The following is a 58,359-nucleotide window of genomic DNA, read 5'->3' on the forward strand; positions in this document are numbered from 1 at the left end:
CAACACATTGAACAGCTTACTTAACCTGTAGGTATATTAACATATAATATAGCTATATGCTTTCTATTGGCCGCCACAATCATAAGTTCATTTAATGAAGTTATTATAAAATACATCATAATCATAAATAAATTCTAAACTCACCAGTTCGTGGAATTGAATGTACCAATAATAGCATTATCTTCTTCAAACATGCATACTGTCAAACTCTCTCTCTGCTGTAACTTCTGCAAAATATAATAATAAACACAATTTGCAAAGTGATATGAATAAAATGTGAGATTAAGCAAACAGAGAGCTAGATTAACGGATTTTTCTGAAAACAATTCTCAAAGGTTCCAAATCACGAAAACTGATGACATTTCAATTCAGTCTCAGACCACACTCATTACTTAATTAAAAAATCATCTATGACATACACTCTATTTTAACACTAATTTAAACCAAATGCAACTCAAAATAATACTGACCAACTATCAATAATCCATATTTCCAATAAATTAAGAACAACTTTGAACTTTTTACAAACAAAGCCGCTTAAACATAGACAAAACTAGTGATATTGCGGGAAACCAAGGGAAACAACTCAAACAACAAAAAATATATTAAGACACTTGAATTATCAACACTGTTACACATCATGAAATCCAAATAAGAATTCCAAAACAGATTACATTAAGTTCAAATAATATTGGTAAGTTTTCTCACCCTACTTTTAGAAAATGATGAGATCAGCTTTCAGTCGAAAACTTTGTTTTGGTACGAACTACTTCCTTATTCAAAGTTAACGCGAATGAATACTAATGATATTTTTTACTGAAAACATGCAAATAATATACGATAGAAATAACACAATCAAAAATGAACTACTGACAATTCAAAATCTTATCACTTGTGTGTGACAAGAAAATCTGTGTAGAACTACTTTGCGTTGTTAGGTACCCATTCTTATATTGAAATCCCGCAATATTGTTGAAATGCCGCAAATTGTGATAGAACTGTATTGCAGGTTGTGCTAAGTGCCACCAATGTTTTAATTGTATTAAATTGGCTATAAGACTAATTGCAACACTGATATTCAATCCAATGTTTATTTGACTTTAACAATTTGAAAAAAATGAGTTACCTTTACTGGGATTTGAACTCCAGACCTCTCGCTTCCTAAGCGAGCCCGAAAACCCTTCAGCCACGGTGAATTTATATGTGAACGGGCTGAAGAAAACCATATTATTCTAAATTAGGGCTTGTAACGACTTTAAATAACTGTTGTTTAACACAGATGTAAATAATCCTGGAGCTTACTTTAAGCATTTAGGGCTGCAAGTTCTGTGGTATTTTCTGATCTTTGCAATCTAAATCGTACTGTATATCTGTATGCATTTTCCTGTATAGGTTTATTTTTATGTATTATAATTCATTTTGCAAGGCACCAGAGTTTGATACATACGGAATTCTGCATAACTAGAGTTGCATAAAAAATCATTTATGTTCATTTTTTACGACAGCCACACTTTATCCTTGCATATCATGGCTACTTCCTTAACAAAAACACTTAAAAAAGAATTTAACAAAAAAAAGTTTCCTCGACTGGGATTCGAACTCGAGACCTCTCACTCATTAAGCGAGCGCGTTACCACTGTACCACGGAGAAGTTATACACAGAAAGTCTTAATAATATCAAGTCATTCTAAATTTAGAACTTCCATTGCATTTCGGGTTTGTAATCCTTATTAATTTCGAGCTATTTTGTTCAGGGTAAACCTGTTGTTTAAAATTGAAGTAAATATTTTAGCGAAAATCCTCTCGCCCAAACATTCCGACATGTAGAATCTATATATTCCACTACTCGGTTTGTGTAGTATTCGGTTATAAATAGTATTTTCATTGATAAAATCATATTCATCCGCGTAATTTGTGATTGTGCATTTATTGACAATTCTATAAGCCAACGCTATTGTTTAACTTTAAATGCGTTGTAATTTGTTGGATACTTGTAACAAAATAAAATATTTCTTTCTTTTAAATCGCTAGTTTTAAGCTGTTTTGAGAACTACTTGTTGTTAGGTTTGTCGTAAACTTCTGTGTCAGAGATTGAATGTCCGCGTTGTATTTAGTTATTTTCGATCAGAAAATACAATAAAACAATATTAGAAATCTTCGACCATTCGGGAATTACTTTGCTTGAAAATTGATGCGCCTGTCTTTGACCATCTTTACGCAGTGATCTCCCCTGAATTTTTCGGCTTTAGTGTACATACAAAAGGGAAGTAACCGCTTCAAAAAAGTGGACTACTTTCGGCATTTGCAATTAACAACATTAGACTCTGAAATTTCGCTACCATTATTTGTTTGGTCTGACGACCCAAACAAATAAAAACTACTGCTAAGAATAGCCTGTCGTCTGCTAGTTCAGAAAGACCAAGAAAACCTTTGTCATATTTCACTTTTATGCTGTAAAGTAATTAAAACATTTTTAATGTTTAATAGCAAATTAACAAAAATACAGGGTCTTTTTTTCAAATCCCTGTTTTATTTTATGTAGATAACAAGAATCGGGCTGCCAACAAATGTATCCCACATGGGTCTTGCCAAGGCTGCGGCTCTTATAGAAAAGCTCCTTCAGTCTGGAGGGGCTGATATGAAAGGCACATTACCTGCCCCTTTGAAACCAGGTGAGTCTTATTCCGTATGTACATTTTTATACCCCATTTCCTATGGGGTGGGGGGGGGGGCAAATCAATTTGCCCTTGACCGTGTGTCTTGTCACGCTGTCCATCCATCTATCTATACACTGACATAACAGAAGACTGTGGGGACATCCATGTGATAGGGACTCACTTCTAGTTCTTGTGTTATTTTTCTTACCCTAGGGGTTAATGTTTGTACCGTATTGTTGCTATTTGACACAATAAGCGCCCAATTCCACATTTTATGGAAGAATTAGCAATGCAAAATATCCAAATATTTTATTTGAAAAATTACAAAGTTGTTCTACTACTGGTTTCCTAGCAGTTTCCGGCCACAAATCGCACTTTTTAACAAATAAAATAAAAATCAGTCTAGGGAGGGGTGCAAAACTTTGACAGGACAAAGTTAGGTACCTGTCCAGCATTGGAATGTGTTTAATGTTGCATTTTCATTTTACTTTTTAATTTGAATATAGGCCTGAAATGTATCGCCTTTTGTCACATATATTGAAAAATTCATAGCAGTTTTTCGGACCTTTTTTATTTTGAATATAATTCAGTACCATAAAGCAATATTAAGATGATTTTATCAGACAAACAGAACTTCCCAACCTTTTGCATGTCGTCTGCAAAAATATTTTCCGAAGTAATTGATTTACCTAAAATGGGGTCTTAGTTATTACGCATAGATATTCAAACTAGAATTCCCCAGGTGTTGCTTATTTTTGAATGTCACAAGTTCTCTTATGTAACTTTTAATAACAGGCAAAACTTCAAAACATATAAATCGTTGTATACTAATTTAAATGCTGTTTAGCATAAAAAACAAATGTCTCTCTGATTGATGAAGTAATGTGGATGCCTTACTGGTAAAAATAGACTGTACTGGACGAAAATGATAAATGGCCGGAAAACTGCTAGGAAACCAGTAGTGAACACTCCATTACTTAAACGGAATTTCAGTAAACTCCTTTTATGTTTTTAAAATATTAAAATTTTAACACTTTAACCATTTCATTGTTTAATGTCCGGCGCTTTCATAATCCATACTATCAGCCAATGAAAATGAGTCTTCGTCACTCAGACAGTATACAATTCCGTCACCAGCTGAAATGTTTTCAATTATTCTTTTTTTCTGATTTTTATGACTCGATAGCGTACATTTCACCCTGGTTGGAGATTTTTATGCGACAGCTATTTAATTTTTCATCTTGCATCATTTGCGTACATGCTTTCTGTCTGGATTGAATAGTTTTGCCGCACGAAGCTTACCCCACTCATCAGCATTTTATTATGGTTCGATGATTTATGGCAGAGTTATATGCCCTTTTCACTTTGAAAATAATATGAAATTTTCAGTTTCCATTCATTATCTCCCCAGCGGTATTACACATTCAACTTTAACTTAACATATGGGTTAGTGAAAGGAATATGGTCATGGTTAGATGATTTTTGGCAGAGTTATGCCTCTTTTTACTTTGAAAATAATATGAAATTTTCAGTTTCCATTCATTATCTCCTCTAGGGTATTACACATTCAACTCAAATTTGACATATGTGTATGTCAAAGGAATGTGCAGGTCAAGTTCGAATTTGGTCATGGTTCGATGATTTTTGGCAGAGTTATGCCTATTTTTACTTTGAAAATAATATGAAATGTTCAGTTTCCGTTCCTTATCTCCTCTAGGATATTACACATTCAACTCAAATTTGACATGTGGATACGTCAAAGAAATGGGCAGGTTAAGTTCGAATTTTGTCATGGTTAGATGATTTTTGGCAGAGTTTTGCCCCTTTAACTGAGAAAAAAAGGAAATTTTCAGTTCCCAATCATTATCTCCCCAACAGTTGTACATATTCAACTCAAATTTAATATATGGATATGTCATAAGAATGCATTGGACAATATCACTGAATAGTTTCAGTGCCTTAAACTTTGTATAAAAATGGTTTAAATAGTTTTAAGGGCTTTGAACTTAAAATGAAAAAAATAGTTTGTGCAAACAAATTTGGAACTAAATATTGTAACATATGAAATTTTGGCTGCATGCGGGGGGCATCCATGGTGTGACATATTTCTAATTAGCTTTTATTTTAAAAGATGCTTTGTAATTATATTTAGCTCACGAGAGACGAAGGCTTAGGGGAAAAATAGAAAAACCTTTAAACATCTTCTTCTACAGAACTAATAGATGGATGATCACCAAACTTTGTCTGTAGCATTCTTGGGTAGTCTTTTATCAAGTCTGCTCATATTAATTTGATTGGCTCCTTTTAGGGGCCGCTTAAGCTAAAAATAGAAATACCTTTAAATGTCTATTTCTACAGAACTAATTGATGGATGATCACCTTTTAGGGGTCACTAGGGCTATAAACAGAAAAAAACTTTTAACATCTTCTTGTACAGAACTTAAGGATGGATGATCACCAAACGTTGTCTGTAGCATAATCTTGGGTAGTCTTTTATCAAGTTTGCTCATATGAATTTGATTGGTCCCTTGAAGGGGCCGCTTAAGCTAAAAAAAGAAATACCTTTAAATGTCCATTTCTACAGAACTAATTGATGGATGATCACCAAACTTTGTCTGTAGCATTCTCGGGTAGTGTTTTATCAAGTTTGCTCATATAAATTTGATTGGTCCCTTTTAGGGGCCGCTAAAGCTAAAAATAGAAATATTGTTTAATGTCTATTCTAGAGAACTAATTGATGGATGATCACCAAACTTTGTATGTAGCATGCTTGGGTAGTCTTTTATCAATTTGCTAATATTATTTTGATTGGCCCCTTTTAGACGCCACAAAAGCTAAACATAGAAATACCTTTAAATTTCTATTTCTTAGGAACAAATTGATGGATGATCACAAAACTTTGTCTGTAGCATTGTTAGGTAGTCTTTTATCAAGTTTGCTCATATTAATTTGATTGGCCCCTTTGAAGAAAATGTTAAAACAAAAAATAAAAAAAAATTCTTTCCAGGATTTGAACCAGGGTCTCTACACTTAAGAGGCAAATACTGTAATGATCTAGAAAAGTTTACCTGTTTACTTCATTTGTTCATTTTTACTTTCTGTCATTCATTGATCCTACTTTCGTTTTGAAGCTTTTACTGGCAATAGCACATTAGTTGACTGGTGTCTTAGTAAATTTTCACAAGACATCAGATCAATGTCACGTATCATGCCAGATTTTATTCTAGTCTGTGAGTTTAGTTTAAATCCCTGTATGTTTTTCCATGCCAGAATCTGTTGTGTCATGTTGTTTTCACGACTTGTTTATCTTTCCATGTAATTTGAATAATCTCTCTTATAAGTCACTATTTATGTTGCATATCAAATTAATCCATGTTTATGAATGTTTCTGCAAGATAACTTTTCTAGAAACTTGTTAAATCCTTCACATTTTAATATTTTATATTTGACCTCGTTCTGTAATTGTGCAGATCCGCCATCTTGGAATTGACTGTGAGCAGTTGCTACTAGCAACAGTCTGAGGCGGGCTATTTGAAATCGTATTTATTATTGTTTAAAACTAGCATATTTTTACGAAGAATGATGTTTAATTCAAGAAAGAGAACCTTTGAGGTAAATGAGTGAATTATATATTAATTATGTATTTTTCCATATATTTTTAAGTAAGATATTGATGTTTTTTTATTATTAAGAGCACCTTGCACTTTGCACACAATGCACAGTTGTGAGTTGTGAGCCGCACATCTCACACTGGTGGGGCAGTGAGTCTCACATCACAGACATGTGAACTGTGAGCCCCACATCACACATTGTGAGCTGTGAGCTCTGCTAGTATTTAAACCCTGCTCACAAGTAATCTTGGCTTCACACATTTTTTTTCTTGCTCCGAACTTACGGACGTTTTCGTCAGTATTTTAAATTTAAGGTGCGCTCTAGATTTTTGAAGATAAATATTTTTCATAAGTAATAACTTTACAACAGTCATTCTAAATTCTTTAGAAAAGTTAAATTTACACATTATATAGAGTTTTTATTCTTGGTTATTATATAACAAAGAATTAGTACTTGAAATAGATCTTTTTATGCTTAGTTCAACTGGTATCTCAATTCGGCGATTCTGTCAGTCTTAAAGTAAAGACTCGTGTATTTTCTGGATACCGTATCATCTCGTGCATTTTTTTAAGAAATAATAGCAATTGTAAGAATTGTTTTACTGTTATTGCTAATGCAAACATTGATGCATACACGTTTTTGATCTTATTTATTTATTTATTTAATGTTATTCAAGTCTAATTATTAACTGTTGAAATATAATAAATTTCTACATACTTGATAAATAAATTCAAGTGAAACGTCAAAATTGAAACAGACTTATTTGTTCTTCTTATTATAACTCAAACATTTGGTGAAGCCCAGAACTCTAGCAAAGTTCTGATAAATAGTACCCGGTCCATAAATAACAGGCCATATATAGAAAGCTACCAAAACTATACTGTCTTGATATACTGGTTTCAACAAGAGTGCAGCAAACTTCTGAACTCCAGTCAACAACTTCTAGCCTAGAATTACCATATGCAGACAGACTGATAAACAAAGAAGACCAGGTGCAAAGAGACTCTCAACTACTAGAGCGTAACATTTTTATGGTGGCAGCGGTGGGATCTGATAAACTATTCAGATCCAGTGATCGGACCTTACGTCAACATTCTTAAGAAACCCGTGCTAAAGATGAATGATTAGACAGTGAAGGGGTGATAACATTCTCGAGTGTTCCAGTAGAGGTGCAGGTACATGTAAATCCATCGTCCAGCACATTGGCTGATGATGATATCTCTGATAATTGTTCGGTTATGAGTGCCAGCTCGAACAATGATGCTCCGTTCTCTCAGCAGAACACTAATGACAATTCGTGTGACCAGATGACACACATGATGACGGGTATAGCAGTCGTTTTGAAAGATGTCATGAAAGAATTAAAAGAACTTAAACAAGTCTCAATCAAACAAACCCCTACAGCTTACAGTTATGTTCCAAATCACCATACCACCACTCAACCTAAAACTAATCATGTACAGTCTAATGTAAATGAACAGCCCATAGGTAGAACACCACAAAATTATTTCCAGATGCCAAACACTCAAAATACGCACATGTCTAATGAATTTCAGTATGACTCGTTTCAGCCTGTAAGACAAAATGCTCGAGCCCCAAGTTACAGTCACCCACAGCATTATAATGCAAGCAGCCCTTTTGGTAATCCTGCTCGCCAAGTAAATCATATTAAAATACCATCTTTCTCTGGAAAGGAAGATTGGCCTAGTTGGATATCTAGGTTCGAAACGATAGCAGATAGATATGCTTGGAGCACTGAAGATAAATTGGACCAACTGTTGCCCAGACTAGAAGGTGAAGCATGTGAATTTGTGTTTACCCAACTTCCCCGTCATGTTTTGCGAGATTATGATGAAATTATTTTAGAACTTAACTGTAGATATAGGAAAATAGAAACAGCTCGCTCTTTTGCAGCAAAGTTCAGCAAAAGGTCTCAAAAACATGGTGAGACTGCCGAAGATTTTGCTGCAGATCTAAAACGGCTATACAATAAAGCCCATGGGTATAGGAACAGACAAACCCGTGATGAAGACCTTGTGCGCAGGTTTCTCGATGGCCTCTTTGACGAAGATGTTCGTTTCGAGATGGAATACCACAAAGAGCCGAGAAATATAATAGATGAGGCTGTTTTCCATGTTGTTAACTTTATTCAAACAAGAAACTCTGCAAAGTATGATAGAAGAAAAATTCACAAGAAGAGCCCAGATAACCGATGTAGATTACAGTGAAACTACTATAAATAGAACACCATCAGATAATACTCCAGTTAAAAATAACAATTTTATGAATATTTCTAAAAATGAAAGGTCTAATGTCGTAAATGACCAAACAAAATTAATGCAGGATCTATTGCAACGCATGGAACGGCTCAAAAAAGGCTAACTCTAAGCAAAATGTAAGAGAACAGAATCATTAAAGGGGTAAAGGTACATTTGAATGCTTTACTTGTCATGAACAGGGACACTTTCTCCCGGGATTGTCCTAGAAAGAAAGAAACCCCAGCCATGGAGTGGCAAGACTAGCAATGTGCCCCATGGAAATTTTAAACTTCAATGGACCAGCCCTTGTGGCCAAAGGGAGGTCCCAGTAGATAACAAAAAGGCCTTTAACAAAGATTTCGGACCCCCGGACAACGGACTTGTAAATGGAGAGAATAAGCTGCATGTAAAACATAAAGACTTAGGAGAAGGTGTGTATATAGATGGCCTAGTTGGTAAAGAACCCTTGGTGTTTACGGCGGACACGGGGGAGTCAAAGACTATTCTGTCGTCAAGGGTGTACGACAGATTGAGTAATGACGAACGTCCGCATTTGGAAGGGTCAACTTGCCTGAGAGGGGCCGGGGGATCTCCTATAAGGGAGAGAGGTAAAGCAGCCTTTAAGATTCAGCTCGGAGAACTGAATATAGTAAAGGAGATGATTGTCGCGGATATTGAGTACGACGCTCTGCTTGGCTATGATGTCTTGGTTGAAGACGAGGAAGGCCCTGCAGATTTACTTTTAAGTCGAAATGTGATTGTCTTTAGGGGTATAGAAATACCCTGTCGCAAAAATAGTAAGCGACTGAGAACAAGAAAGGTAAAGGTAGCAGATAACATCTCCATACCAGGGAAGTCTGAAACCTTAGTAGATGTGTTTATTGAGAGGGTCGATGAAGACGACTCTGATAATCAGGCAGATTATATAGTAGAACCATCTGAAGGTTTCAAAGAGAGATATCAATTGGTAATGGCGTTCACGTTAGTTGATATTAATAGAGCAGCAACTTCCAAGGTCAGGGTCCTGAATCCGTTCTCTACAGAAATCAAGCTTTGGCAAGATGCAGAGATTGGCAAAGCAGAAAAAATTGAAAAGATGTTAAGTGTTATAACTAACATGGAACGTGAGCAAGAATCAGAAAATATGAATAATGTTCGAAGGGTAGACATTGCTGCAAAGGGAAATGAAACGAAGAAAATTATTGAACCATCGAAAGAATATCAGGTTCCGGAGCATTTAAGATAATTATTTAAACGGTCGACATGTGAAAGGTCAAGGGCAGAGCCTGAAACAATAGCGGGATTACTAGTAAAGTACTCATGTACATTTTCCAAGGATGAATGGGACCTTGGCGTAACAAATTTGACAGAACATGAGATTAAGACAGGGAATGCAGAGCCTATCAAGCAGCGCCCCAGAAGAGTACCTCTAGCTTTTGCCGTGGAGGAAAAGAAAGCGATTGACGACCTACTGAAGAAAGGAGTTATACAAAAGAGCACATCGCCTTGGGCAAGCCCGATAGTACTTGTTAAGAAAAAGTCAGGCGCCATCAGACCGTGTGTTGACTACCGTAAAGTAAATGCGTTAGTCAAACCAGATGGTTTCCCTCTGCCTCGTATCCAGGACTGTTTAGACGCAGTAGCTGGCGCGAGTCTCTTCAGTAGCTTCGATTTGACAAGCGGCTATTTCCAGATACCCTTGAAGAAAGAAGACATACCTAAAAGCGCATTTGCCTGCAAATTTGGCCAATTTGTAATGACCAGAATGCCTTTCGGACTAAACAACAGTAGTAGCACATTCCAGCGTACTATGGAACTAGCACTACAAGGCCTTCAATGGGAGACATGTCTGGTGTATATAGACGATATCATAGTGTTTGGTTCTACTTTCGAGCAACACATCGAAAGAGTTGATACTGTCCTTGATAGAATAAAACAAGCGGGTCTTAAGTTACGCCCTGATAAATGTCATTTGTTCCAGACTGACGTTACATTTCTCGGTCATATTGTATCGGAAGATGGTGTACGCCCAGATCCTAACAATATATTAAAAATAGTGAACTGGCCCGAACCCAAGAATTCTAAACAGGTCAAGCAATTTGTTGCTACAGGGTCGTATTATCGCAGATTCGTGAAAAACTATGCTCAGATGGCACGCCCTTTAACAAATCTTACAAAGAAAGGGGTCGAGTTCTGTTGGGACAAAGATTGCGGAACCGCCTAAATTAATTAAAGAAGCGCTAATTAGCCCAGATATTATGGCTTTTCCTTTGAACGAAGGCGACAACTTTATTCTTGATGTCGATGCTGCAGGTCTCGGAATCGGAGGAATACTAGCACAAGTTCAAAATTCACGTGAAAGGGTAGTAGCGTATGCAAGCAGAGGCTTAAATAAAGCAGAGAAAAATTATTGCATTACTGAACAAGAATTATTAGCCGTTGTGTACTTTATACAGTATTTTCGTCAATATCTGCTTGGTCGCAAGTTTCTAGTGCGAACTGACCATCAAGCGCTTGTGTGGTTGTTTTTCGCTTAAAGAGCCAAACGGTAAAATCGCGCGATGGTTGGAGATCCTGGCTGACTTTGACTTCTCCATTGAGTATCGGCCTGGAAAGAAGCAGCCACATTGTGACGCTCTTTCTAGATGTCCACAGCCGAGAGATTGTCGTTGTCATGAAGTCGATATGTCAGAGCCGTTAAAATGTGGTCCTTGTAATAAGTGTCGACGACGAGCGGAACAAATGCAACTTGTTATGCCATCATCAACACAACCAGATGACAGTGATGCTGATATTGATGCATCGTCAGAGGTCAACTATGTTCGAGCTGCGACTACAAAAGTTGACGATGAAGTTCCAAGCACTTCAGGTTTGCAGAACCATGTTCAATCCCCTGGTTGGTTAAGTGGCATGCTCCCAGAAGAAATTGCCAAAAAGCAAAGAACCGATGCTCACATTGGACCTATAATAAAGGCTAAAGAGCTTAACAGGAAGCCAGCAAGTAACGAAATGCAAAGAGAAAGTCGAATATCGAGACATTATTGGTTATTGTTTGACACCCTAGAAATACATAATGGCATACTTTATAGGAAATTTATAGGGTTAAATGAATCAGATGCTAGGCTTCAAATGATTGTTCCTGAAAATGATATACTTTATCAGTCACATAATGTTCGATTGTCAGGACATTTAGATACCAAGAAGACTATAAAGAAAGTCTTACAGCATTATTACTGGTTTGAATTGAAAGACAGTGTCCGTCTGTATGTACAGTCATGTCATACTTGTGCCGCAGACAGGATACCCAAGAAAACACCTAAAGCACCCCTAGGTCACCTCGCAAGTGGTGCGCCATGGGACACTCTTGCTATAGACTATCTTGGTCCGCTTCCTAAAACCGGAAACGGCAATAAACACATTTTAGTTCTCACTGACCACTTTACTAAATATGTTGAGGTTATACCTGTTAAAAGCCAGTTAGCAGAAGAGTGCGCTTCACATATCGCAAATAACTTTATATGTCGGTGGGGTGCACCTCTTTCAATACACAGTGACCAAGGAGCTGCTTTTGAAAGCAAGCTCTTTAAAGAGCTCTGCAATATTTTTGAAGTTAGGAAAACCCGTGCAAGCCCAAAGAACCCAAAGGGTAACGGACAAACCGAGCGATATATCAGAACCTTGTTGCGTATGATCAAGGCATACATTGCCGAACAAGATGAATGGGACCTCCATTTAGGCTGTATTGCTGCAGCATATCGGTCTTCTCCCCATGAAGCGACGAAGCTTACGCCAAATATGATGTGCCTTGGTATAGAGATTCGAATGCCGGCAGATCTAGTGTTCGGCTATGTTCGTGAAGATCAGGTTGTCTCTCCTTCAGAACATGTAGAAGTCATAAGACAAAGGATGATGAATGCGCATGATGTTGCTCGACGCTATCTTTAAAACTTCCGCAAAAAGAAGTAAAGAGCGATATGATTCAAACCTAGAATTTTCAGTGTATAATGTAGGTGATTTAGTATGGGCTTTGCATGAAAGCAGAAAAGTTGGTGTTACACCGAAGCTGGAACATAAATTTGATGGACCATTTATGATTCAGAAAAAGATGTCACCAGTTACCTATGTATTGCAGCTTGATCGACAAGGAACCAAGAGAGTTGCTCATCATGACAAATTGAAAAAATATCTTGGTTGCGAAAATACCAGACTGGTTAAAAAGAGCTCAAAAGTTGTTGCTGAAAGATACTAAATCCAGCAATAATTAACCTGTTATTATTAGCATCTCAATAGCATTATGTATGTTGATCGCATATTTTATGTATTTTATTTTCTATTTTTTTATTTAAAACTTTTCCCCAATTTTTATGGCTTTTCCCCCTTCCAATTGGGGGACCCCTTTTGAACACAAAGAAGAAAAAGAAAAAGAAACCCCAAAGGGAAAGCGCCCCCAAATTTTTAAACGTTTTTGTTTTCAAGGAAAACTCCCTAAAATTCTGCCGGGGGGGCCCCGGGGAACCAAGTAACCCCAAAATTTGATTTCAAAAATCTTTCCTGTTAAAATTAAAAAAGGTCCCCTTTTTTAATTTCAAAATTGGGGGGAGGCTCAACCAAAAAGGAAAAGGTCGATTGTATCATGTTTCCCCGATTTTGGCCCCCCTAAGGGACGTATGTTTGGGAGGAGGTCCGTGTGAAATTGGCCATTAATTTTCCAAAACACACCTTTCTTCCAAGCGGGCCCTTTATTGTAACCTTGCTTTCAGATTCTCCACCAGAGACCCCAATTTTGGGGAAAAAATTTTGACAGGCTACAAGCGCCATGTGATGATGGCCCAACACCCCCTTGGGATTGGGGGCTGAAACCCAAAAAGAAATTTTGTGGGAAACCAAATCCCCCGTAATATTACCCGACCTGATTTAAAAGGTACCCTAGAAATTCCCAAATTGGGTCCCAAATTTAAACACTTACCCAAATTAGGGAAACCCCCAACCAGTTTTGGGGTCAGGGGTGCCCCAAAATCCCCAGATTTTAAAGTAAGTTTAAGGGGACAACAAAGACGTTCCCGGGCCAACACTTTACTTTTTCCCCTTTAACGGGGCCTTAAGGCCCCCATTTTCCCCTGTCACCCGGGGGAAAATGCTCACCCCCCCCACCTCCCGAGCCCCCAACTTGCCTCCCTTTAGGTGGGGCTCCATAATTTCGATGAGCCCACCTTCAGCGCCGACATCTCGACAGTCTCACACCCAGTTATCCAGTAGTGTGTATGTCCCTACGCCGCAGAGCACTACCCCTTCTGTAGCCAAGCGGACACCTCTTCACACACCAGTGCTGCGTTATGACGAGGATGACCTTAACACACAGGTGCAACACCAGGCCAACAGGGAGGAGAACGTCCTTGATCAAATACTAGGTACCAGCACTCCCATGACGTTCTCTCCTGTAGGAGCGGCATCTGTCACAGAGACAGAGAACCCCGTGATATAGACCACCTGTGAGCAGGCGACCCAGACAAAGCCACATCAGGAAGAACTGGCCCAGAGGTACCAGCCCCTTACTGCTACTATTGGTCACCTGGAAAATACGCTCCAGGTATCATTGGGTAAAGTAACCTTTGCCATGGATTCAAACACCAGAGCTACTCGCCACTTAGGGCAGACCCTAGAATCCATGGCTGAATCCCTTAGAACCCTTTCAAGGTCTATGGAACGATACGTTGAGGACACCAGAAGGTACAGACGAGATGAAAGCGCAACAAGATCCGAGAAGAGGCCCCGCACAGAGGACAAAGAGAACTCTCCCACTCTGAAGTCGGTACTCAACAAGAAAAAGAATAATAAAAATTAATTTGTAAAACTTGTACTTATAATTAATGTTAACTCTAAGATGAATTTTAAATTTAAGGTTTAATGTTTTTGAATTTAGACATGCAGATATATTTAGATTTGAATCAATTTGTGATGCAAAAGTATTTCATTAGTAAGAATTATTACGGTTCATTACTGTCTATCTTTATGTGTATTCAATGTAATGTTAAAACAAGGAGATAATTTAAATATTTTATATATAAAAGGACTTCATACTGTTAACTATGTAATTACTAGTCTCTTGTTTGAAATTTATGGCTATGATGATGTTAATGTTCACATAGTACTATTTATGTTAAAAAAAATTTTTTTCTTAAGGTGTTGCATCACATCACTGAATTGTTAAGGTGGTTCTCCACATCTTCAATATTTGTGTAACATGACATGAATTTAATGTTATGGCAACAGGAGTTTTGCCATGGAAAACAGGGGGGTAATGTAATGATCTAGAAAAGTTTACCTGTTTACTTCATTTGTTCATTTTTACTTTCTGTCATTCATTGATCCTACTTTCGTTTTGAAGCTTTTACTGGCAATAGCACATTAGTTGACTGGTGTCTTAGTAAATTTTCACAAGACATCAGATCAATGTCACGTATCATGCCAGATTTTATTCTAGTCTGTGAGTTTAGTTTAAATCCCTGTATGTTTTCCATGCCAGAATCTGTTGTGTCATGTGTTTTCACGACTTGTTTATCTTTCCATGTAATTTGAATAATCTCTCTTATAAGTCACTATTTATGTTGCATATCAAATTAATCCATGTTTATGAATGTTTCTGCAAGATAACTTTTCTAGAAACTTGTTAAATCCTTCACATTTTAATATTTTATATTTGACCTCGTTCTGTATTGTGCAGATCCGCCATCTTGGAATTGACTGTGAGCAGTTGCTACTAGCAACAGTCTGAGGCGGGCTATTTGAAATCGTATTTATTATTGTTTAAACTAGCATATTTTTACGAAGAATGATGTTTAATTCAAGAAAGAGAACCTTTGAGGTAAATGAGTGAATTATATATTAATTAAGTATTTTTCCATATATTTTTAAGTAAGATATTGATGTTTTTTTATTATTAAGAGCACCTTGCACTTTGCACACAATGCACAGTTGTGAGTTGTGAGCCACACATCTCACACTGGTGGGCAGTGAGTCTCACATCACAGACATGTGAACTGTGAGCCCCACATCACACATTGTGAGCTGTGAGCTCTGCTAGTATTTAAACCCTGCTCACAAGTAATCTTGGCTTCACACATTTTTTTTCTTGCTCCGAACTTACGGACGTTTTCGTCAGTATTTTAAATTTAAGGTGCGCTCTAGATTTTTGAAGATAAATATTTTTCATAAGTAATAACTTTACAACAGTCATTCTAAATTCTTTAGAAAAGTTAAATTTACACATTATATAGAGTTTTTATTCTTGGTTATTATATAACAAAGAATTAGTACTTGAAATAGATCTTTTTATGCTTAGTTCAACTGGTATCTCAATTCGGCGATTCTGTCAGTCTTATCGTGCATTTTTTTAAGAAATAATAGCAATTGTAAGAATTGTTTTACTGTTATTGCTAATGCAAACATTGATGCATACACGTTTTGATCTTATTTATTTATTTATCTAATGTTATTCAAGTCTAATTATTAACTGTTGAAATGTAATAAATTTCTACATACTTGATAAATAAATTCAAGTGAAACGTCAAAATTGAAACAGACTTATTTGTTCTTCTTATTATAACTCAAACATTTGGTGAAGCCCAGAACTCTAGCAAAGTTCTGATAAATAGTACCCGGTCCATAAATAACAGGCCATATATAGAAAGCTACCAAAACTATACTGTCTTGATATACTGGTTTCAACAAGAGTGCAGCAAACTTCTGAACTCCAGTCGACAACTTCTAGCCTAGAATTACCATATGCAGACAGACTGATAAACAAAGAAGACCAGGTGCAAAGAGACTCTCAACTACTAGAGCGTAACAATACTACCACTATACTATAAGGTTGAACGGATTAAAATGAGTAATTGCTTAGGTGGTTAAAGATTTAGGTGATACATAGTACGCTTTGCTGTAAGAATAATTGCTGTAAACAGATAATGAAAGGAATAGCAAATTCGAACTGTACACTGTAATGTACTGTTTCAAACTGGTGTATACGATTCATCCATTAAATATTGAAATATGCGTCACTGAAAGCAATCCAAATAGACAGACATTTATAATGAAAATATTTAAAAGAATTGCTTTTCAATTACTGGTTATTCTTGGGACTTAAAATTTCCGGTTTTATTAAAGATACGCGATTGTTCATTTTGAAATTAACTTCTTAATATAAACATGTCGGAATCCAAGTTCTATCAGCGATGGTTTATTACGGATGTTCTTATCAAGTCATTTGTATTGATTGTAAGATTAAATGATTAATTGTTTTATAGTATGCCTGATGCCTTTACAGGAATGCTCAAACCTGATATTAGAAAATATTGATAATTGCTACACAGTCTCTTTGTCAATATAAAATAAACACATTTTGACTTCACACAAATTTGATATGCAATATTTAAAATCTACTATGAATATAGTGTCCTTAAAAATCCGGCAGTTGTTTTTAAGAAAGGACAAACTTTACATGTATCGCTTCCCATGGATAGTTTATTCATTATTCATTCACATTAGACATATTCAGTAAGAATTAAAAGATTTCAATAAATTTCTGGGTTTAGAATATTTTACTCAAGGATGAACATAGTATATATTTTATACCGTTGAATAAATTCAATTCATATATCCTCATAAAACTCGATTGTACTACCATCAAGTTATGTAAATTTTAAATTAACATAATCGAAAATAGAATTGTTTAATCATTTATATAGCAAGACCCAAATTCGTTACTAGCCAGAATTGTTAGTCCAGAGGGAATGACCCCAAGATACGGTAACCAGTACTTTATTGATCGTGATCCTGCACACTTAAGGTTTACTCCAGTTAAAATTTTCTCAGTTCATTGAAGGGGACACTCTATTGCCGCAATGACCACCTTTGGACCTTTAATGACACTACCTTTGGCACCATTTGATAGACATCATTAAATATGTTAGGCCTTTAATTACAAATACATGTCATTATCCTAAAGCATTAAACATTTACTTGTCAATTATAGGAACTATTGCGGATTTGTTGTATTGCTCGTTTTGATAATATATTTTGAAGGTGTAGATAAGTATTCGCACTATACCCCCACCAAAAATTAATAAATAAATGAATAAAAATATTGACCATCAGTAAGTTTATTACTTATGTAAGTCATTTATCCATACATTTAAATCTTACCAATAACCACAGATATATATCTATATTTAGCTCCTTGCAATAACAGGAAAAACTGGGAATTCAAGGTGTCACTTTAGTATACTATAAGCATCATTTTGTCTAAAAACAACAGCAGCAACAGTAACAACAGCAAAACCCACAAAAAAACATAAACAGCATCGTGCAGATAACACACGTGTAATTTTTAAATATATAGTCAATGCATAAATACGAAAAGTTTCAGTTAAGTATATTGTGTTCAGTAAATATGCAAAGGAACTCCTCTGATAACGAAACTGGAAAAGGGCCTTTCTCAAAAAGTTATTCTATTTGATGTATGTGCTAACTCTGTTTTTTCCTTCCAAAATTATCATTTCTATTGTGATACAAAAGGGCCATGATGGTCCTATATCTCTCACCTTAAGGAAGAGATCTTAAAAGTATTTTTCTTCACCAGGTTAATAAAATATTTTAATGTCATTTAAAGGTTAGTGTCAAATGTAAAAAGTATTTTTGGCCAACAGCAACAGGAATGCAAACAAGTGTATAGAAATACCTCTTTTTTTTGTTTAAAGTACAGGTTGCTGAAAAATACACTCCCTGTAGCGTGTTTACATCATGAAAATTTTAACAATGAAGACGTAGTGCAAATTTTGATAATACTTCAATAAAAATGGGTCAAAGACAAAAATGGCCGGGTTGCATTTGTATACAAAATAACATGAGGCTCTGATGTTACAAACATTTCCTACTATTGACCATTAATGTCGAACATTTAACTAAGTCAGTAAACAGGAAGTGGATAAACGATAGACCTGAACTTGGGACCACGTGTTAATGCAGTCACAATACCAAATATCAAGAGGCTGTGATATGTAGTTGCTGAGAAAACTGTTACAGAAATTTCCTTCCATTTACAATTAATGCCGAAAATTTAACTAAGTCAGCAAACGGGAAGCGGATGAGCGACATACCTGAAGTCGAATCCCATGGTATGTGACTTCATGTTAATGCTGTATACCAAATATCAAGAGGCTGTGATAAATAGTTGCTGAGAAAATTGTTACGAAAAATTACTACCATTGACCATTATTATGAATTTAACTAAGTCAGTTTGTTTGTTTGTTTCATTTTACGCCTTTTCCCAACAGTATTTCAGTCAAATAGGCAGGTAGTTTCCTAACCATCGTTCCTGGAGAGTTACACCAGTGCTAGACTACCTTCCTCCGCGTTTAACTATGACTAAGTCAATAAACATGAAGTGAATGAGCGACAGACCTGAAATCGAATCCCATGGTATGGGACAACGTGTTAATTCTGTATACTAAATATCATTAGGCTCTGATAAGTAGTTGCTGAAAAAACTGTTACGAAAAATGGCCCAACCATCGCCTGCCTGCCCGGAATCAAGTCTCAATACATGGTGGTAAACAGTATTTTTTTCATATATGTATTTTTTTAAAACCAGTATTATAGTCGTAACAGATGTCCCATTAGTGTTTAAATATTAAAATATTTTTTGATATAGTATTTACTCAGGGGGGTATCATGTTGGGGGCAGGATCTTACCCCTTCCATCTGTGGTTTATCATATTAGAACACCCCTTTCTACAAAAAACTTCTTTCTGTTCACATGAGTGAATTGTAAAATTAAACCTTGTAAAATGTTAAAAAAAAAAAACAACAAAAAGCAGGGACCTCAGTAAGGTCAGAATTTCACGGGCCAAAATTTTCATGAGTCAAATCAGTTTTTTCTTGAGTTAGTTTTCTACATGAATCATTTTCATGTTTCAAAAATTACTGTTTGGGAAGTCATTTTGAGTAGATTTTCAAGTTTAAATTGATAATATTATGAGGTTAGGTAATTTTTAAATTACAAGATACACTATCTCAATTTATCCCTACAAAGAAAGTGTATATAACCTTGCAATAAAACCCCTTTAACCCCCAACACAGAGACCAATTTTCAACTCTAGACCATAATTTGAATATACTTTGTAGAAACCAACAAGCTTATTCATTGTGAGAAATATCTAAGCTCTAGCCCTTTCCATTTTGAAGTATAAGAACTTTTACGTGTTTTCTTTCAGTTGCCATAGCAACCAAAGTTTAGCATGAAATGGAATTCTTTGAACAATCTTGATAAACCTTCATACAAAGAGTACACCTGCCAAGTTTCATTAACATTGGCCTTGTGGTATCATAGAAGATGTCGTTTGAATAAAATGTGGACGGACGCCGGACGACAGACGCAAATGATGGGCCATCCTAATAGTGCAGGTGAGCTAAAAAAAACGCATAAAAATGAAAGCGTTTGAATTTTTTTTTAACCCTTTACCTCATGAGCATATTGTGAAAAATTACCGTTTTCACTGAAAAGGTTCAAACTGCCATTTAACTATGAAAAATGCTTCAATACTGATGAAACTTGGCACAAATGTTGACTTAAATTTCCAGTTCCCATGGCAATGGTGGGGGGGGGGGAAACGTCACAAAACTGTCAAAATCACTATTTTGCTTTTTTCCCCATCAAAACTGATTTCAAAGTGCTGCAACTTCTCAATGGATTGAGATGGAGTAAAATGCTTATCAGCATTGGTTACACATTACCTTACCATTGACCCAAGGCCATTTTCAGCCTGTCACATGTCCAAAATTTTCCTGGCAATTATGGGGGCAACCGCACCACTTCAAACCCTAAACTAATGGGGGCACATCCCCCTTCTGGCAACCCCCTGATGTACCTTTTGATAGGAGGGTGGCGCCGAAAAAGTTATCACTTTTTTTATCAACATTTCCCAAACAAAAACAGTGTTTGGGGCCTAAAAAGGGCAATTTTTCACCGTTTGAGGCCTCAAAAAGGGGATGTGTGTGTGTCGAAAAGCCGTCAAAACACATCTATATGAGGGTTAATTAACTAAATGTCAATTTCTAATTGTATTATAAATATGTTTCTTCATTATCTTATTAATATTTTATTCTGGTTTAAGTGCCCAAGTTGATGCGTGTAAGTATTTTGCAAATTTTTGGTTCCAGGCTTTTGGACCTCAGATCAGCGCTATGACGCAAAATACCATGTAAGTAGATCAAATACTGTAAAAAAATACATTGTATGTTATTTTGGTTTTGGAGTGATATATGTGGAGATATTACCTGTCAAGATTTTCTTGGCAGGTAATATATCCACATATATCACGCCAAAACCAAAATAATAATTTTATTACCCTTCCCCTGCCGAGTTAAGATGATTTTAAAATAATCGTTGCTACTTCAAATGAAACATCGAAATAAGATTCCCTTTAAGGTACCCCTTCACCACTACATGACGTCACATAAATACATGACGTATTTTCTTTCGAACCTAACGAATGTAAGCAAGAGAAAAGGGGTAGTCTGTTGAACGCACTTTTCAAATTAATATCAATTAATTTCACAAGGTCATATTTGTTTTCAATACTCATGAGAATATGTATGATTACTCTTTTTTGGAAAATATCTATCATTTGACAGTTAAAAAGTGCTTGTAAATCGGAATTTACAACGCGTAGAATCAAACCGTACGCGCACCGCCACAGCGCATGTTGTTTAGAACGTGGGGTAACCAACGGGTTAATTTAGTGTGTATATTACCCGTCTGGCTCGGTAATATCAATTTCTTTCGTGTGATCAATATCAAATCAAAAAGGCGGAAAAAATCTGGAAGGGTAATAAAATATTATATTAGAGATTCAAAAAGCAAATACTTTATAAACATAAATTGTCATCCCTGCCGAATAAGTGAAACTTCTCCAATTTACCTCAGACTTTACATGAAAACAAACAGATTCTTGAATTGATATGGCCACCGAATGACTCACTAGAAGATGTTTTATGCCAAACATCTGATTGAGCTCTAGCTTTTTTTTTTTTAAAGAAGCCTTTTATTATTTGAACAAACTTGGAAGACACTCACTATAAGAAGATGTTTCATGTTTAATATCTAAGCTCTAGCTGTTAGGGTTTTTTAAAAGAAAACCTTTCGGAGTTTTTAATATAGGGAATATAAATGACCCCCGGCCAGGGCCGATTTGACCCTAGGACTTTATGACAGGTGAGCTGTAAACAAAAAACAAAAGCGAACAAACAAACAAACAAACAAATAACAACAACAAATAATCCAATAACTCTGAAATAATGCAAAAAGAACTAGAACTGCCACTGAAATGGCGTGAATACACTCGCATACCACTTTGTCAGAATCAGCAGTGGCCATTTAGAGCTCAAGGACAACCTTCCTGCCAAATCTGAGGTTACTATGCAAGTGCATTGCTAAGTTATGTATTCTACATGCTTCAAATGTGAAAAAAGTCAAAATCAATACACTGCAGACAGGCATTCTTAAGCATTTGAGCACACAAGCTTATTATAGTAAAATCCCTGTGACCTTGACCTTTTACACAGTCATTTAAAAATCAAAAGGGGTCATCTACTAGTCATTAAAACCTCAATACCAAATATTTCTCCAAGACTGTTGACCAAAGCATTTTTAAGCAATTGAGCTGACAAGCTTTTTTTTTAGTCAAGGCCCCAGTGACTTCAAAGTCAATAGGGGTCACCTACTGGTTATGATCAAACTCCATGCCAAATATGAAGACTGGGGGTCAAAGGTTTCTTAAATGATTGGTTGGACAAACTTTTTGAAGTCAAAGTCTCTATGACCTTGATCTTGGACCCAGCGACCTCAAAATCAAAAGGGGTCACCTACTTATCATAACTAACCTCCATGCCAAATATGAAGACTTCTGGTCAAAGGAATCTTAAGTTGTTAGAAGGAAAAGTTTTTTTTTTAGCCAAGGCCCCTGTGACCTTTACCTTTAACCCAGTGACCTCAAAATCAAAAGCGGTCATCTATTAATCATGGCTAACCTCCATGCCAGATATGAAGACTGTGGGTCAAAGGAATCTTAAGTTATTGGGCGGACAAGTTTTTTGAAGTCAAGGCCCCTGTGACCTTGACCTTTGCCCAGGTGACATCAAAATTGATTTGGATCATTTACTTATCATGACTAATCTAAATATCAAATATCAAGACTGTGGGTCAAAGGAATCTTAAGTTATTGGGCGGACAAGTTTTTTGAAGTGAAGGCCCCTATAACCTTGACCTATGACCCTGTGACCTAAAAATAATAAGGATCATCTACTAATCATGACCAATCTAAATACCAAATATCAAGACTGTTGGTCAAAGGAATCTTAAGTTATTGGGCAGACAAGGAAAAACCGACGGACGGCCGGACGAGGAGACGGCCGGACGGACAAGCTGATTCCAGTATACCCCAACTTTGTTTTTCAGGGGTATAACTACCATTCTTAGAAAACTAAGGATTATTCATGAAATCTATCAAGTTATAAAGTTCCAATTTCAACTTCAAAGTTATATAATAGAGAGTAACAGTTCTTAAATATTGCATGTCTTTAAATCTAACACTTCAAGTTGTTACCTCAACTAATTTATGTCATGTGCTCTGGGTTAAAAACAAAAAGTAAAAATATATAGGATAACAAACAACTAATAATTTATGGTTATAGGACACTGCACTTTGTCTACATTTGATCAATAAAGCTTTAAATTTTCAAGCAAATGCGTAGTACATGTATAATGTTCTGTACATAAATTAGGAAAAAGTTGCAAAGGGCAATAACTCCAGAATGATACTTTTAAGGGTTATTAAGGGTTATAGTTCTTAGAAATCCCAATTCTCTATAATCATATCTCTCGTTTCTACTTAAGTTCTTTTATAGTAACGCTCCAGACCAAACTATAAGTAAGTATGAACAGTGTGTACGGGCAGAAGCTTTAAACAACCCCCTTCCCATCCACACACATTATATGATTCTTACACATTGCACTTTTTCTCAATGATTTGAAACCAATCATATTTGAAGTTTCAGAATTCTAACTGAAATACAATGTAGTTACAGTTTTATGCTCAGGACATAGGACTGACTTTCAGCAGGGAATTATAAATTTGGTATACATGTATTTACTAAACACTTTTGTAGAATTAGTTAATTATTCAGGTATTCAAAGATAAAAAACTGTTACTGAAAGTTAATAATATACTGTATAATTTTATTAAATAACGCTTATTCTAGTCATGTATAAAAAATAAGCAGGGGTCTTCTTTCACTGTAAATCAGCAGAGAATAAATAAAGCAAAACTTTTTTCAGTATACTAGTAGATATTGTATTGAAACGAAATGGACATTACTCTAAAGTTCAACTATTACAGTATTAATCTTAATCTAAATTTAACAGAATCAAGCTCTAAGTAAATGCCAAGACCCGGATGTAGTAAAAGCTAAAATATGACTTAACAAAAGGATACAATGTAAGATACTTTCTATCATACACACATATCCACTATTTATATCTCTCAATAATAATTTCCTTCCAATATATATTCTCTAAATTCCCTAACAACATAGGCTGCGATTTCCACGCTCCCTATGATGCTACATATTTTACGTTTCATACTTCGAAAGGATAGCGTAGCCTGGTTAAGGGCATCTCCTCGCTTCTCTTTAAACAAGTTGTATCTCAAAGCGTTCTCTTGAGCTTCAACATCCGGAAACAGCTCATGTATGTGCTCATTGGCCTGAAAGAAATGCGGTAGTTTTCTTTCTTCTAAACAGACAGAAAGAAACTCTAACATATAGGACAAGGCCGTTTCCAAATCCTTGAGCTGCACATGATTGAGCACTGTAAGAAAGAGTATGCAGTAAAATGCAATATGTTTGAGATAGTACGATCGTAACACCGTGAAAACTTGCTCAGGTGTTTCGTGTCTTGACTTTGCCTTCTCCTTACCATTACGGAAGTACAGCTTCATAACTCGAAGTGCTGTAAGTATATGTTGTTGCTCAGTCTTTCCTTGTGCTATATCAATTACATGTTTTTCGAAACCAGAACTGCAAATCCGCCACAGTAATTGAGGATCATTCCCGTAGAGAGCCGCCGATCGGTCATTATCAGTTTTCCATTTCAATACTGCATAGGTAGGACACATCATAGTATTCCCTTTATTCACAGGATCCGGAACAACTTCTTCACAAATCAGAATACCTAAAAAGACATGAAAATATTAAAACGATCACTGTGACATACAGTAAGGAAAAACAAGCAATTATCATAGTATTGCAAGCAATCCATAAGTCCCCTACCGGTACAAAACCCCAGCAACATTCTGAAGGGCCATTGACCAATCACTAATGTTTCAATTTTAAGAAAATTTGTTGGAGAAGTTCTTTCAAAGTGATCACAGGAAATAGTTTTTATGAACAGGCAGACTGGAGTACACTCTAAAGTTAATTTTTAAACATCCCTGTTACCAAAATATAATATTTTTAAAAGCAAAATTCTTAAAGAGGAGATAATTCTTGAAACAAAGATCCAAGATGTCATACATGATGTGAGTGTAACAAAGAACAATTATTAATGAAGCTGTTCATAATGAATGTTTATTTTGAATTTGAAGTTAAAGAATGTTATAAGAATGAATAAAAAAAATTAAAAGTTTAAGGATGAGATAATTCTGGAAATATGGATGCTAGATTTATAAACCTTGTCACATTATTATGATGTGGCAGTTTGAAGTAAATCCTATAAGTTATGAAGAAGTTGGAGTAAAATATACCAATTTCTCGAAACAAATCTAAGTTCAAGGGGGACATAATTCTGGAAATAGCCTTGCTAAAAGAGTATTGAACCTTCTCACAAATGATTTGAGTGATTATAAGAAACATATATATGAAGTTTGAAGAAGATACGTTAAGAAATAAAGAAGTTATTCAAAAACAACATTTTTTTCAAGTAAGTTCAAGGGAGGCAATTCTGATAAAACCTTGAAAGATTGAGATATGGATCTGGAATTTCAGCGCAAAATCTTGATCAGTGCTAGATCTGCACATAAGACAATAAATTTATTAATAGATAGAATAAAATAACTCCTGTGTATGTGTCAACAGAAATACATCAAATCAAATATAGATAAAGATAGACATACATATATAAGTATTGATAATAAGAAAGAATAAATTAAGTTATTTAAATGTATTAAGTACTTATTAATTTTTAAGTAAATAAATAGTGTTCAATATTAAGCTATTTATGGCTTTTGAATTTAGTGTTCTAAATAATAAATTTTGAGGAAATCAAAATAATAAGAAATAAAATAAAATAATGAATTAATAATAAATTTACATTTATGCCAATTTATTTTAAAATCCTTCAATGCATGACAGACAATGTTACAGTTTGGAAACAAATGTGTACCTTCAAAATCTTCTTATGAGCATAAGTACCTTCAAATTATTAGTGTGACCTTGACCTTGGAGGTTCAAACATGCGCCTTACACACAACACGTCATCTTGATGTGGTAGACATTTGTGCAAAGTTATTTTAAAATTCTTCGACACATGACAAATTAATTGTCCAGACACAAATGTGTGTACCAATAATCCCTAATTGTGATAGCGTGAACCTTCAGAGTATAAGTGTGATCTTGTCCTTTGAAAAGGGATGTGGTTCTTGGACGCGACACAACATTTCATGCGATGGACATTTGTGCGTAGTTATTTCAAAATCCCTCAATGCAGGAGAAAGTTACAATCTGGACATGACTACTGTGTAATGGGACAGACAGATGGACATGAGCCTTAACTATGACACATCGTCTTGATGTGGTAGACATTTATGCCAAGTTATTCTAAAATCCTTCAATGCATGACAAAATTACAGTCCATACACAAATGTATGTAGCTATAAACTCTTATTGTGATACAGGGAAACTTCAAAATGTTAGTGTGACCTTGACCTATGAGGAAGGGACGTGATTCTAGGATGCGACACATTGTTTTGATGTGGTAGACATTTATGCCAAGTTGTTACAGTCTGGACACGAAGGAAGGACAGACAGATGGACAAACCGTGCGGTTTTAATATGCCTCCCTTAAAGTCCCTTTGGGAGCATAAAAAGTTCAAAACAATGATATACACCGCACAAAGCCCTGTTTAATCTTTAAGTAGTGTTTCAGCAGCAAAATTCTTTGATTTTACTGAATTAAATCTCTTGCTAGATTTTATGAAATATTGTACTTCTTAAAGAGAATAGTACATGTATACTTGAGTTCAGAATGTTCTTCTATTTCAAACAAAAGTTTTCGCACACTTAAAGGATGACATTGGTTCATGCACAGGGCACATCAGTATTATATCCAACACATTTATACATTAAATTTTCAAATTTAACCATTAATGACATTATTGTAAACCAGACACGAACATCGGTATACTTACATAAATTCATATCATGACTTAAAATTTGAATTACAAGTTTGACCATGACCTTTGAGCTAGGGAACTGATTCTTGTGTGTGAGGCATAATCATTATGTCCAACACATTCTAAGTAACAACTTTAAAATCCATACAGGAATGACAGGATTGTTGACCGAACATGAACATCAGAGTACAAAATGTACTTCTATTGAAAAAAAATCTTTTCAGTCAGTGCCTTGCCTTGACAACTTTAGACCTTAAATCTTGCGCATGACACATTGCCCGATTGTGACTCATTGCACCAATGTGCTATGGACCACATGGAAGGAAGTACAGACAGATGGACACTACAAAAACCATCTGCCTCCCAATTTTTTTCTGGTAAGGGGGGTATCATTAAAAAGTAAAAAGCTTTGCAAGATTAAAAAATAATGTAATTTTAAGACTTTACTGGTACAAGGCTTCAATACAATACAATGTATTAATATTACATGAATTTTCAGATGACAGACCTTTTATTAGGCTAGATTAATTAGAGAGAACCTTAAAGAAAACAGTATGTAAGAATGAAATTTGACTACCTGGAACTATGTCAACATCAATGATTGTCTCTCGTTTTGTCAAACCACAAACTTGCCCATGAGAGCTCTGCACTTTTATAACATTGATATGATGAAATATTGAAAATTCATCATCTTTCTCAGTCAACTTTAATCTGATATTTTCTGAAGGCGGATTTGTGCTGAGATTTATCTTAAAATCAAACTTTTTCTCGATGTTCACCGCTGTTCACATTTCTTTCAACAACTGAAGATGACGTGGCTATTATGGACTTGAAGACTTTTTCATGGAGTTGTCTTGCGTTCAAGTAAACCCTTCCACCTATTTCTTTAAATACACCCTTATCGTGAAGTTTTGGATGAGTGAGCCAAGTCTGATTATATGCATTTACACGGAGATTTGCAAGTTCTGGTAAAATACAGTCATCCAAAGATTTGTTCTCAACCTTAAAAAAAAGATAAGATAATGATAACAGTTAATCAATTTATTATTAATTAATAAGATTTTTAAAAAGTTAACAGTATTATGAATTCCCTTCATTTCTATATACAATTTTAAGGAGATATGACTTTTAGGATTATTAAGATCAAGAGTGTGTCCATTTAAACATTTACTTTATTCTCAATCAGATGCCTGACAAACTTTCACACCACATCAAAATTGTGGTGTACGGGAAAACAAATGTAAGGCATTCCTGACACAAGGCGGAAGGCCGATTTGATAAGTTAATTGTCAAGATTGTTTATGTTTTTGTCTAGTAATTCAAGTTAGTTTCAAAAATTAATCAAAGAAGTTCCGTGTAGGATTGTTGAAGGCTTCCAATGATCTACTACTAAGCTGTTACAAAAAGAAAATTATATTAAACCCGTGCAAAATAAATTACTCCTGCAAGTTTTCTTAAATTTGGTGTGAATCATGACTTATATGTAACAAATCACATTTATATAATTGATTTAAAATTCATACATTAATTGCTTACATGAAACATAATTTGAGCCACGCCATGATAAAACCAACATAATGGGTTTGCGACCAGCTTTGACCCAGACCAGCCTGCGCATTCGCGCAGTGTGATCAGGATCCATGCTGTTCCCTATCAGTTTCTCTACTTGTAATAGGGTTTGTAAGGGAGCAGCATGGATCCTGATCAGACTGCGTGGATGCACAGGCTGGTCTGGATCAATGCTGGTCGCAAACCCATTATGTTGGTTTTGTCATGACGCGGCTCATTTGATTACTGATTATGATTTATTTTTCAATTGCGTCTTTTTCCAGTAAACAGAGTAACACATTAGAATAACACGCAGAAATATTGGTTATCTTAATATTATTGAAAGAGGGAATCAATATATTTCAAAAAGTGAATACTATCGGTCAAATCAAGTAATGAAAATTCTCTGATTATAAGTACATTTGTAAATGGAAATTTACAAGTAAGAACTATAATTCTTGCTATTATACCGAGAACCACCGTTAATAATACAATATAACGAGACAAAAATCTTAAAAATAATTTCATAGTACATAGTTGCTTTCTTTGATTTGAGTAAGGGGCATCCGTTGCCGAGTGGTAAAGGTCATTGACTTCAAACCACTTGTGCCTTACTGTTGCGGGTTTCGAACTTCGCATTGGACTTTTTGATTCGTGCATGTGTGGAAGCTATCCAGCTAGCATAAGAAATGTTAATGGTTCTACCTGGGTGTCCATTTGTGCCTGAAATTATGTATGGATAGCCACTTGAGGTCTTACTCCACCAGTCATAATAATATTTTAAGTAAAATTCTAAGTTCCAGGGGAGATAATTCTGAAAATGTTGCTTCTAGAGTTATGTCCCTTGTTAAATAAGATGAAGTTGATTGTTTTTGTTTCATTTGGGTTTTAAGTCACACCGACACAGGTCATTTGGCGACGTCCCAACTTTACTGGTTGAGGAAGACCTCAGGTGCCCCACCGTGCATTATTTTCAGACACAAACGGGCACCTGAGTAGAACCACCGACTTTCCAGAAGCTAGCTTGATAGCTTCCTCACATTAAAGAATCCAAAGTCCCTGTCGGGATTGCAACCCACAGCGGTGAGGGGCAAGTGGTTTGAAGTCAACGACCTTAACCACTCGGCCACGGACGCCCCGTCAAGTTGATGATAAGGAACATATATTTGAAGTCCCATAGAAATAAAAAAATTACAGTTAAAAAAGGTTTACTGCACCAAAACTTATATCAGAACTCAGAACGAGGATGCCTCAGTGAGTAGGACAGCTCTCCATATACTTCATATAATTGAGCTAAAAACAGTAATCTTGTGATTGTCTTATGACAGATTGGAATTACAAACCAGCAGTATTACAAGTTTATATAATTAACTTTTGATTCATTGATATGTTTATTTACTTAAACATTTATGTAATAACACGAATACTCAATTGACAGTGGAAGTCATTCATTAAATTTTTAAGCCTCTTATATGACTTTCATTCTTTACCGTAACATTTAAGTCTTTAAATCTGTACTGAAGGAGAACATCAAACTCGTCAGCTGCATGTACTTTCAAACCTTCACGAGAACTGCCTGCAAAATAACAAACAAAAAACATTAACTGAAGCAAATGCAAAAGAACAATGTGAAAACTAATTGTCTGCAGAATAAAATAACTTAAATGTAAAGGTAAATGATTTGTTTCACATACAAACTAATTCCTATAATACTCATGCTGCACAATTAATGCACAAGAGCTGTCTGAGAACAGTAGGCTAGATTGTTATTACTTTCTATCTTTTTTGTTTTGTTTGGGGTTTTTATGTCACACCCACATTGTAAAGGTCACATGACAACTTTCCGGCATTACCTCAGTACATGTATACCCTCAATTATTCTTAACCCATTACTTCATATACACGCCTTTTAACGCCTTTTTCACCCCCCCCCCCTTTTTGTTGTCTCAAATGATGAAAAAATGCCTTATTTAGGCCCCAAACACTTGGTTTTGTTTGAGAAATGTTGTTAAAAAAAGTGACCTCTTTTTCGGCGCGGCCCCCCAACCAAAAGATACATCAGGGGGTTGCCAGAAGGGGGATGTGCCCCCTTCTGTTTGGGGGGTTTGAAGGGGGGCGGAGTCCCCCTCATCGCCAAGAAAATTTTGGGCTTGTGAGAGGCTGTAAATGACCCCAGATTGATCATAAGGTAACGTGTAAGCAACGCTGAAAAGCATTTGACTCTATCTCAATCCATTGAGAAGTTGCAGCACTTTGAAATCAATTTTGATGGAAAAAATCAACGCAAAATAGTGATTTTTGGCAATTTTGAGATGTCCCCTCGTTGCCATGGTAACAGAAAATTTAAGCCTGAGCATGTTGTTGCAAGGGCAATGGTCCAGTCAACATTTGTGCCAAGTTTGATTAGTGTTGAAGCAGTTTTTATAGTATTATAGCAATTTGAACTTGTAACGGGAGACTTTTCAATGAAAACAGCCATTTTTCACAAAATGCTCATGAAGCAATGGGTTAATGAAAAAAATAAAAAAATCTACAAAACAACAATTTTTCATCAAATTTATATGACAGGCCATGTTTAAACATGAAAAAACGCGATTTAGGGTAATTTCAAGTATTTTCATCATTTTCTGTTAACCCATTACTTCATATACACGCCTTTTAACGCCTTTTTCACCCCCCCCCCCCTTTTTGTTGTCTCAAATGATGAAAAAATGCCTTATTTAGGCCCCAAACACTTGGTTTTGTTTGAGAAATGTTGTTAAAAAAAGTGACCTCTTTTTCGGCGCGGCCCCCCAACCAAAAGATACATCAGGGGGTTGCCAGAAGGGGGATGTGCCCCCTTCTGTTTGGGGGGTTTGAAGGGGGGCGGAGTCCCCCTCATCGCCAAGAAAATTTTGGGCTTGTGAGAGGCTGTAAATGACCCCAGATTGATCATAAGGTAACGTGTAAGCAACGCTGAAAAGCATTTGACTCTATCTCAATCCATTGAGAAGTTGCAGCACTTTGAAATCAATTTTGATGGAAAAAATCAACGCAAAATAGTGATTTTTTGCAATTTTGAGATGTCCCCTCGTTGCCATGGTAACAGAAAATTTAAGCCTGAGCATGTTGTTGCAAGGGCAATGGTCCAGTCAACATTTGTGCCAAGTTTGATTAGTGTTGAAGCATTTTTTATAGTATTATAGCAATTTGAACTTGTAACGGGAGACTTTTCAATGAAAACAGCCATTTTTCACAAAATGCTCATGAAGCAATGGGTTAATGCTTCATTATTAGTAAATTCAAACACACTACACACTATTCCCTTGTCTACTGTGGCTGATTTCTACCCTTTCCTGTCTTAGAATTATCATGTCAGCGAGTAGAAATTTATTGTATTGGCACCCTACATTTGTTGTGTACTTGTGTCTTTTCAGACAAAAGTCGAAGACATGATAATTGGCTAATTTATCGTGTCTTCGACTTTCGGGGCAAAGACTCAATAAATTGGCAATTATCTTGTCTTCGCCTTTCGCGAGGAAGACACAACAAATTTAGCGTGCTGATATTAAAATTTCTACCCACCAACACTGTAATTTACAGAAGATCTTGTGTCTTCTTCTATTAAAATATTGTTATTTCACATAAAATGTATCGGTGCCATCAAAAGTCGAAGGCCAAGCCTATCATAACGTCTTTGTGTCTAGGCCTTCGACTTTTTAGAGGCAAAGACACGAAATGATAGAAATCAGCCACCATACCATCAAACAGATAGGGCAATCAAGTACACAATTACACAATGTGCATATAAAACGAATTCTTGCACGTCATATGACATCATATATGACGTCAATAAACGAAATGACTTCAGGAAAATTACTACTATGCTAAATGTAGTTCAATATCTTTTGATGACCTCTCTTTTTTATTATCATATTAGAATGAAATAGCAAATAATTTTCAAGCATTATAGTGAAACAATGCAAGGTCTAACATTCAAATGTATTCTGATAATCACAGCATCATACATATGAGCCGCGCCAAGACAAAACCAAGATAGTGTGTTTTCGACCAGCATGGATCCATACCAGCCTGCACATCTGCGCAGTCTGATCAGGATCCATGCTGTTCACTATCAGTTTCTCTACTTGTTACAGAGTTGGTAAGCGAACAGCATGGATCCGGATCAGACTGCACGCAAACACACTATGTTGGTTTTGTTGTGACGCGGCTCATATGATAAAGTAAGTTGGAAGCAAAACCATAACTAAGTACATGTATTATGTCAGAGCTGGTCTGAGTAGGATAGCCCGTTCAACTTAATTAAAGGCCCATTATTCCTCAGAAATGCTGTCTTTAATCTATTTCTCAAAAGCATTTTATTGTTGGTACCTTGTAACTGTTTCCAGAAAATACTCATTTGCCATATATATGACCTATCTTTTTGTCCCTTTGTTGGTAAATGGTATAACTATAGAGAACTAGGATTTTGTATGGAAGTAAAAATACTACTTTGTTTGCCTATTTTACCTTTACGACACAAAACTGCATATTCAGCACTACTTTCTTTAGTTGTTATAAATCTAACACGATCTTAATCTATTATACATCTAACATGGTCTAAATACATTATTAAAACATAATTAAACACACTTTAATTTTTCTTCATTGATTTCTTAGATATAATGTGCCTTTAAAAGAAGACAAAATACCTTGTTTCACATATTTCTCTATGATCAAACCATATTTGCTAGCTTCATCTCGGATTTTCACAAACAGCATAAGTAGTATCTTATTTACTGCTCCAGTTGCTTTATACCAATCCTCTTGAACAATATTAAATTCTGTTTCAGCTTAAAAATATAATCATGAAACACTGGTTATACTAAAGAAATTAATGATCTAAAGACAGCAAACATTTGATAATAAGACAATAGAATATTATCGTAGGATTAAACAAATGTATAAGCGATTTGAAATAGAAAATCATTATAAATACAAATCTGAAGATCGCCAGTCTTTTTTATATAGATAAAATAAATTGGCAATGCATATTGTTATTATGCAAACAATCAAACAAAATACTGCTGAAAGAATGAATAATATAATGAGCCCCGTCACAATAAAACCAACATAATGGGTTTGTGAACAGAATGAACCAAGACCAGCCTGTGCATGTGCGCAGTCTGATCAGGATCCATGCTGTTCGCTATCAGTTTCTCTACTTGCTATAGGGTTTGTAAGCGAACAGCATGGATCCTGATCAGACTGCGCGGATGCGCAGGCTGGTCTGGATCCATGCTGGTCGCAAACCCATTATGTTGGTTTTGTCGTGACCCGGGTCATATACTCTTTCTTCAGATTTTTAATTTCCCCTGAGATATACGTAATACATGTGTATTATAAAAATACAACATATTTACAAGATAGATGATATTTAATAACATAAAATACCATAACAAAAATGAGGACTAAACGATTCAATAAACAACTATTCTTTAGCTTACATGCATCACAAATTTCTTTTGCAAGATAAAGGTCTAGACAACCAAGCTTCTTCGGAATCTGCCACTCATCAAAGTTTACTCCAATTTTACTAAATCTAGACCTTCTTTCATCTTTTTCATTCTTCAGCCTTTCAAAGGCAGATTCTTGAAATGGATCCCTTTTAGTCACACACCTTGCACTATTAGATTGTAAGGCCTGTAATGGATGCTTTTGTCTTACCAATGCCTGTAATATGCATATGTATAAAAGTATTTCAGCAAATGTATTATGAGATTATACTTCATCAACAGGTTTAAAGGTAACCCAAAACACAAGGGGGTCATTGTCCTTTAAAGAGCTCATCTGAGTACAGACTGTTATTTGTGTAAAAGTAATGTAAGCTAGTGTTTATTACAAAAATTGAATGCTTCTGTTCACTAGACTGTACTTCATGCAAAATATATATTTTTAATTATACTATATACAAACCTCTTGGGCAGGCCCAATTTTGCCCCCAGGACCATAATTTGAACAATCTTGGTAGAGGTCTACTACACAATGTTTCATGCCAAAAATCTAACCACTAGCCTTTGTCAATTAAGAGAAGAAGATTTTTAAAGCTTTTACTATATACATATAAGGAAAACCTATGACCCCCCATGGGGCCAATTTTGAACCAGAGGCAAAATTTGAACAACTTTGGTAGGAGATCTACAGATGATATCATACACCAAATATCAAAGCTGTCTGGACCTTAAACTTAATAAATTTACATATCTCTACAATAGAGAAAACAGAATCCCTAAAGAACACCCAAAATGCAAAAATAAAATAAAAATGTTACATTCTTTGTTTGTTTACGTCTGTTCATGGATGATGCTTGAAAAAAACCTACCGTATTACTTCTTTGTTCAGGTTCCTTCTCCTTTGTTATTGCCTTTATAAGTTTATATCCAACAAACATAGTTGCGGCCACTGCACCAACAGCAAGGAGTCCACCAACACACTGTATATATTTGAAACCATTTACTTTAAAACAAAACAAGTCTCAAAAATGATACATCTAAAGACAAGAGTGCACCTGTTGAAAAATATGCCTGTCATAAATACTCAGTCCCATGAAATTAAAATATCTTAATTCATGATTACTCTTATTGTCAATTTTATCAGACTTGGACGTCTGAATTGTGCACACAACACTATCCCTTACAATGTTAAGTATGTGTTATATAACAATTCTTTAAAGTAAATTTTAGTAAATTACCTTTTTTAAGTTATAAAAAGTTAATTTGTAAAAAAGTTAAAAACAAAATTTAATGGTGTTGTTTTCTTAAATAACCGGGAATGTCAATCTTGTAACCATTTGTCAACCGTTTAGGCAAGAAGGCGGTGAAGTGCTGAATTTTTTTAATCTATCGCAATCGGAAACATTTAGATAGTTCACGTTCATTATAAGAAATATATAGCTAATAATTGGCATATTAATTACAAGATCATATACTATTATGTACAAGATATTATATACATGTATTTTTATCAGCATAATTGCATCCTTACTCCATGCCATGCTCAGTGAATGAATTTGAGCGAGTGAGATTCCTGGCACGATCATAAATAAACTTTCTCTAAACTCTATAGCTTTGTCTTCAGCGTTCATGTCATGTTACAGTACATAAACTGGTTCGCCTAAGACCTGAAGCTACCTCAATACATGTAGTACAAATTCTTTACATTTAATCATCTCTGGTGACATTGGCCTTGCATATATTGATCTGGAATATACCAAGTAGTTACACACATTTACAAAATTTTTCATCTGACCAAAGTGTGACATTGACCTTGGCTTTAGAGACATAAATTTGGAGCGAGATTCTCCTACTATGGTGAAAATTTGTGTGAGTTTTTGTAACATTATCCAACAATTTATACTTTCAACTTTTATTCAGACCTAGGCCAAAATGTTTTACTTTTGACAAGCATTTACTTAAATCTCTAAGTATGACCTTGACCTTTGACCTAGCCATCTGATTCAAGTGAACAACACTTGCGTACAATGATTATCATTAAAAATGTTGTTTTAAGTAAAGTAGCAACTGCATAGTGTATGACTGAAGATACTGTCAAAAAAAAATTCCCCTTATCTAACGGATTGTTTAGAATCTGCACCTCCAGAATTCAAGGACTTGACCAATAAACTTGTGTCGCCTACACATGATCCATTAAATCATCAAGAACACAGTCTCAAGTAGGCGTTATCCACATCATTTATTTCAAGTTGTCTCACACAAGCAGCATTTTTTTGCATGATGAAATGACTTGTCACTTAAAGACCCATTGTGAAACTATACCCATTATTAGCCATTTCTGCGTTATTCAACTTTCCTATTTCAAGGTCCTTGAGAATGTCGAGAAGATCATAGGTATATTAAGAAGGGAACACTTACAATGTCTTGACAGTGGGAATCGAGATGATTAACATCACTACAACTTTACTTGAAATTTCGTAATAATATGATATAGAAACAAGACACAATGTGAATCTTTTATGACTTTAATACCCCTAACCTCTATTATTTCTGGTTCATTTTAATGATATTGTTGATGAATTGAACTTGAATTTACACTTTTGCCAATGAAACTAAGTTGAACACAACTGCTTTTTGGGGTAATAATGTGATCCCTAAGCTGATAAAGAGAGATAAAATACAGACAATAAAAACAGCTTTTAATGCAATATAATGGTCAAATTTACAATTTATAAAAAAGTTACCTTCTCGAGTGTATTTCTCGGTTCCACTTCCTCTAACATTTTTCTTCTTTCTTGTTCTTCAGCCTGTCTTCTTTCTTCATAAGCCTGTCTTCTTCTTTCTTCATAAGCATGTCTTCTTTCATTTTCAATATGCTTCCTTCTCTCTTCTTCAGCTTGTCTTTGTGTTTCTTCAGCTTGCCTCCTTTCTTCTTCAGCTTGTCGTCTTGTTTCTTCAGCTTGCCTCCTTTCTTCTTCAGCTTGTCGTCTTGTTTCTTCAGCTTGTCTCCTTTCTTTTTCAGCTTGTCTTAGTCTTTCTTCAGCTTGCCTTTGAGTTTCTTCAGCTTGTAGATTTTCTTCTTCAGTATGTTTCATTCTTTCTTCTTCAGCCTGTCTACTTGTTTCTTCAGCTTGTCGTTTTTCTTCTTCAGTATGTCTCATTTCTTTCTCAGTCTTTCTTCTTTCTTCTTCAGTTTGTTTCCTTTCTTCTTTCCTATGTTTCATTTCAACTTCAGCATGCCTTACTTCTTCTTTAGTGTGTCCCTGTCTTTCTTCTTCAGTCTGGCTCCTTTTTTCTTCTTTAGTGTGACTTCTTTGTTCTTCAGCTTGTTTTCCACTTTCTTCTTCAGCTTGTCTCCTATCTTCTGAAGTATGTTTTTCGTCTTCAGATTCTTCAGACTGGTTTCTTGTTTCTTCTTCAGTTTGTCTCCTTTCTTCTTCAATATATGTCCTTTCTTCTTCAGTATGTTTCCTTTGTTTTCCTTCAGCTTCCATTTTTCTTTCTTCTTTACTTTGTATCATGCCTTCTTCAGCATGTTGTCTTCCTTTTCCTTCACCATTTCTCCTCTCTTCTTTAGTATTCCTCCTCTCTTCTTCACTTTGATTGTGTCTGTCTTCAGGTTGTGTAATTATTCCAGAAGCTTGTCTTCTTCTTTCTTCCATGGCCATTTTTCTTTCTTCCTCAGCTTCTCTTTTTCTTATTCCTTCTGCCTGTTTTTTTATTTCTTCTATATCATTTCTGGACATCTTTAAAATATAAAAAAAATGCTAACCATAAAATAAATATCAACAAAAAATGACATTAAAGTTCTTAAATCAAACATTGGCATTACCTTATTTTCTAATACAGGTACATGAAAGAAAATTGCCACCAAAATATTATTTAAAATTAACTGGACAATAGCACTATGTTGTTTTTACATTTGTATGCTTTGAATTATAAACAACATATGATATTAATTTACAATCATGTTCAACTACAGCAGATTCTATCACTGCTACCAGCAATGAAAATGTAAAAAAAGAAAGATGTTTCATGCTTAATATCTAAGCTCTAAGTATTTTTTAGTTTTTCAAAAGAAGATTTTTTAAGTTATTACTAGATACATATAAGGAAAATCAATGACCCTTGGGGCGGGACCAATTTTGACGCCAGGGCTTTTATTTGAACAAAATTGGTAGACACTCACTAGAAGATGTTTCAAGCCAAATATCTAATCCTTTGAGTTTCTTAAAAAGATATTTTAAGTTTTCTTTTGGTTGCCATGGCATCCAGAGTTTTGCATGGATTTAAATTGTTTGAACAATTTTTAAAGGTGACCACTAAAGGAACATTCCTGTGAAGTTTGGATGAAACTGGCTTAGTGGTTGGTTAATGAGGACATGTTATTTAAAGTAAAAGTTTCGGACCAAAGACAGACGAACAGATGCCAGCCAGATGAAAATTGATCACAAAAGTTTGTCACTTTGTGACAGGTGAGCTAAAGATATGTTGACACTTTTATCTACCACTTTAAAATGTATCTAAAATGCACAAGAGCTATCATTTAACGTGTAGATTTATTTTTTTTAATCAAGAGAAAATGACTCGTCACTGCAATTAGCTATTAGAATACAATGAGAGGGAAGTGACCAAAGATTTCAAAGAGGAGGCTGGCATGGTATTATTTAAAAACTTTGAAAACAAAACAGTCTGTATCACTAAGATTTAGAAATTTAGCAGTTTGCTGTAATGTGAATAAATGCCAGATTTATTAAATGCTTTCTATAAACTTTCAATTACATAAGATAAATAGTTACCAGTATATAAAGGCATTTGCATTTATTTTATGTACTTAGTATTTCAGAAACAAATCTTTATGAATTTGTCATGTGACTTAATATGTTTGATAATTTTAAAGCAAAAGACACTTTTTTCATTTCCAAACCAAATAAAATACAAGAAACATGGAAATGCAAAAAAAAATCCTCAGGCTTTCAATTATCACCATTGTAAAGAATAGGTATTTTGTAATAACAGCAGAAGAAAAAATGGTCTTGACCTTGGTCCTAGAAGGATGATATAAGTATCTAATTCCTAAATCGAGTTATTGACTGGAAACAGATTTTCTATTTTAAGTAACAGTAAGGCTGACCCTTAAGGGGACCCAAAGCTATCTTTAAAGAGGTCTTCACATAAGCTTAATTCTAAAGCATCATATTCCAAACTCTAGTTATTGACCATAAATCAATTTGCTATTTTTAGTAACAATAATCTTGACCTCATTCCTATGAGACCCTAAAGGATTCCAAAGGAGATCTTCACAAAATGTAACTATACACCAAGTTTCACTGAAATATCAATTTCCAAACTCTAGTTATTGACCTACTTTTTGTAAGTGACCTTGACCTTTGGGCCAAAATGCAATAATAAGCAAAATCTTCATAAAGCTTACCATACACCACTTTGCATTCCAAACTTTAGTAATTGACCAGACACCAATTTTCTATTTTAAGTAACAGTGACCTTGATCCTAGCTGGCCCGCAATGTCTTTAAAAAGTTGCTTTACACAAAGTTTCATTGAAATACCTTATTCCAAACTCTAGTTATTGACCGGAAACCTATTTTCTATCTTTTAGTAACAATGACATTGAACTTGACCCTCAGGAGGCCCAAAAAATCAAAAGCAAAGTCTATACATAAGTTTGCTATACATTAAAATATGATAAACAAGATCGACAAGGAACATAAGTTTAATTGTAATATTTCATTTCTTACTCTAGTTATTGACTGAAAACAGATTTTCTATTTTTAGTAACAGTGACCTTGACCTAGAGTTTAAAGGTCCAAAAAGGAAGCAGATGAGCTGGTAGGTGTGCATCAAACTAGATGGTTTCTGTTCAATAACTATATAAAGTTTTGTTACATGTAGTAAAGTAGTTGTGATTAAAAGAATATTACTTTTTATATGAAAAAAAAACAAAGGGCCATGATTAGGTCAAATATTGTCCAATCACAATACCCCGAAAATATGCACCAGGACACTCGATGACAAAGCTTCTGTGAAAGTTTGGTCAAAATCCCTTGAGAAATGTAGGAGGAGTTGCGCATAGAAGAAATTGTTTACGCCCCCACCTGCGGACATACCTCAATCTCATAAACAGTTTTTTCCTTCAGAAAACCTGGTTAATAAGCTATAAATTATACAAATTAAGTAAGACCCATGTAAAGTATTTACCTCAGCTAGGTCCATGTTTTTATCCATATCATCATCTGACTCATCCTCATCTTTCCATTTGTCGAAATCTGTTTTTAACCAGAAAGCCTGAAATATCATTGTAACAAGAAACATGGCAATGCCATGAAACCAGGTTTTCAATTATCACCATTGTTGATAAATATGTTGTAGTTGAAATACAAATACAAGCAACAAACCATGTAACTTTGTGCAATGTAAATCATGATTAATAAATTTTCTATTTTTAGTAACTGTAACCTTGACCCTAGGAGGCCAAAAAGCCATCCCAAGTGAGGTCTTCATAAAAACTTGCTTTACCACAAATTTCATAAAAATATCTTATTCCAAACAAGTTATTGACCGGAAACCTATTTTCTTTTTTTAGTAACAGTCACCTGACTGGAAACAGATTTTCTATTTTTAGCAACAATGACCTTGACCTTGACTCTACAGGACCCAAAAGCAGGCAGATGAGCTGGCAGGCATGCAACAACCTAGATAGTTTCTGTTTTATAACTAAATAAAGTTTGTTGTGATTAATAGGATATATAACACTAAAAATTAAATTTTATGGAAAAACAAAGGGCCATAATAAGGTAAAAGGTAAAAACTTATCCAATCATAAAACCCTGACAATACACAGCAGGGCACTTGAAGATAAAGCAAATCTGTGAAAATTTGAACAAAATCCTATGAGAAATGTAGAAGCAGTTGGGCAACAGAAGAAATTGTTCACTATATACTCTATATAAGGGAAAATAACAAAGGGCCATAATTAGGTAAAAAATTATCCAATCACAAAAACCCAACAATATGCATCAGGGCACTAGACGACAAAGCTTCTGTGAAAGTTTGAACAAAATCCCTTGAGAAATGTAGGAGGAGTTGCACACAGAAGAAATTGTTCACTATATATTCTGTATAAGGAAAAAAAACAAAGGGCCATAATTAGGTCAAAAATTATCCAATCACAAAACCCCAACAGTATGCCTCAGGACACTTGATGACAAAGCTTCTGTGAAAGTTTGAACAAAATCCTTTGAGAAATGTAGGAGGAGTTGCGCACAGAAGAAATTGTTCACTATATATTGTGTATAAGGAAAGTAAACAAAGGGCCATAATTAGGTCAAAAATTATCCAATCATAAAACCCCAACAGTATGCATCAGGACACTTGATGACAAAGCTTCTGTAAAAGTTTGAACAAAATCCTTTGAGAAATTTAGGAGAAGTTGCGCACAGAAGAAATTGTTCACTATATATTTTATATAAGGGAAAAAAACAAAGGGCCATAATTAGGTCAAATGTTATCCAATCACAAAACCCTGACAATATGCACCAGGGCACTTGATGACAAAGCTTCTGTGAAAGTTTTATCAAAATCCGTTAAGAAATGTAGGAGGAGTTGCGCACAGAAGAAATTGTTTACGCCCGTCCGCGTCTGCCCTCCCGCCTGCCGACATACCTCAATCTAATAACCAGATTTTTCCTTCGGAAAACCTGGTTAACAAAGTCAGAAAATCTAAATTTATAACAGGAAGTCTATACTTAAAACATTCAACCTGATGACATGACAATATTACTGGAAAATCAATAAGATTAATTTAATTAAAGTTTAATCCTGCATGCATAGCAATTTCTATTTATGACAACTTGTCCAATTGATATTATTTTCTTAGTTATACAAATCCTAGAACATAATATCACACTCAAGAATTTACCTTTTTAATTCCTTTTAATAACCTAGGCCAGTATGGACCAGATTCTTTCTTCTTTATCACAAAACTTATATTTCTTGCCTGAACCTCATATCTTGATTCCTGTAAAATACAATATCAAAATTTTACAAAATTACCTACAACAATATAACAATATTCTGTCTGGATATATCACTGATCACTAATACGTGAGAAAATATGTAAGCAGCCTCGGAGCTGTGGAACAATATTCTGACAGTCTTGATTTTAGAGTTACTGTCAGGCTGCAAAATATACCTTTCACCTGATGTTTAAATACCTGGTATTATTTAATTTTACCCATGAAAATATGGTGCTATATCAGTCAAATATATTTCATATTTTTTGAAAATAAATATGAAATATAAATATGAAAGTGGGCAGAGTCAAATCTCATATTCATTTTAAGGGACTTCTTTCGCCATATTGTTTGAAAAATCTGATAAATACAAAACAACTTTTTGTTGAATTTTGTTTTGAAAACTATCTATAAATGATAGAAAATGGTCTAACTAAGAAAATAAATCTGAACACCAATACTTTAATTCAGTCATTAATGCTGTACAGACGTTTAAAGAGTTGTTTACGTGATGTCACAATGTAGCGCCAAATATCGCGTGCAAAACAAGACGCATCTATAAATAATATATTACTACACGCTGTACATTGAAGCAAGCAAGGGGCTTCGTAACCATTTTCTTTGATAATGAAATTAAATAAAAAGGTTATTTTTTTCGTTTTTCGTGAAAACTGGTGTATATTGTCACTCAACATGATAAAATGCCACATATTTTCACTCGCCGTCCCTGCTCGTGAAAATATGTGGCTTTTTATCATATTTCGTGAAAATATATTCCATATTTCACTCAAACGAAAAAATATCCTCTTATTATTTAATTTTACCTGCTCTATCAGTCAAATATATTTCATATTTTTTTTTAGAAATATAAATATGAAAATGGACAGAGTCAAATTCATACTTATTTTAAGGGACTTCTCTCGCCATTTTGTTTGAAAAATCTGATAAATACAAAACAACTTTTTGTTGAATTTTGTTTTGAAAACTATCTAGAATGATAGAAAATGGTCTAACTAAGAAAATAAATCCGAACACCAATATCTTTAATATTCAGTCATTAACGCTGTACAGACGTTTAAAGAGTTGTTTAAAGGACGTCACCATGTAGTGCTAAATATCGCTTGCAAAACAAGACAATAATTATATTACTGTGCGCTGTACAATTGGAGTTGCGTAGCAAGCAAGGGGCTTCGTAACCATTTTTCTTTAATAATGAAATTAAATAAAAAGGTAATTTTTTCGTTTTTCGTGAAATATGGTATATATTTTCACTCAACATGATAAAATGCCACATAGTTTCACTCGCGGACGGTGAGTGAAAATATGTGGCATTTTATCATGTTGAGTGAAAATATATTCCATATTTCACGAAAAACAAAAAAAATATCCTCTTAATAATTCCCAGTCATTTATTAATTGTACCCATTATAATTCACAGACAAAATGTTATATAACATAGAAGTATGTCACAGTATAGAACTGACCACAAAAAGGGACTGACAAAATTTCTCAGCAGACAGAAAGCTGTCAATTAGTAGGGTTCTTGACCAGGGGTTCTTGATTTCAGTTCTAGTAAAACTGTACATTTTTCTCACCTTATGAAAATGACAATGTAACCATTTGATACAGCAGATATGTGTCAGAAACTGAAAATGAATAAACCTCCTACAGATAACCTACCATGTTCAAAGACATACTTTTTGGTTAGTTTTATATTATATCTAAAATATCATGGTGATATGGTAGAAGAGGAGGCAACTACAATAAAGAAATATGTTCAAATAATCGAAAATTGTTACACCCAGTACAGTCTCTTTTTAACTGTGAAATAAAACAACATTTTAGAACAAACAGAGAATATATATTAAGTTTTAAACTCTACACCCTATAGACTTTAGGTGAACACTTATGAATACATTTTTGAATATAAAAAAACTGGCAGTTTTTTTTAGGAAAGGACCAAATTACCTGGACTTGTTATAGTGAATTCAGCTTTTTAGACATACAAATGTAGTTTGTGTATTGTCTTATTCCAATTACACATGTTTAGTATGAATTTCCTAGATTTCTAACAATAAAAGAATTTACTCAAAGATGAACACAAATATTCAAACTGACTGGCCTGCTGGTAGCAACAAACTTTACAAATGTTACAAGTATAGCCCATGATCAAGATTTTCCATAAAAAATGATTACAGTTTGTCTAAAGAAAGATAGACAATTAAGTATATTTCTTTAGCATGGGTAAGTATTCATGTATTAAAACTTCTTTAACAGATTCCTTTAATTTTATCAAATTTTTCTATTTATCTAATATATTTTCTGTCTATAGGGAATTAATAATATTTCTAGTTTTACCTGTGGATTTACTTCTTTTTCAAATTGTAGTGATATTTCATATAAATCTTTATTTGTTCCACCTTTACCACTGAAAACAAACAACATGCACAATTATATGCAATTACTAATATATGAGTGAAAAAAGTTGTTTCTTTTTAGAAGCTGCAATAATGAATGCCCATGGTTTAAATCAATAACTAGAATATTGCAAAACTGTCGGTAAAGCACTACTATCTTCCTGAAATTAACATAATTGCATATTCATATAAATGAGGACGGTTAAGTTTCGCAGGCAGCAATTACAACACATACCTGAATGTAAGTTTTTGTTCTGTTAAATTAATGGTAGGATTTTGGCAATCTTCTACACATATTGTGAGATACAAGACATCATTCCTCTGTGCCCAAAACACTGTAGGAAATTTTGCTCCACTGAAAATACAAAAGAATGTAACAGCTTTAATGTTTAAATAAGATGAGAATCAGTCTGGCTATAGTCGGAGACATTTGGTAATGATTTCGTTCCCATATTCAAAGCGTGGTGCATTTGGATACAGCAAAGCTGGAAGCCACTTTTGAATTTGTTTTTAAAGATTTTGTAAATGGAGTAAAACAGCAATAATCTTGATGTTTATTTCACCTAAAGCAACTAACTCCCTTAAATTCATTAGAAGAAATGTTAAAACCCCAAATAAAAAGATAAAGGAAACTGCATGTTAGACCTCAGGTTGAATATTGCTCCATAGTTTGGCATCCTTGGCAGAAATACTTAATCTATAAGATATAGCAAGTCCAAAGATCAGCTGCTAGATATATTTTTAGTGATTATGACTTTACAAGTAGTGTCTCAAAAATGAACAATGATCTTAATTGGCAAACCCTTGAACAGCGTCGAAACATCAGTGCAGTAACCTACTTGTATAAAATCCAACTACCTGATACCCTACTCAAGGACACAATACCATCAATTTTTTTTCTTTCCTAGTAGCATAGGTCTTTGAAATAGCCTTCCCTTAACTGTTCTATCTAGCCCCTGAGTTTAAACATCTTTACTGAGAGGCTTGATCCATTCTTTAAATTCTAAATTGAACGCTATGTCTTTTAAATTAATAGTCTTGTAGAACTTTAATTCTTTTAACTTTTTAAATTTGCATAGAAATAATTTCTTTTATTAACAGTTCCCTGACAACGCACCTGCTAGTCATGATCAGAATTGATTGTTAAGCAGTATGATTTAGATGTATCTATGTAGATGCAGGCATGTACAGTACTTCCCATTTTAAGTATTTATCAAGTAATTATAATTTAATTATCGTTGAGTGATCCGTTTTTACGCTGCCCTATTTTGACGCCATTTATATTTTGCCTCATAATTGATATAAGCGGCCGCTTACGTCATTACTGTACTACGCTATAGCAAAAGGGGATTCCTCTGGTTGGTTAGATAACAATATGTAGTAAGTAAGACACCCAAAGGTAAGATTTAGCATGTTATACCTTATTTAAGAGATTTTTGTATGATTTCAGTAATGCAATTTTGACCATCACTTTACTATGTCATGTTTTCCTTGAAAAAATGGGTTGGAAAATACCTCCCTGTCTGCTGACCTCATTTCCTTATTCTCAGGTCACGTGGCAGTAAAATTACCCAATAGTGTTGTTTTGGGCGCATTTTTTCACGGTAAAGCAACTGTGAGGCTGTACATGTTGTAGATTTTTTACGGTTATTAATCGATGAATGAATGTTAATTGAAAATTAATTGGATATGTAAATTATCTTATTTGGATGGAATGAATTGCCATATTTTAATTAGTTGCTCCACTAAATGTATTATTTGTTTTTGCAGGTTCAACAAAGAAAGTAAAGGTGCTATTTTCCAACCTATATTTTTCAACAGAGGAGGTCAAACAGTAACGGCAACCATCCAAACCACTAAAAAAATACAACAATAGCATTTACCACATATAATAATGCTTTATTTATGAAAGAAATAAAGAATAGATAAACTATTTGTCACTTGTTGATACTTTGCAGGTCTATGCTCTTGATATTGGTGAACAAAGTAAGTAAAAGTATTATGGTGTACAGTCTCCTGTAGTGTGTAATTAAATTAGCCAATCAATTGCATCGTTTTAGGGCACTCTCAATAAAAATGGCCGCTCCAGGATGAAGTGAAAGTAGGATTGTTCATGAAAATGAATAGCAGGAAAAAAGCTTAAATTTACCCATTTCATAAAGGTTAGAGATTTTTTAAAAAAAGTTTAAACATTTTATACAATACAATCACATGGTTTTTATAGACGCATGCAAAACAATCTTAAAGGGCGTCGAAACTCAGGTCACTCAAGGATATATTTCGAAACACAAACAACATTACAGCAGTTTTTGACAATATAATTACTGTCCCCATGTGATGAAAATAAGGTTTAAAGTAGAATGTAGTAGAATTTTGTATTAAGTATCATGTTACCCACTCTTTATTTTATGTTACTCAGTCATATTGTTAGTGTTACTACCATAGGGACCCGGCACAGTGTTGGGATAGTGTAAAAAAGTAATTCTAGAAAGAAAAAAAAAGTTTATATGTAATATATATGGTTTTGTTTTATCGATTCAGTGCAGGTTGGTACAATGACATGGTTTAGAACTGCGTTTTTACACGTAGAAAATCGAGTGTTATCAGGTTGCACGGTTGATGTCGACCTAGCAAAAATACGGTGTTCCATTCGAAATATCGGTTTGTTATTCAAAAACCGTTTAAGTGGGAACAATAATGTTATTGTCAACGTCAAGTGCTGTCATTTAGCTGCAAATTGATATATAACCTAATATGATTTACATAAAAATGACTTTGCAATTTTGACTTATTTTGACTAGTGACATTCTGCCGATTTGGCAAGTTCAACCCCTTGTCTATATATTATATATAAACTATATATTTTTTCTAGAATTACTTTTTTTTACACTATCCAAACTAAGGCTCCCACGTTTACAATTTTTTGTAAACGTTTACACAATTTCTAAGAACCGAAACAATACCGTTTAAACGGTGGTACCTCTATGTACTATATACACCATATATATATGTCGCCAAATGATGACTTACTTTCTATTTTTAATACATGTACAAATAAAGAATGTCCAGGGCTTATCACGATTGAGTCAGCACATATTTTCTGTATTGTATCTTCATTTTTTACCAAAAATGTATTATGTCACAAGCAATTTTTGCACGGAAATGCTGTGTGGAGGGTTGTACACATCCTTTTTTTGTTTTTTTTTACTTTGGAATAAACCACTGGAATTGATAAAATCAATGATAATAGGCAATGATTAAGAAAGTTTGGAAGTCAATATGGTCATTTCGATTAAACGGTAGAAAATATCGTAAACGTTGACGAATGAATATCGAAACGAATCCGTTTAAACGTGTAATCGTGGGGGCCTTAATCCAAACACTATGCCGGGTCCCTTTGGTTACTACAGTATACTCAACATCACTAATTCCGCGTCATAACTTATTTCACGGTAATGGCATATTTTCATGTGACCATTGCTAAAATTGGTCAGAATTGAAGTATTATTCTTATACATTTTGTGCAAAATATTGTAAATCTCTAGAGTTTTACAAAGAACAGAACAACATTTTACAAATTCTGCAAAAAGCAACAAAATTCCAATTAAGTTTGTGCGTACTGTATGTCTGAAACAATCACCATTTTCTAAATGATCTTGTTTGTTGAAAAAATAAATTTTGAGTTACAATGTAAAGATACTTTTATATTTAAAAATAATGCAAAATAACATATAGAAATTTTAACTGAAACATGAAACAACTGAAATTAAACACCATTACCGCGATTTAAATGATGACATACTGTTTTCAAAATGGTCTACGTCTGGCTCATTTAAACTGATTTTGACTAAATATATTGGTGTTTTCTTGTGTCATATACATGATATAGCCAGAAAATTCCAATATGTTAATGCTTATGACAATTTTTGTACCATAAGTTCCATGTGTTGTTTTCTTTCTTGCTTCAAATCGTTAAGTACCGTGAACTAAGAGGAGCAAAGTATAGATTCTATAATTTGTGGCGCGGCTTCTTTTAACACTGATAGTTATTGTTCTTGTTCTATACATCATTTAACTAAAACAGTGTGCTAATCTGAATGCAAATTATGAATATTTTATCGCTGATTAAAATATCACACGTAAACAGGACAATTTTACCTTATTTTGGCATAAAAGTCGGACATTGTCGTCTCTCTTAGACAGACGACAATGTCTCTAGACGACCCTGTGATATAAATTAAATTTGCAGGTTTATTAATCAAAGGGACACAACTGAGTTAAACTTATTAGCTATCAATCGAAACTTCTCGTGTTCGTCTCGGGATATAATAATAATAATAATAATAATAATAATAATTATAATAATAATAATAATAATAATATTAATAATAGATCTCATGATAATAACAATAATCTTTATTCATAGAAGGTAACATAAAAAGTTTACACATAAAAAGTTTACTTAGTTGCAGTATTGTCAGCAGTACTGTATTCTTCTGATTCAACAATATCAAAGAAAAAAATAGATCTATACAAAATTTAAAATCTTTTGGTACAAACAAAACAAAAATATATATTTCACTGTACGTTACGTTGTTTCAGTGAAATACCTGCTTAATAACGTGACGTCGTACAAAAATACACCTTAAAATGTAAGTGTAGACAACAAATATCATATCTCGAATTAAAATTGCAAGTACATTCATAAAGAACCTATATTGTAGATACATGTAAGCAAATGTCACAACTTTATTTTCTTACAACATCTTAACTGCCCATTTCAACGGAATGAATGAAAGTTATAGCAGGCTAAGTCATACTATTTTATAAATATTTATTTATTTCTCATTAAAATCTATATTTTATACAAACAAAAATAAATAGTGCTATATTTGGGTATATTTGGGCAATATTTGGGTATTTCGTGCCGCCGGTCATTATTTGGCGCGCTTTTCATTTAGTATCAGATGTAGTTGTTTCTTTGCACATAATTAAAAGATAGTTTGTTTAGTTTAGTGTAAGATCAAAATATATTTCACCTCATGATCGAACACCAAAAGTTCATATCTCACTCGTGGCTGCCCAAGTCGTAAAATATATATATCTATATACCTTTTGGTGCTCACTCGGTGAAATATATTCCGATCTTACACTGAACTAAACAAATATCCTCTTTATCATTTAATCACACAGAGTTATGCCCCCTTCAAAAAAGTGTGTGTGTGTGGGGGGGGGGGGCATTGTATACGCACCGGTCTCAAATATCGACGGTAATACCGGTGTACACAATGGTGTGGGGGTATATTAATTGCTTTGCATTTGTCCGTCGGTCCATCGGTCCGTGGACCAAATGGTTTCAGAGTGATAACTAAAGAACGCTTAGGCCTAGGAACTTCAAACTTTGTATGATGATTGTTCATGACCAGTAGATGACCCTCAAGATTGTGGGGTCAAACAGTCAAAGGTCAAGGTCACATTGACCTTGTAGGTAAAACGGTTTCCGAGTGTAGGTAAAAACGGTTTCCGAGTGATAACTAAAGAACGCTTAGGCATAGTAACTTCAAACTTGGTATGGTGCTTGTTCATGACCAGTACTGATTTTGGGGTCAAGGGGTCAAAGGTCAAGGTCACATTGACTTTGTAGGTAAAAACGGTTTCCAAATGATAACTAAAGAATGTTTAGGCCGAGGAACTTCAAACTTGGTATGATGAGTGTTCATGACTAGCAGATGAGCCCTATTAATTTTGGGGTCAAGAGGTCAAAGATCAAGGTCACATTGACCTTGTAGGTAAAAACGGTTTCCGAGTGATAACTAAAGAACGCTTAGGTCTTGGAACTTCAAACTTGGTATGATGATTGTTCATAACCAGCAGATGACCCCTATTGATTTTGGGGTCATGAGGTCAAAGGTCAATGTCACATAAACCTTGAAGGTAAAAAAGGGTTTCTGAGTGATAACTAAAGAACCCTTAGGCCTAGGAACTTCAAACTTGATATGGTGATTGTTCATAACCAGCAGATGACCCAAATTGATGTTAGGGTCGAGGGGTCAAAGGTCAAGGTCACATTGACCTTTAAGGTAAAAACGGTTTCTGAGTGATAACTAAAGAACCCTTAGGCCTAGGAACTTCAAACTTGGTATGGTGATTGTTCATAACCAGCAGATGATCCCTATTGACTTTGGGGTCAAAGGTCAAGGTCACATTTACCTTGTAGGTATAAACGATTTCTGATCAATAACTAAACAATGCTTAGGCCTGGAACTTCAAACTTGATATGATGATTGTTCATGACTAGCAGATTACCTAAAATTGATTTTGGGGTCAAGGGGTCAAAAGTCAAGGTTGCATTGACCATGTTGGTAAAAACGGTTTCCGAGTGATAACTAAAGAACGCTTAGGCCTTGGAACTTCAAACTTGGTTTCATGATTGTTCATGACCAGCAGATGACCCCTTTTGATTTTTGGGTCAAAGGGTCAAAGGTCAAGGTCACATTTACCTTGTAGGTAACAATAATTAAAGAAGGCTTAAGCCTAGGAACTTCAAACTCGGTATGATGATTGTTCATGACCAGCAGGTGACCCCTATTGATTTTTGGGTCAAGGGGTCAAAGGTCAAGGTCACATTGATCTCGTAGGTAAAAACGGTTTCCGAGTGATAACTAAAGAACCCTTAGGCATAGGAACTTCAAACTTGGTATGATGATTGTTCATGACCAGCAGATGACCCTATTGATTTTGGGGTCAAGGAGTCAAAGGTCAATGTCACATTGACCTTGTAGGTAAAAACTGTTTCCGAGTGATAACTAAAGAACGCTTAGGCCTAGGAATTTCAAACTTGGTATGATGATTGTTCATGACCAGCTGATGACCCCTATTGATTTTGGGGTCAAGGGGTCAAAGGTCAAGGTCACATTGACATTGTCTGTAAAAACGGTTTCCAATCAATAACTCGAAAACCTATGTACTGTTGGTCCTTAAAGTTAGAAGGTGCATTGGACTTTACCAGTAGATGACCCCTAAATACTTTGGGGTCAGGGGCACAAAGGTCAAGGTGGCATCGACGTTGTATTTCAAAATGGTTTTCTATCAATAACTGGGCAACCCATGGACCCTTGACCCTCAAGCTTTACAGATTTATTTTTTTGGTCATAAAATGACCTCAATGGATTTTTGGCGTTAAGGGGTCAGATGTCAAGATTCCATTGACCTTATAGGTAAAAACGCTTTCTGATCAAATTTCCTACTCATGGGTGCTCATTGGTCTTGGCCAGTAGATATCCCCTATTGATTTAGGGTCAAAGGTCCATGTCATATTGACCTTGTATGTAAAGACTGTTTCTGACCAATAACTCAACAACTCAAGTTGCCTTGGTTGATATGTTTTTATTAAACTAAACATCCTTTTGGTATACACATTTCAAGGTCTTATGTAATATTAGAACTTGGCTGTCATTAATGAGGCCTACATGTTCATAAAATGTATGCATATATTATTTGGTAAGATTTGAAATAACTTTGTCATAAAAATGCTGCACACAACCTTTGCGGTCACAATTACCTAGTGACTAGTCATGACCAATAATTAACCCTTATTGTTTTTTGATCACTAGGTCAAAAGTCAGTCATAATAAACGGAACACATGACTAATTGGCTGCCAATAAGGCCTACATGTTTTACAAACATATGTTATCAATTGTTTTAATTTTATATTAGATAATAATGATATTTTTACACACTGTTTTCGTCATAATCAAGAAAAAAACTTGAAGTCGCAATCCTTAACATTTATTGTCATATAACACGGGAACTAGATTGAACTCGTTTATGAAATAACTGGGATTAAGCATAAGATCGAAAACTTCCAAATATAGCCGTTGAATTGGTATTCCTTAAAGCATATATGTAGAATAAAAAAGTTTAGTTTAATAACATTTTATTGTATAAATATACGCACAATATACAATTTCATAATTTTACAGACATAATCAAGTGTACAGGCCAAAAGTTCTAACAACATTACAGTGGGCCCTTCCCTGAGGTAACTCAGAAAAAGTTTATACTATTTGAATAAAGTTGTGTGATATCAAATAATTGTCAGTATCAAATTTTGAGAAAAATAATAAATGATAAAATGAAATAATGAAATTATTGTATTAGTCACCGCACAAATAAAAAAGTTAGCTAGTAAGTTTGTCTCTTAGGAATACCATCGGCACTGCTTTATTTATTTTTGTGAAGAAAAAAAATGAACACAATGCGTTTTGTTCTCGCTGTATAAAACATCCACTTTCTAAAGCACAAATTTGCGAGTCAAACATTCATAACAGTTATGTTAGTGTACCTGTACCGTCCTAAACGCCAAAATACGGCTTTGAACACGTTCGCAATAGTCGTATTTTATGTATAGGCAATTTTCTACTAGCATCTTTGAAACTAGTCATTGCCTGAGATTTTAAATAAAAATGATATTTTCTACACAATCCTCCTTTCAAAGTTACTGTCCCGATAGGAAGAAATATCACTCTTAAGCACTTTTTAAAAGAATGTATACAAATTTTGTTTTTGGTTTTTTTATAATAAGCGTCCGAAAAAGTAATGGCAAACATTTCTTTTTTATAGCAATGGTTGGTCGCATAGGGTAGGACTTATTTCATACTGGTTAATGGAAAATGAAGAACGAGCATTAATTAGTTCTCAATACCTGTTCCCGTGCGACTGATTCCTTTCTTCATAGAAGAAATTTCCGGTGTTTCATACGTTATAATTATAGCTCTTGTAAAGCAGTCGGCTTGCGAGTTTCCAGTGTCTTCAAGTTATACCATTTGTGGACAATTAAACATTACCTTTGCAATGCAGACTACAATTTTGTATAAAGGTCAAACGAGTGTACTTAAGTTGTCAAGGGAAAAACACTACATGACAAGTACAGTAATTGACAAAAAAAAACACAAAAAAAAACACAAAAAACAACACAAAAAAACGCGCTCATTACAGATACCCCACTAAATAATTCCTACTCACATGTTATGTTCCATTCAGATAAAGTACTATTGTGCATTATTCCGACTGTTTTGTAAATCATTTTTTGCATAATTATACTTATCGTACGCACTGTCCATTAGGGAGGGGCCAGATATCAAATTAAAAAAATGCTTTCACTGATGCCCACCTGGTAAGGACAGTAATTCCATTGAATACAAACACGACTTACAAGACTTTTAAATGTAATGTGACACGACAGTAGTGCAACAGTGTCACTACTGTAGTCAGTAATATAAGAATATAAGGATATAAGCATGTACATTTGCTTTTAAACCTATAATCCTACTTATTTTCTACAAATGTCAACAACTAATCATGGTAAGAAATATAAAAATCCATATGTAAATAAGCCAAAACAAAAACTTTCATGGACTTAACTTCTCAAAAAGCCCTTTGCATGTTTCGCGGCAAAATCTTCTTAATTGTTAATCATGATATAACAAGAAAAGCATTGATGCAAAGCATCAAATTCGTCCAAAAAAGGAATGCAGCAAATGACGATGAACTAGTGAACATATGATGACAAGATATTCTTATAAAGTGTTCAGAGGTTAATTGGATTTACCAGAATTGTATATCATAGATAAATGGGAGGACAAAAGACATTGTTCATCCAATTTTGACCCCAAAGTGCGTTAAACAGGTACATATGCAATTTTTAAAATCAGACAAGCGACCGCACTTTGGGGTCATAAAAATTCAATCAATAAAATGAATTCTCATGATGTTTCAAATAATATTTTCAGGACTGGGAATCAAAACTGCGTCTTATCCTACAAAATGTAAACAAACGCCGCCATCTTGGAACGAAAACGGCATGTTTTTGTTTATAACTCTTTTTGTTGGAAATGACTGAAAACCAAAGATATGTATTAACACGCTCCACTATTTTCTGCATGTTGTTTGTACGACTAGTTTGCATAACAAAAGTTATAGCGAACTTGCAACTCGAAGCGGGCCAGAATTGTTATGAAATTTTGTGGATACGACGCAGTTCATATTGCTTTATCCATCGTTTTTCCTTCAAATCAATTATATGCTAATTTAAGAGTTTACCATAAACTTCAAAATATAATTTTGCATCATGTACTAAGATTTCATTAAAAAGAAATGTTTATTTTCCAAGAAAATAATAATATATACGAAATGATACGACGCAGTTGAAAATAAAATATGATACGACGCAGTTGTATTTTGGCAGTCTTTTCAACAGTGATAATTTTGACAATATATGTCTATTTTACCGATAATCACTTGTGCTAGATAAAAAAACTAAGATCATTTGCAGTTTATAGCAATGTTCTGATGCTTTTGATTATTTAGAAAGCATCGTGTCATGTCCAATTTACATTGCAGAAGCTACTTTTCAGTTAAACATGAACATGTAAATTTATTTATCATAATATCTGAAATAATTTCTTATATTTTCCTGTATGTTCAATATTATCCGTATTTTTTGGCAAAAATATAGAAGGAAGTCTATGAACTTGAATCACAAAATTTATTTTGGCTAGCTACGCTATAGTAAACTGTGGTTCTGCATGTTCTAGGTGATGACTGCTTTTTGTGGTTTTATTTCAAACTTTAGTTTAACTGGGGGTAAGGACCTCAGGTGCGCCTTTGCGCATTGTTTCAGGCAAAATGCTACACCTGCAGAGAACCATTAGCTTACGAAAGAATTCTCTATTTGTTTTCAAATTCACATCAGTTAAGTGCAGGTGATTTGAAGTCAGTAAACATAAACAGCTCGGCCTCGGTCGGACACACCTCTCTGATTTTTTCAAACAAATTTGTTAACCGTGGTCTTAAATGTCAGCCGTACAAGTAAGCAGTTTGTTTTATAAACTTCTGGCCTGAAGTTTGAAGATTACAAGTTTTTAAAGTAATTATAAAGAGAATAACATTTAAATTTCTTGTTAAAATGAATTTGTAGATGCTTATGACAGGTGCTAAAAATGCGACCGAAAAATGAAGCCTTAATAGAATTTTCCATTTTCGTGGGACCAATGAGTGACTTCTGCTCTCGACATAAGTTGTATAGGTCACTTGTGCGCATTCATAATGATCAAAAATTCGCAAACAAGAAATGTTGTTGGACTTCACTTAAAAAGTGTATGAGCTACTTTTCCATTTACTAAAGAATTATTTCCCGTGAATACACATGCCATCTCGACTTCTTGTCACGTATTGCCATGTTTCTATTTTTGTATGTATATATATTGATGCTTTGTCAATGGCTCTTTTTTTAGGGCTTTAGTGCAAATAAAAGTTCTTCTTCTTCTTCACTAGCATACTAGAACCAATATGCAGCCTGCAATGAAAATACAACTGCGTCGTATCATATTTTATTTTCAACTGCGTCGTATCATTTCGTATAAATTATTGTTTTCTTGGAAAATAAACATTTCTTTTTAATGAAATCTTAGTACATGATGCAAAATTATATTTTGAAGTTTATGGTGAATTCTGAAATGAAAATATATTAATTTGAAGGAAAAAACATACATGTATATAGATAAAGCAATATGAACTGCGTCGTATCCACAAAACTTCATAACAATTCTGCTCCGCTTCGAGTTGCAAGTTCGCTATAGTTTTTGTTATACAAAATAGTTGTGCAGGCAACATATACCGAACTAAGTAAAATAGTGGAGCGTGATAATACATATCTTTGGTTTTCAGCCATTTCCAACAAAAAGAGTTATAAACAAAAACATGCCTTTTTCGTTCCAAGATGGCGGCGTTTGTTTACATTTTGTACAGTTTTGATACCCAGCCCTGATATTGCAGTCAAAGCCAATAGTAAACAAAAATCAAGGTATTGAATAGAGGCAAAACATGTTTCCTGAATTATAGTAGAATCAATAGGGATTTTAGAGAAGATTGAAGAACTTTCATCAAATAAAGAATTTGTATCAATTAATAAGCTCAAAATATATTTTTCTCACATTTTCCATTTATTTCAAAGACTGTACACCTTTCATTAACTCCATTGTTTATAGCTAATTGCATCATTTTCCCGTTTATTTTTATTTATACATTTTATAGAAATATAATAGTCTTAGCATAGACAAAGGTATAAATTCTGGGAAATCTTAATAAGACATTTCAGTAAAAACTGTGTCTGATTATATGTTGAAATGGACATTTATTTAGCTTATCTAAATGTGACATTTAAGAAACTTGACTAGGTGTAGATCCGGCCTTAAGTAGTAGTCCGTACAGGCAGTACACAAAAATATCATAAACTATTTAAGTAGTCACACATTCATAATCAAAGGGCTGCAAGCTCTGTGGTATTTTCTGATCTTTGCAACTAAATCGTACTGTATATCTGTATGCATTTTCCTGTATAAGTTTATTTTTATATACTATAATTCATCTTGCAGGGCACCGAGATGCAGCGACTGCGTTTAGATTTTTTACTGTAACAGTTTGAGTTTGATACATACGGAATTTTGCATGACCAGAGTTGCATCAAAAATCATTTATGTTAATTTTTTTATGACAGCCACACTTTATCCTTGCATATCGTGGCTTAAAAAAGACACTTAAAAATAGTTGTCTCGACTGGGATTTGAACCCCAGACCACTCGCACCATGGACGAGCACGTTACCCCTACACCACGGGAAGTTATACGAAGAAAACTGAATATATAGAATTATAGGGTTTGTAATCCTTATTAATTTCGAGGTATTTTGTTCACGATAAATTAACCTGTTGTTTAACACTGATGTAAATAATTTAGCAAAAATCTTCTCGCATGAATATATTCCACTACTCGACAGAAGTATTAGGTAATCGACATTGCCAAAAATAGCATTTTGTATAGGATATCGACCGAGTACGAGGTCTTTCTGTTTAGGAAAGACCTGGTCACGAATTTCATGTGACACCGAGAGCGCGTAGCGCTCGGGGTATTTCATGAAATTCGTGACAAGGTCTTTCCTAAACAGAAAGATCGATGTACGAGGCCGATATCCAACTTACACACCGTCAAACTATTGCCTTGAGCAATGGTTGATCCGAAACATTTGATGTAATGCACAAACATTATTTTTTAACGCAGCGCATAAACAGGTAGGCTTTTTTATTTTATTAATTTATGGACAAAGGTGTGCGTTAGTTTTTGTTTATTTAAACACAATGGAATTTCGACAAAAGGCGATGGTTTTTTGTAACAAACAATTCAACAATTTAATATCTTAACATTTTAAAAACAAGGGAGAGGGGGGAGCAGCAAATGTCCGCCCCTTACAAAGATATAAGGGGGTAAATGTTCCCCACTGCAAAAAGGTGGCAAATTTCCGAGAAGCAACTGTCTGAGGGGCAAACCACGAAAGACTTACATATGTACATTGAATATTGCTGGCAAGTGTAAGATACATGATCCGAAATAGTATTTTATATAGCAGATATTATAAAGTGTTCTAGAATAAAACATGATCGCTCGTCATATAAAATGTTATGCTAAATCACTTATAACTTTATTAACATTTCTTTTTTAAGGATTTTAAAAAATTATATCCGAATAATACATTTCTATCTTTTCTATCGATATTTGAAATACTAATGGGAGATGTGACCTTTGTAGACCAATCCACTTTAAGTACTTTTATATGCATGTCACTATAAGCAATTTTAGGATTATAATTATCTTTAACGTTGTTGTGTAGCATTCTTTGAAATCGAAGGTTTTCAGGGGATATCAGTTTTGATTTTCACCGGTTGAATAGTAAGACAGGATAAAGCACTCAACGAGAGAGGGGGAGATTAACGGGGATTTAACAATC

General features: G+C 34.5%; 1 protein-coding gene and 1 long non-coding RNA gene across 3 annotated transcripts; one reads left to right on the forward strand and one right to left on the reverse strand.

Moving 5' to 3' along the window:
- Positions 1–27,607: 27,607 nt before the first annotated feature.
- Positions 27,608–48,788, reverse strand: LOC132722271 (trichohyalin-like). Of its 2 annotated transcripts, XM_060706743.1 has the most exons (12): positions 48,678–48,788; positions 44,755–44,874; positions 44,461–44,530; positions 43,698–43,748; positions 42,009–42,107; positions 40,289–40,375; positions 36,815–37,816; positions 34,940–35,050; positions 34,065–34,290; positions 33,270–33,410; positions 30,069–30,154; positions 27,608–28,032 (listed from the first exon to the last, which is right to left on the reverse strand). In XM_060706743.1, exons 1-12 carry the CDS (start codon positions 48,701–48,703, stop codon positions 27,787–27,789), a joined length of 2,265 nt encoding a protein of 754 aa, XP_060562726.1. In that variant the 5' UTR covers positions 48,704–48,788; the 3' UTR covers positions 27,608–27,786. The 2 variants fall into 2 exon arrangements, with proteins under 2 accessions (XP_060562726.1, XP_060562727.1); XM_060706744.1 differs by lacking the exon at positions 43,698–43,748.
- LOC132722275 (uncharacterized) lies at positions 45,384–53,413 on the forward strand. The gene is made up of 3 exons (XR_009624594.1): positions 45,384–46,681; positions 52,503–52,561; positions 53,143–53,413. It is a non-coding gene; the product is annotated as an uncharacterized LOC132722275 (long non-coding RNA).
- Positions 53,414–58,359: the final 4,946 nt, after the last annotated feature.

This window comes from Ruditapes philippinarum, unplaced genomic scaffold (genome assembly GCF_026571515.1).
Source record: "Ruditapes philippinarum isolate M1 unplaced genomic scaffold, ASM2657151v2 ctg2186_1_1_1_1, whole genome shotgun sequence".
Classification (NCBI taxonomy): domain Eukaryota; kingdom Metazoa; phylum Mollusca; class Bivalvia; order Venerida; family Veneridae; genus Ruditapes; species Ruditapes philippinarum.

Coding starts and splice junctions, on each gene's coding strand:
- LOC132722271 (XM_060706743.1), bottom strand. CDS start 48,703: ATGTCCGACTTTTATGCCAAAATAAG. Junction 44,875..48,677: donor GACTTTTATGCCAAAATAAG/GTAAAATTGTCC, acceptor TTGTATTTTCAG/TGGAGCAAAATTTCCTACAG. Junction 42,108..43,697: donor TACATTGTCATTTTCATAAG/GTGAGAAAAATG, acceptor TGTATTTTACAG/GAATCAAGATATGAGGTTCA.